The sequence below is a fragment of the Symphalangus syndactylus genome, chromosome 7, assembly GCF_028878055.3.
Source record: "Symphalangus syndactylus isolate Jambi chromosome 7, NHGRI_mSymSyn1-v2.1_pri, whole genome shotgun sequence".
NCBI lineage: Eukaryota > Metazoa > Chordata > Mammalia > Primates > Hylobatidae > Symphalangus > Symphalangus syndactylus.
Window position 1 is genome coordinate 51636721 of NC_072429.2, and position 72089 is coordinate 51708809.

The following is a 72089-nucleotide window of genomic DNA, read 5'->3' on the forward strand; positions in this document are numbered from 1 at the left end:
CGGGAGGGCTTGGCAGTGCCATATCTGCCATGTCCCAGTGGAAAAGTTGATTAACGACAAAGCTCAACTTTATCAGAAAGTATCCAAAGACAGTAACAACTAAACATCTGCATTTTTAGTAATCTGTTATTATGAAATCTGAATCCTTTACAGGAGATATTAAGTTTTACAGAAATGAATTTACTGAGATCAAACTGGAAGAGACTGACGGACAGGAAGACCAAGGACAGCTATATAAACATTTCACCTCCTAATCAAACCAGCTCAGGCCAACTTGACAAGTGAATCAAAAGATAATAATGTTCTATGAGAACACATGTACACAGGGAGGGGAACAACACACATTGGGGCCTGGGGGCAGGGGACAGAAGGGGGCAGGGGGCTTAATACTTAAGTGATGGGTTGATAGGTGCAGCAAGCCACCATAGCACACGTTTACCTATGTAACAAACGTGCACATCCTGCACATCTACTCCGGAACTTAAAAGAAAAAAAAAGATAATAATGTCCTAATTAATTAATGGGTCTGTTTCTTTCTTCCCCAAACAAAACTATACCTGACGTCAAACTTAAAAACTAACACACACACACAGAAACAACTGGGGATATAAACATACAGAAAGATTTAAGTGTTTTCTGGATTAATGAGGATTATTACCATTAGTCAATGAAGCCCAAATTGATCATTTACAGGAAATCCATGTGTTCAGTGTTGAAAGTCATAAAATCTTTTTAAAAAACAGACATCGGTTTTACTACTTCGAATATTATATTTGATACCAAAAGAAGTTTAAAAGTGGTATCACTGAAACCATTATAATTGAACTGCCCTTTTTTTTTTTTTTTTTTTGAGACGGACCCTCCCTCTGTCGCCCAGGCTGGAGTGGAGTGCAGTGGCGTGATCTGGCCTCACTGCAACCTCCGCCTCCAGGTTCAAACGATACTCCTGCCTCAGCCTCCCAAGTAGCTGGGACTACAGGTACCAGCCACCATGTCTGGCTAATTTTTTAATTTTTAGTAGAGATGGGCTTTCACTGTGTTGGCCAGGCCGGTCGCGAACTCCTGACCTCAGGCGATCCGCCCGCCTCGGCCTCCCAAAGTACTGGGACTCTACACGAGTGAGTCACTGCGCACGGCCTGCTTTGTGTTTTTCAGAAAGTAAACGAAAATAATCTGTACCAGGTATCCAAGTAACTGGCTTCAAGTACATTTCTACCCAGTAGTCAGAAAGTTAAAAGTCACACTAGATAAGACATCTTTATTACTTAATCTTTAAAGCAGTCACTTGCCTATCCAATTCTGAAACTGTTTTCTTTTCCTCCCTCCTCCCGCTCCCGCTCTGATACATAAGCTTGTTGTAAAAATAATGCAGAAACATATACGTCAATCTAAGTCTCTGAAATATAGCCAACTCTACCTCACCGTATATCCAACGTTAAAAAGAAAAAAAAAAGGATGTTTAAGAATAGAACTCATTCCCGGGTTTCCACCAAATTATTTCCCTAATTCTTAAATCCTCACATAAATTCTTAATCTCCAAAGTCTCAGTTGTGGGAAAAACATTAATTTGTGCCGTCCAACACTTACATACTCTCTTGAGGGAAGGGCAATCCTGTCCCTTTAAACTCAATGAAGGCAGCGGCCAGGTCCTTCTGAGTCCCCGTACAATTACCTAGAACTTAACATTTAGTATTTATTATAGTCCTTGGTTTACAGACGGGTCCGACCGTTAGAAACTATTACTTCCTCCTCTTTCCTCCTGGACGCTGTCCTCCTTTTCTCTTGCCACCCAAGCCAGGCAGCCCGGAATTCATCCTGCCTCCCAAGCCCCCTTTCCTCTTCCCTCCCTGGCTGGGCGGGCCTCCATTCCTCTTGCCCCCAGGCCCCTGCCGGCCTCCCTTTCTCTTGCCCTTCTGGCTCATTTTCCTCCTCTTGGCGGCCTCCTCCTGGTCCTCCTCCCTCATTTGCTTATTGGTGGCCCTCGTCACATCCAGCTGAGGCTTCTTGCTGTTCATGACACGAAGCAGCTCCAACTGGTTCTTTTTCTCGGCTGCAAAGTCCCCGAAAAGGGGTTGAAACTTCCTTTTCTTGCCGGAGCCTCGCGGCGCCTTCTCCTTGGGGAGGCGCTCTTGAAAGCGCCCCACAGAGGCGGTGGAGACCTTGGCCACCTGCATGGCGCGGCCCAGCTCCTCCTTACTCTGGTGTCCGGTAGGGTGCAAGCCGGCCGCGCTGGGCAGCTGCATCTTGTGCGCGCGGGCCAGGTTACGCAGCCGGTTCAGCTCGTTCTTGGCCACCCGTTCCTTCTTGGCCTGAATCCGCTTGGCGAACTGGTCCTCCAAGGGGTCGGCATTGCCGGGCACCTCAATCAGCCATTCTTTGGTGTCGTCCCGGGCGCGCTGGTAGCCCCAGCGCCGCCGCCACTGGCCACTCACCTCGTCCCACACCAGGTTGGTCTTCTTCTTGGGACGGATGCCCTTGAGGCGCGCGAACTGCTGCCAGCGTGTAAGTGGCCGCGGTCGGGGCAGAGGCTTCTCTCGCGGCAGGCGTGTGGTGGGCTCCGGCAGCCGCGCCACTATCGCCTCTTCCACGCGCTCCGTGGGCAGCTGCCACAGCTGGTTGATGAGCAGTTGCGTGTTGTCCCGCGCCAGGGCCTGCAGCTCGGCCTCCGGCGTGGGTCCGGCGCACCGCAGCCGGGTCGGGGGGTTCCGGTCCGACGCCAGCAGGTTGCCCAGGTCAAACTCCAGCTCCAGCTCCTTGTGCACCGTAATGCGTTGCAACTTCTCTGCCTCGTCTTGCTCTGCCTTTGCGAGCAGCTCCTCCACACTCTGGGCCTCCATGGCTCCGGCTCGGCTCACTCGCTTTGGGGCTGCAGCTGAAGTTACTTTTCCTACAGGGGCTGCCCAAACTCCGGCAACATAACCACGTGCAGATGCCGGGATGCCGAATCCGGAAAAGAAAGGTTCGCTTCCGGAGCGCCCGGAAGCGGCTCACAACCCGGGCGACCAGAGGAAAGGCCGGCAGAGGGCGGTATGGAGAGATGATGGGATTAGAAGCGGGACATTTAGCCTGGCGCCAGATAGAGGCGGAGCTGGCGCGAGCACTCCGCACTACTAGTTCCAGAGCAGGATCGGTACTACGATTCCCAGGATGCAGCGGGGCGGGAGGCGGTTTAGAGGGCGGTCCAGGGACTGCTCGGGGGGCGGCCTAGGGGGCGGTCCAGGGGGCGGTCCGGGGACAGTCTCGCAGGCGGTGTAGAGAGGGCGGTCCTGAGGGGCGATCTAGGGGGCGGTCCGGCGGGGGCAGTTCAGGGAGTGGTCTTAGGATGGTGGTCCGGGGACAGTCTTGGGGCGCAATCCGGAGGGGCGGACCGGAGTGTTTGTCCAGGGGCGCGGTCCGGGACCGGGGCGGGTGCAAATTCCTGGGACTGCCTGTGGTGTGGGGTTCCAATCAAGTGCGTGATACAATTTCAGTGTAAATCCGTTGTGAAGATGTTTAGACAATCACCCTTCTTAGGACCAAATTGTTTCACTGGAGTCATAATCGGCTTTCAGGGTTCCTAGTTGTGGCCCGAGAAAGATAACATCCCAAAGATACGCATAGAGCTAATTGTAGAAGATTCGTTTTGTTTTGGGAGTCAGTGGCTCTGGCAATGAAGCCGCCCCGAGTGGGCGCGGGTGTGCACCGACCCTAGTGAGCTAGCTGACTTGGAGCTCCGGGATTCTGCAGTTACAGAACCTAGTCTAGTTCAATTAATCTAGTACAATGCTGAAACTACTCCACGCTCTGCGGTTACACTGCCTGGGTTCCAATCCTGACTGTGCCACTGTTGGTCCTTCAGCAATTTTACTTGTTGAGGCCATTTTAAGGCCTGTGAGATAATGATAATAATACTTCCTAGGGTGGTAATAAGATAAATGAGTTAGTATCTTCCAAGGGAGGGTTAAACGAGGGCCTGGAGCATATGAGTACTCAGTACAAATTAGCTAAATACTGATTATTATTTCATTTTCGTAGGCTCTGGGAGCTAGGCTGCAGAGGCAGTGCTACGTGGTGTTAAGTATGAGTCAAACGGCCTGCAATCAGGTTATCAGGTCACCATTACTTGGAGAGGATGTTTGACCTAAGCCTTATTTATAAATTGACAAACATAAAACATTAGTTCCTGCTACATGGTAAGAACTCAGTATGTGTTAGCTATTAGTATTAACTATGTTATTAATTATTGTATTAACTATATTTTCACAGATGAAACAAGGAGGACTCAGAGAGGGGAAATGGCTTATCTAAAGTTATGCAGCTAGGAAATATAGGAACAAGAGATATCTTAACTCTGGTTTTAAGTCTGTAGATCTATTCTCTGCAATGTCATCCAAGCTCTTGATACTCATTTAAGTGTGGTCTGCATACCAGCAGCATAATATCCCCTGGGAGCTTGTTGGAAATGCAGAATGTCAGGCCTCACTCTAGATGTAATTTATCAGAACCTTTATTTTAATAAGATCTGTAGGTGACTAGGATGTACATTTGAGTATCAGAGGCACTGTTGATTGCGTGGTTTACAGGGTTTATCTTCCTTTCTCTGGGGGCCAGGTTTATCCTAGAGGGGGTTATGCTGGAGAATTAACCAATGAAATTAACTTAATAGCAATTAGCAAATAGACTCAGTTTAGTTTCAGCATTGTACTAGCCTTTCTCTTATCCAGAAGCATTTTAGAATTTGCTGTTTTTTTTTCCCCCTACTTTAACATTCAGCATTAAGGCTTTAATGTCAGTCATCCCATGTAGCCAAGGCTAGGTCAAAGACCATATTAGCTAACTGCCTTGAGCCTTAAACCTTTGGGATTTGCCATAGGAGAGAGTTGAGTGTATTGATACGACTGCTATGGGTTTGGCTTGGTTTCTCATTCATTCATTCACTTGACAAACATTTAATTGAATGGCTACCATGTGCCAGACACTAGATGCAAAGATAACTGAGGCTTTATGGAACACTGGGGAAGAAAGGTAAAAAGAAATTGACTATATAATGTAACGTCATTGGATCTTTAATAGGAAGTACCAGTTATGTGGGAGTTAGCTCCTCTGTCAATCTTCTGAATTGGGAAAAAAAGAGCAGAGATTGACAAGTGTTAAATGGTATGATCTGGATCATACAGGTCAGCTCTTAATTGAACTCTGTTTTATGTTCAGTGTTTTTTTTTTTAGACGGGGTCTCACTTTGTCACCCAGGCCGGAGTGCAGTGGCATGATCTCGGCTCACTGCAGCCTCAACCTTCTGGGTTCAAGTGGACCTCCTGCCTCAGCCCCTAAGTAGCTGGGACTACAGGCACGTGCCACTACACCTGGCTGTTTGTGTGCATGTGTGTGTGTGTATTTTTTGTAGAGCCGGGTTTTGCCATGTAACCCAGGCTGGTCTCAAACTCCTGAGCTCAAGTGATCCACCTACCTTGGCCTTTCAAAGTGCTAGGATTACAGGCGTGAACGACCGTGCCCAGCCATATTCAGTGGTTTTTTATAGTCTAAATTGATTTTAATTTTCTTGAAGACTAGAGACTGATTTTTACTTCCACATAGTGCTGGGCACATATTAGGCATTCAATAAATGATTGTTTAAAAGCATAAACATTATGGGGTTATCTAATTAAAGGTTATTACTATTGATTGTGTTAGATTCAAGGTGAGCAAAAACAGTAAGATTGGGATTTCGGGCTTAAAAAAAATCTTACTGAGGTAAGTGGGTAAGTTGTGGTCTCCAGGTTGCATTTGTATCATTCTTATTTTAGGCAAGACTATACAGTGTCCAGAAAAAGCAGGCCCTGGCCAGGCGTGGTGGCTCACACCTGTAATCTCAGAACATTGGGAGGCCAAGGCGGGAAGATCCCTTGAGACCAGGAGTTTGAGACCAGCGTGAATAAGATGGTGAGACCCTGTCTCTACAAAAAATAAAAAAAATTAGCTGGCTGTAGTGGCATGCGTTTGTAGTCCCAGCTACTCAGGAGGCTGAGGAAGACTCCCTTGAGTCCAGGAGTTTGAAGTTACACTGAGCTGTGATGGTGCCACTGCACTCCAGCCTGGGCAACAGAGCAAGACCCTGATTCTGAAATAAATAAATAAAAGCCTCCTTCATTAAAAAAAGAAAAAGGAGGCCCACCAGAGATGTATAAATATATATGAATATATATTAATAGTACAGCAAACGGTGGTATATATTGTCTTTTTCCTTTGTTGGTTTCCCTTCCTCCTTATATCCCGTAAATACAGAGAGATCCTAAGATTGGTCATCAGATCCCACTTTTTCTCTCTAATGTGCTCCCTATGACATGTCATCCACTTGCATGGTGCCAGCTACCACTTTTGTGCAGCTGGTTCTTACAGGTACATTTTTCTTTCTTTCTTTTTCAGAGCTCTAGGATTAAATCTTCAACCACCTACTGGGCTTTTCCACCATATTCTAAACTCAATATGGCTAAAATGACATAACACATCATCATCTCCCAGATTTGCTTCTCCTTCATCCATCCATCCATCCATCCATCCATCCATCCATCCATCCATCCATCCCCTCTTTTTCTCCCAGGAAATGTTTATAGAAGGCCTTTGATGCCTGAGGCACTATGCCGGCATTGAGTTGATGTTATCATCATTCTAGTCTAGAGCTTGGGCTTGAAACTATGACATCATCCTTGACTTTTCTCTTCCTATCTCCAAATCCAATCAGTGTAAAAGTCTTGTTTGGCTTATCTCTATGTGTACCTTTTCCATTCCCACTGCCATGACCTTGCCACTATTCTCCTAGATTGGATCTCTTTCATCTGCTTCTCCATATTCTTTCCCCACTCTGTCCCTGGCTTCCAACTGGGTTTGGCCAGCAGGGGCAGTGACAGAAGATCAGAAGGCGTGAAGAGAGTGAAGGCATGTATGCAGATTGCCATCAAAAGTCCATCAAAAGGCCACAGCTCCCATCAGGTAGCCCTGTCCACGCAGCCATCCTCCTCCTGCTCCTCTAGCTGCTCCCTTGGTTGCTGCAGACCTAGGGGTGATTATAGTTCTCTGCTAATGCAGCACTACGGTTATTTGTCAGTTTCCTTAAACTGCCCACATCTCTGCAAGAATTCTTTGTTTATCTTTCTTAAATTACCCAGCTTGACCACTGCCTGTTTGCTGCCCTGACTGATATCCTGGGAACCATCCTAGGAGCATCCCAACATTTCCTACTTCCATACTCTTTTCAGGGCAGTCCTGAAGCTTTACCTTTTGTGCATCTGGCCAAATCACTCTTCTCAAAGACTCTCCTTTCTCCTTAATGAAATAATGCCTATTCTTGGTCTTGGATGTTTATGATCTGGCCCCAAGCAATGATTTTTTAGTCACATGTCATGGTAGTCCTCCTTATGCTTGTTTTCCAAGTATTTCTTTCCCACTCTTATTTTCTATCTTAGCTCTCTCTAGAGCCTTAAGAACATTCCTCAAGAAAGGGAAAAGTGAGGTGAGGTGCAGGGCAGAAAAAGCAGCAATTATTGTAAAGTGAACCTGGATGGGAGAGTTTTTCCCAAAACAGGAATAAGAAGGTTAAAGCCATGAAAGCAATACCTTTCATGTTCCCTCAAAACATAACTACTTTGGTCAGTAAAACATTTTTGCAAGAAATTTCTTTTTCATTCTTTGATGCCACATTAACTTGGATTTACTTTCTAAATGTCTCTTTTTTCAGTTGCCTCTTTTTGGTAGCGGAAATTATTAAGGATGATTCAACCATTCTTTAATCTTGCTGTGAACATAGTTTATAAAAGTATTTTTGTCTAGGAAATTCAATGTGCCAGTAATTTGATAAAATAGGAGAAAAGGGCCCTTGAAATTCTTACATTATTTTCACATGGCTCATTTTTACTGATTTGTAATTTTAATTTGGAAGTACTTAAAGGAAAAACATTTCTTAATCATAGACAAAATTTGTATTTATGTATTTCAGTCTTAGTGAGAAACCTGTACTAAAAGTTTATTATTTTATTTTAAAGAGGAACAAAGAAGATACAGCATTTTGTATAGTTAATGTAGAAGCAGATAGAAAAACGACCAAACATTGTACATTCACCTTAAAGAACTTTGGATTTTAGGATAGTAAAATTGATGGCAGACTTTTGGAACTGATTTAAGTTGTTTTGGTCTCCGTTGCAGGGTGAAAATGCTGTGACACCTTTCCTCAGCCCTCAAAAGGGTCATGGCTGCCAGGAGTGGTGGCTTATACCTATAATCCCAGCACTTTGGGAGGCCGAGGTGGGCAGATCACCTGAGATCAGGAGTTTGAGACCAGCCTGGCTAACATGGCGAAACCCCGACTCTACTAAAAATACAAAAATTAGCCAGTTGTGGTGGCGGGCGCCTGTAATCCCAGCTACTTAGGAAACTGAGGCAGGAGAATCGCTTGAACCTGTGAGGTTGCAGTGAGCCGAGATTGGGCCACTGCACTCCAGCCTGGCCAACGGAGCATTGAAAGAAAGAAAGAAAGGAAGAAAGACAGAGAGAGAGAGAGAGAGACAGAGAGAGAGAAAGAAAGAAAAGAAAGAAAGAAAGGAAGGAAGGAAGGAAGGAAGGAAGGAAGGAAGGAAGGAAGGAAGGGAGAAAAAGGAGGGGGGTTGTCATGGTTGACACTCCTATAATGAAAGACAGGTTAACAGACAAAAGCACGGCAGATTTATTCAGTCAGAATTGTGCGTGACACGGAAGCCTTCACAATGAAGACTCAAAGACCCAAGGGAAAACTCTCCATTTTTATGCTTAGATTCAATGAAGAGTTGATAATCATGTAAAAATGGGATTGGACAAAAAGGAAATAATCTAATGTAATAGATTGAAGGGGAGCAACCCAGCAAGGCCTGTCTATTTGGATTCTTCTTGGCCTCTCTGTGTGGCATTCCTTCCTCCTGGGTGTAGAGCAGGACCCCTTCTGGAATAAGGGTTTTATGATCTACTATCAGACAAGGTAGACTAGAGAATTTCTTTATGGCCAGCTCATATGCAGAAAGGCAATGGAAGTTGAGAGAAATATGTTTAGTTTCTATGACCCACTGTGGGGAAGAGGAATTCTGATTTCTATGGCCTGCCTTAGGGTAGAAGGGGGACCAGGAAACAGGAGGGCAGGAGAAGACCAGAGAGAGACTGTTTCTAGGGTCCTTCCAGTATCCTTCAGCTCAAAGTACTCAGCATACCAAAGCACCTTACTTTGGGGCATTGTTTTTCTGAGCTCCAATGCAGTAAAAGACACAATGGTTTTTATTTTCCAAAAATTGCTAGATGCAGTTTTTTTGCATTTGCCACAATCTTATTACTGCCTATAAGTAAGCACCGCTAGCTGATAGTTTTTATTCATAAAACATCATCATTGTATCCTAAGAGAATGAGATTGGTATTAGTCTTTAGATTTTACTTCTATAAGGAGATCAGTTACATGGATGAAAGATTGATATAAAATGGAAAGCTGAATTTCCAGAATTTTAGGGATATTTGCACTCAAAGAATCTAATAACAGAAAATTTAGATCTGCTTATTAATCTATCATTTTAATTACATTTTAATTTATGAATTTAAAGTTACAATGAGTAAAAAATCCTTTTGGGTTTTTATTAATCAGTAACACCTGAACAGTTTTTGTAAATTGCTTTAGAGTAGATTTACTCCAGACGAGGCAGCTGAGTCTGGAATACCTTTCCCCTAAGGAAAGCAACCTTGTTGCCATGCAGCCTTCAATTTGCCTTTGTAGTCGTAGACCATGTATGAAATATCAATCCTTTCTAAATGAAGTGACTGCCAATCAAATCTTTCTTTTAAACTTCCCACTAGAGCAATATTAAGAATACACAGGGAAGTTATGAAGTTGTGATTATGCCTAACAAACATGAATTCCTGGCCCTTCTTAACCATGAATTATTTCTAAACATTATTAACCCATTATTTTTTAGAACACATCTATGAAAAGTGAAAACAATGGATAGAAAAACCAAAACTCTGACCACATATGTGGTCAGTTCTGTAGCCTACACTTTTCTTTTTTGAAGTGTTTTTATTTGCCAAAGGAAGACAGCAAAGGAAAGAACCTCTTAGTGGCAAGTAGGTGTCACTGTGTACTTGTCAGCCTCTGAGAGTGCACCAGTCTTGTCAGCTCCCTGGGCCGCTTGGGGATGCAGAAGATCCAGTTGCTTGTAGCGTAGGTGCTTTCCCCCAGGCCTAAATAGGACTTATTTAGAATGTATAAATAATGTTCCTGGCATTTCCTAATGTTTGTTTCCCTTGCCTCATTATCCAAAATACTGTGAATTTTTAGCTGAGGAAGCTGATTTCTTATGGTGTATCCTGGATTTTATTCCCTGGAAAGCCTGTGAGTTTCAAAGGAAAACAAAGTTTAGGTCTCAGGCTTCCCCTTATTTATCTTGAAAATGAAGGGTTTTGAAGAGGTGGCCTTTACAATTCATCTCTATGATCCTTTTCTTTTGTTTCAAACCTACATCCTTCAGGTGCACCAATGTTGTTTTCTTATAAAGTGCTTTCTTTCCTAGTTATTGATTAAAGTTTTTTCCAGTATATCTCATTTTACAAACCTCCCCCTCTTTCTGAGTCATTTATCTCATTTCCTAGGCTGATTGTATGATTTCACTTAGTGAAACAGCTTCCTGTGTGCACAAGGAGTCTGTGACTATACAGATGTCAATCAGTTTTTAATTATGTGGAGGCTGATTATTGTGTTTTATAGCTTATTTGTAATTCTTTTCTTTTTTCTTTGCTTGCCTTTAAAGAGAGAATGGGCAGCATATAGTCCATTTTATTGTTTGTTACTTGTTCTGGAAAAATGTCATAGAGAAGAAGATAGAGGAGGTATTTATAAAATATTTATGTTTATAAAGTTGAATCTGAGAATGGAAAGATTGTGGATTGACGATCTCTTTTCTAGCTCAAGATCTAGAACTGATGATGTCCTTTGATTATTACAGTTACAGAAAAGTTTTAAAGACAGCTTCAAAATTACCTTCCCCAAATAATAACATTGGGACAGGTTTGTGCTTCCTAGTTTGATGTTGCTTCAGAGAAAGTTAGTGAGGAAATTTTAATACAAGGAAGTAAAGTAAAAAAAAAATGAAAACAAAAACAAAACATTACTAGTATGTTTAGTAATTATTATTCTGAGTATGAGTCTTGGGATTTTTGACCTGATTACCTGGAGACAAATTCCCTAAGGGATCATCACCCCACCTGAAAAATGGGCTAACATGATTTCTCAGTTTTAGAGTTCTGGGAGTTGGAGATTAGTTCATAAAGCACACTTTTGCAAAGAACTCTGCAGGGGTAGTCAGGAGATAGCCTCCAGCTCCATCTCTGTCACTCCATAGTTGTATATGGCTTTGGCCAGTCACTTTCTCTCTCTGTGAATTTCCTTACTTATGAAGTGAGCTTCACCAGCTTCTCTCTGTGCCTCTTCCAGCTCCCTGTAGCCATCTGTGCTTTTGTTAAGATGGCCTCAGGAGAACAGGGTAGGTGATGGTGAAGCATAGACTTGAAGTCAGATGTTCGTAATTGGGGTTCCATGGGTGAGCTTCAGAGGGACATGAATCCCTTGATGTTTTATGCAAATATGTATATGCGTGTGCATTTTTATGAATAGAAGATTTTTTCCCATCAGATTCTCAAAGGCATCTGTGACTCTCTATCCCTCTTTCACAAGGTTAAGAACTACTGTATTGTAGCAGAGAGAGATAAATGAAAGCTGGAGGGAGTAACTGGTGAAGGCTTTATGAAAGAGGAAGTTCCTGAGTTGGCTTTGGAGCCTGAGTTTTAATAGATAGGAGAAGGAAAAGAGCATTCCAGTAGATGGTAACAATATGAATAAAGGCATGTAGCTAGTTCTTATGGCAAGTATAATATGTCAGGCACTGATTGCCTTTATAAATCCTCACAATAGGCCTAAGAGGTAGATGTTATCAATATCCTCATCTTATAGATGAGAAGACTGAGGGTCATAAAGATTAAGCTACTATGTAGTTAATAGTTTGTAGAATCAGGATTTGAACCTTTGCAGTCCAATCTCAGAGTCCATGCACATAAACACTACATCATAAAGCTTCTTCTTTCTGGTTGACTAGCAATTTGATTTGCCTAGAATAGATGATTTGTACTGGGGACAGGTAAGAAATAGGCTTGGCCAATGGTCAGGATGGGGCCAACTGTGGTGCAACTTTAGGATCAAGAAGAACTTCAATTTGATGCTATAGGCCATAGGGAGTCATGGAAGGTTTTAGACCAGGGAAGACATAACCACAATGGTATTTTCTTAACTTTATTATTTAAATCTTCCATGTTCTTACTAATTTTGTGTTTTCTTGATCTATCAGTTACTGAAAGATGTGTTGAAACTTTCTACTTTGATTATAAATTCCCATTCTATATTTGATGCTCTAATATTAAAAGCATAACATTTTGAATTGCTGAATCTTCCTGGTGATGTTTTCCTTTTATCTTTTTATTGTAACATAGCGACCATCTTTATTCTTGAAAATGCTTTCGATGACACTATAGCTATGTTGTTCTTGGTTAGTGTGTACCTGGTACATCTTTTTTCATTTTTTGTTTCCAACCTCTTTGCATCCTTTTGCTTTAGCTATATGTCTCTTTAAGCAATATATATCTGAATTTTGTTGTTGATTTGTTTTTTTATATGAGATCTGCCAATATTGACTTTTAATTAATACAGTTAGATTATATTTATTGTAATTACTGATGTATTGAATTTATTTCTATCTTATTTTGTGCTATCTGTCTACCTGGACTTTTCTATTTCTATTTTTTCCTCTGCTCCTGCATTTTAATAGCTCGCTTGAGTTTTCTTTTACGTTTTAACCTTAACTTCCTACTGGTTTGGAAATTGAACACTCTATTTCTATCCTTCTGGGGTGATCCTTTAAGTGTTAACAGGATAATTGACTTAAATCTAAAGTTAAACAACTTTACCCTTTTCCTTATCAAATATATGAGTTTTTGAATGCTTTCTGACGACACTCTTTTTCATACACACTACTATTTTCCAGAGTTTTAGTTCTATCTTGTTTTTATGCACTACAGATTAATCATCTTCAAAACACTATTTTATATAGTGAAATTTGGACATATGGTTTTATATTTCTTTGCTTATCACTCCTTACATTTCGGCCCTTCCTTTTTGGTTCATTTTCCTTCTTCCTGAAACACATTTTTTAGTAGTTTTGTTGGTGAGGGTCAGTTAGTAGTAAACACTTGTAGTCTTTGTTCTTGTGGCTTTATTTCACCCTCACTGTTGAATGGTAAGTTGGCTGGATTTGAAATCCAGGCTGCCAGTTTTTGTTTTTTTGTTTTTTTTTTTTTTCAGTTCTTTGAGGATATTATCCCATTATCTTTTGTTTTATTTTGTTTTGTTTTCTTGCTGCTACTAAAAAATCTGTCAGTTGAATTGTCATTCCATGTAGATTACTCCTATGTTAGATGCAGAGATGTGCCTCCCAGATCCCTCTTCCAAGAGGCACTTCCTGTCCAGATGGGGAGGACTGTGACCATCACACAGCCTCTACCTGTCAGCTCTTTTCAGGTCTGTCTCAGCTGCAGAGAGCTGCTTCCCCTGAAATCATGTTCTATGGAATACCTGCCCTCTGCAACTGAGCATGGCAGGGATAGACAGACGTGGCCACCCGTTTCAGCCCAGTGCAGGACACTCTGAAAGGTTACTCTTTCCTCTGAGCTCCCTGCTGGGTTGGCTGAGGCCTTGTCAGGCCACATCACAGTGTGATTTCTTCCGCTGCTCGGTCCTCCTTCCACCCTTTTCCTCTCCTGGGAGCTGATCCCTAATAAACATTTTGCACCCAAAACTCTACCTCATTATCTACTTACTTCTCTTTCCTCGGTGGCTTCATCCAAGGTCTTCGCAGTATCTTCAGGTTCTGTGGTTTCACCAAAATTGTTCTAACTGTGGATTTCTTTGTATTTACTATACTCAGGATTTCTCTTTCCTGAACCAGAGGGTTTATGTCTTTCATTAGCATTATTAGTCTTTCTCATTTTGAGTATTTCCCCTGCCATTTCTTTTTTCTTTTTCGGGAATATAAATAAATACATTAGGCCTTTGTTTTGCTTTGTTTCTGTGTGCTGTCTTCAGGGTACTCCCTCAGGTCGGTTTCCCAGTTCATTAATTTTCCCTTCATATTCATATTAACTGCTTTGTAAACTATCTATTGAGAGCCAGGTGCAGTGGCTCACAGCTGTAATCCCAGTGCTTTGGGAGACTGAGATGGGAGGATAGCTTGAGGCCAGGAGTTTGAGACCAGCCTAGGCAGCATGGTGAAACATCATTTCTTAAAAAAAAAACAAAAACAAAAAAATTAGGTCGGTGCAAAAGTAATTGCAGTTTTAATTTAATTTATAAAAATTAGCCAGGTGTGATGGTATGTGCCTGTAGTCCTAGCTACTCAGGAGGCTGAGGCAGGAGGATTGCTTGAGCCCAGGACTTCAAGTCTGCAGTGAGCTATGATTCTCTAAGTTGGGCGACAGAGTTTGACCCTGCCCCTAAAATAAACAAATACAAAAATAAATAATCAATTGAACTTTTAATGAGCACGCTAGACTTTTGATTTGTAAAAATTCTAATTGTTTTGTTTTCAAGTCTGTTCTTTTCACATAGTATCTTGGGCCTTTTTCATATTTAAAGTTTGTCTTTTAGGTCTTTACTTAGAACATGTATTATGGTCTCCATCTGTTAGCTCTATTATCTAAAGATTCCGAGGGCCTAATACTGCTTCTGTTGTGTATGTTGATTGATTTTCCATGTGTTTGGTAATTTTGAATTATGCACTTGTTTTTGGCAAGGCTTTGTCTGTGGGAATCCTATGTAATCTGGATTGAGGGCATTCCTCTCAGAGAAGTTTTGAATTTGCTTCGTCGTTAGCTGGAAACCTTTTTTAAAAATTAATAACTTGGTTTAGGGGCTCCTAGATCATTTGGGTTATATAAATCTAAACCCCAAACCCGCATAAGAAGGAGCCCATAGCAAAATTGAGTTAAAATATTTTCAAAATTAATTTTTATGGGTTATGTGAGATATTTTGATACAGGCATGCAATGCGTAGTAATCACAACAGGGTAAATGGGGTATCCATCATCTCAAGCACAGGTAAAATATTTTTTTCACACCCGATCCAGGTTATGCCATTCAAGCTTCTTTATTATAATTTCCTTCCATTACTGGTTGGATTTTTAATTTTTTTCGTTTACCCTTTCATCTAGGCCTATTTGGGGATCTTGTTTCTAATTTCCCATCTCATGTGGCCCGAGGTCTTTTCTCATGAGCAGTAAAATCCAAATCCCTAGGTGTTGGAGATCAGTGCCCATCCTTTCCACTCTCCCAGGGCTGCTGTAACATCCTCTCTAGTTTTTAGTTCTTTCTTTGCTTTTGGTCTCTGAAACTATCTTTTCCTTTCATGAAAGCTCAACTATGAATTCAAAATTATGTTTGTCCTATTTCATGCAACATTTTTGACATTTGCCATTGCACTCCAGCCTGGGCAACAGAGCAAGACCCCATCTCTAAAATAATGATAATAATAATAATAATAATTTTTAAAACCCAAACAAAATAAAAAAAAAGAAGAGGAACTTTGAACATGCACACTTAAGAAGGAAGATGATGTGAAGACATGGAGAAGACAAACAACCGTCTATAAGTCAAGGAATGAGGCCTGGAGCAAATCCTTCCTTCATGGTCCTTATAAGGAACAAACCCTGCTGACAGCTTGATTTTGGACTTCTAGACTCTAGAATATGAGAAAGTTCCCTTCCTTCCTTCCTTCCTTCCTTCCTTCCTTCCTTCCTTCCTTCCTTCCTTCCTTCCTTCCTTTTTTTGAGACTGAGTCTTATTCTGTCACCCAGGCTGGAGTGCAATGGTGCAATTTTGGCTCACTGCAAACTTCACCTCCTGAGTTCAAGTGATTCTCCTGCCTCAGCCTCCCGAATAGCTGGAATTATAGGCGCGTGCCACCATGCCCAGCTAATTTTTGTATTTTTAGTAGAGACAGGGTTTCATCATGTTGGTCAGGCTGGCCTCGAACTCCTGACCTCAAGTGATCTGCCCACCTCAGCCTCCTGAAGTGTGGGATTACAGGCGTGAGCCACCACGCCTGGCCTAATTTCTATTGTTTAAGCCACTCAGTTTGTGTTACTTTGTTAGGGCAGCCCTAGCAAACTACTACACTGAACAACATATTTAAATTGTATAGACTTCATTTTTCTCATCTGTAAACTGAAGAAAAATTACAATATGTTCTTCATCCTGTTGTGAGGATTAAATATGATAATGTATGCACCATGTCTGGCACATAGAAAGTATTTGTTACATGTTAGCTTTTATTACTAGTATTGAACTTGGTATTGGATGTGGTTGTTACATCCTTTAAATAGCAAATTGGTTTATCTGCTATTTTACTATTTTGTAGGTGTCTTCAGGGATTCACATTTCCTTCATTTTGAGTTATCAAAATCTCAGCTTAATAGAACTGGAGTTTTAAAATTTATGGTTCAAACTATTCTCTAAAAATATCTCATACGCAAATGATCCCCACCAGATTGTGGTATTCAAAAATAGTCAAAAGACCATTAGCTTAACTCCATGGAAGTCCATATAAAGAAAAATACCAAAAATAGAATGTGAATTATTGTTGAAGTATTTCAGAAGGAACTTAAAAGAGGTAAAGGTGGTTGTAGATGATTTGAATAAAATACATTAGTAAACTACATATCCCATAAAATATACTACATTCTTATGTAGGAAAAATATTAAAACTGCTTAGCCAGATAACCTTTTAAAGATAAAAAGACTTCTCCATTTACTTTGCCCAAAGCTTCCTTTGCAATAGCTGATAATGTCACAGACCTCTTAGTGTGAAGACAGGAAAATAGCAGAAAACCTAGGGGAAGAGTACTTTAGGATAAAGTGTTAAAAGGATCAGTGGGAAGGATTGGCATCTCTAGAAATGGATGCTTTAGGAAAGAATCATATGCACTTTCCCCCAGTTTACTGTAATTGTGCAAGGCATCCTTCATTAGAGAGTGACTTAGACTTTAATCATGAATGTTGAAGGTTGGCCTAGAAGAATCTTTTCTGATAGTGGGATATAATTATGTTTGTAGCAAAACAAGAATGGATTCTAATTCTGAGTCTAATTAATTTGCCAATTCCGGGTATTGTCAGAAAAGTGATGCAAACTGTAAACTTTCTGTTAGGTAATAATGCTAACTTGTTTCCCACACAGCATCATTGAAAAGTCTATCAGTTGGGGTTCTGAGTCATTTATATTGAAGAGCCAGCCTCTTAGTCTGGAGTTTTCCACTCTCCAATTTGAGGAAGAAAGGAGAGTAGAAAGGAGATGTTAATGGGGATGGTACATGTGAAACGTTGGAAGATTTGGAAGCAATCCTAGATTATATTTAAGAAACAATCTAGCTTTTTTCTTTAGAAAGTATTTAACTATACAAGCAATGCATAGAATATGCTTTTGAAAAATTCAGGCAGTACAGAAGCATGGAATTCCTTATCATTTTATCTCTTCTCTTCCTAAGATTTTGACTTCCCCTTCTCAGAGATAAAAATTGTTAACCTTTGATAATTTGCATTCATATATAAGAAAGTGCACACACATATAGTTTAGAAAACATTTATAGGATAATACTTTTTAATTTTTTTCCTGTGATTTGCTTTCCCCCACTGCTTAACAATAAATATTAGTTAGGTTTGGCTAGGTTGTATTACAGTAACAAGTTGATGACAAAAGTTCCAGTGGTTTTAACACAATTAAAATTTATTTCTTATTCATATTTTATGGATTGGTCAGGGGGCATCTCTGCTTCACAGAGTTATTCAGGGTCCTAGGCTTTTTGAGTTTTCACTTTTTAAAAACTGTACCCTCTTTGGTTGCTGTCATAGTAGAGGTACAACTGCAGAGAAGGACATGAGCTTTTTGCTGTTTCGGCCCAGAAATGACACATTACCTTTTTTCTAAGCCTATTGGCCAGAACTAATCATGTGGACTTGCTTAAATGCAAGGGGTGTTAGAAACAGGAGTGAATATAACATTTGGTGAGCATTATGATCTCTGGGAATGTCTGACAGCTATTTCAGTATCAGTATGTTTAAATCTACTAAATTTTAAAATAACTGCATTGCATTCCATAATGTGAATGCATTGTAATTTAGTTAACTATCTCCATTGATGGACATTAGAATCATTCTCAGTCTTACACTGTTGCAATGAACGTATTTGCGTATACTGTATATCTTCATACATCTTTGGGATAGATATCTGAGTAATAGAATAGTGGGATCAAAGGGTACTCCATATTTAGTTTTGATGAACACCTCAAAATTATTATCCAAAAGGACCCTATCATGCAATACCACCTTACTCCTGCAAGAATGGACATAATCAAGAAATAAAAAAAAATAGATGTCAGTGTGGATGTGGTGAAAAGGGAACACTTATACACTGTTGGCGGAAATGTAAACTAATGCAATCACTATGGAAAACAGTGTGGAGATTCCTAAAGAATTAAAAGTGGGTCTATCATTTGATCCAGCAATCCCACTCCTGAGTATCTACCCAGAGGAAGAGAAGTCATACGAAAAAGATGCTTGCATATGCATGTTTATTGCAGCACAGTTCGCAATTGCAAAAATATGGAACCAGCTCAAATGCCATCAATCAACAAGTAGATAAAGAAAATGCAGTATATATATGCCATGGAATACTACTCAGCCATAAAAGTGAACAAAATAATGGCATTTGCAGCAACCTGGATGGCATTGGAGACCATTATTCTAAGTGAAGTAACTTAGAATAAACATTGTATGTTCTCACTCATAAGTGGGAACTAAGCTATGAGGATGCAAAGGCATAAGAATGATACAATGCACTTTGGGGACTTGGGGGAAAGAGTGGGAGGGGGGTGAGGGATAAAAGATTACACATTGGGTACAGGGTACACTGCTCGGGTGATGGGTGCAGCAAAATCACAGAAATAACCACTAAAGGACTTATTCATGAAGCCAAACACCACCTGTTCCCCCCACACCTATTGAAATAAAAAATAAAATACAATGAAATAAAAAATAAAAAGAAAAAAACAAGAAAACCCCAAAAGGACTGTATCAATTTACACTCTTGCCAAGTTCAGATAGTATCAATGTTTTAAATTTTTTGCCTGTGCTGTGGATTAAAAAGTGGCATCTTGGCTAGGCAGCATGGCTCATGTCTGTAATCTTGGCACTTTGTGAGGCCAAGGGAGGAGGATTGCTTGGGCCCAGGAGTCGGAGACCAGCCTGGGCAACATAGGGAGACCCTGTCTATAAAAAATTTTTAAAAAATTAACTGGACATGGTGGCACATGCCTGTGGTCTCAGCTACTTGGGAGGCTGAGGTGGGAGGATCACCTTAGCCCAGGAGGTTGAGGCTGCAGTGAGCCATGATTGTGCCATTGTACTCCAGACTGGGCAACAGAAAGAGACCCTGTGTCAAAAAAAAAAAATCTCATTTGTTTTTCATTGCATTTTTCTGATTACTGGTGAAATTAACTTCTCGTGATATATTTATTTTCCATAGTTCTGTATCCTTTGACTATTTTTCATTTTCCTCCTCTTTTCCTGTTAGTTTATAGGAGCTCTATAGTACACACACACACACACACACACACGCACACACACATGGATTTCCAGTTTGTGGATTACTTTTCAACTTTATAGTAATCTTTTATGGACAGCAGTTCTTAATTATAATATAGTCTGGCTGGGCATGGTGGCTCATACCTGTAATCCCAGCACTTTGGGAGGCCAAGGTGGGTGTATCATTTGAGGTCAGGAGTTCGAGACCAGCCTGGCCAACATGGTGAAACCCTGTCTCTACTAAAAATACAAAAAGTAGCCAGGCGTGGTGCACACGCCTGTAATCCCAGTTACTTGGGAGGCTGAAGCAGGAGAATCGCTTGAACCCGGGAGGTGGAGGTTGCAGTGAATTGAGATCATGCCATTGCACTCCAGCCTGGGGACAGAGCAAGACTCTGTCTTAAAAAAAAAATTATAGTCACATTTGTGTAAAGTAACTTTTTATTGGTGATTTCTCTGTCTTATACAATAAATATTCTCTACTCCGAGATCATATTATCCTTTTTTCTTAGAAAATGTCTTAAGCTTTATCTTTTACACATAAATATATCTCGAATTGATTTTTGTATTTGGTGTAAAATAGGGATCCAATTTTTATATTTCCTTATACACAGTCATTGCAGTATTATTTATTTAAAAGTCCATTCTTTCCTCCAATAACTTGCAATGCCATCTCTGTCATATATCATTTTAACATATACAAAGTTCTGTTTCTTAGTTTTCTATGTGGTTTCATTATTTTCTCTATTTCTGCATCAATGCCAATACTGTCTTAGTTAATATAACTTCCTAATAAGTCTTGCTATCCAGTAGGGAAAATGCTGTTTCATTCTTCTTATTAGAAATACCTTATCTGTTAGACTTTTGTTCTTTGATACACATTTTAGAGTTGGTTTAAGCTCCTGAAAAAGCACTGTTGAGATTTTTATTGGGATATCTGCATCAGTTTGGGGAGAAGTTATGACACCTCAACATTATTGAATCTTTCTATATATTAACATGACATATTTCTCCATTTATTTAGGCTTTCTTTAATGTCTCAATAATTCTCCATAAAGATATTGCATGGCTTTTCTCAGATTTGCTTCTAGGCACCCTAGATATTTGTTTCTATTATAAATGATATCTTTTAATAGGCTATGTTTTTAACTGTTAATGGTGTAAAAAAGTACAATTGGTTTTGAATAATGATTGTGAATATTGATTTTATATTCATCTACCTTGCTAAACTCTCTTATGAAGTCTAATAATTTATTTGTATGTATTTGGTACAAAAATAATATCATTTGCCAATAATGCTATTTTTGGTTTTTCGTTTCCAAACCTTATACCTTTTAATTTTCTTATCTTACCACAGTTGTTAGAACCAACAGTGTAAAGTTCAATGGATGGGTAATGGTAGGTGTCCTTGTCTTATTTCTGATTTTCAGAGGAATCCTTAAAAAGGAATCCTTCTTTAATGTTTCACCGTGGAGAATGATGTTTACTATAGATTTGTAGTAGATGCCCTGTATAGGGTGAGGAAATTCTACTCAACTCCTAGTTTGCAGAGATTTTTTATAATAAATAAGTGTTGAATACTATCAAAACTTTTCTGTATAAATGAAAATTACCATATGGGTTTCTCTCTTAATCTGTTAATGCAGTAAATTATGTTTATACATTTCATAAATTTTGCATCCTGGGATAAACCCAGCTTAATCGCATTGTATTATCTTTTAAAAATGCTGCTTGATTTGGTTTGCTAACATTTGGTTTGCATCTTTGCATCTATGTTCATGGGTAAGGTAGACCTGTAATTTTTTCTTTTTGTATTATCCTTGTCTACATTGGATATAAGTGTTATAGTAACTGCATTGGATATGTGGGGGAGTATTCCTCTTTTTTCTGAAAGAGGTGAAATTTGTGTCACGTTGGAACATCTGGTTACTTGAAAGTTTGATAGAATTCACATATAAAATCTGGGCTTGGTATTTACTGTGAATAGATTTTAATGTTCTGATGCTATTTTTTTTTTTTTTTTTTTATTATACTTCAGGGTTTTAGGGTACATGTGCACAATGTGCAGGTTTGTTACATATGTATCCATGTGCCATGTTGATTTCCTGCACCCATTAATTCGTCATTTAGCATTAGGTGTATCTCCTAATGCTGTCCCTCCCCCCTCCCCACACCCCACAACAGTCCCCGGAGCGTGATGTTCCCCTTCCTGTGTCCATGAGTTCTCATTGTTCAATTCCCACCTATGAGTGAGAACATGCGGTGTTTGGTTTTTTGTCCTTGCGATAGTTTACTGAGAATGATGTTTTCCAGTTTCATCCATGTCCCTACAAAGGACACGAACTCATCATTTTTTATGGCTGCATAGTATTCCATGGTGTATATGTGCCACATTTTCTTAATCCAGTCTATCGTTGTTGGACATTTGGGTTGGTTCCAAGTCTTTGCTATTGTGAATAGTGCCGCAATAAACATACGTGTGCATGTGTCTTTATAGCAGCATGATTTATAGTCCTTTGGGTATATACCCAGTAATGGGATGGCTGGGTCAAATGGTATTTCTAGTTCGAGATCCCTGAGGAATCGCCACACTGACTTCCACAATGGTTGAACTAGTTTACAGTCCCACCAACAGTGTAAAAGTGTTCCTATTTCTCCACATCCTCTCCAGCACCTGTTGTTTCCTGATTTTTTAATGATGGCCATTCTAACTGGTGTGAGATGGTATCTCACTGTGGTTTTGATTTGCATTTCTCTGATGGCCAGTGATGAGGAGCATTTCTTCATGTGTTTTTTGGCTGCATAAATGTCTTCTTTTGAGAAGTGTCTGTTCATGTCCTCTGCCCAATTTTTGATGGGGTTGTTTGTTTTTTTCTTGTAAATTTGTTTGAGTTCAATGTAGATTCTGGATATTAGCCCTTTGTCAGATGAGTAGGTTGCAAAAATTTTCTCCCATTGTGTAGGTTGCCTGTTCACTCTGATGATAGTTTCTTTTGCTGTGCAGAAGCTCTTTAGTTTAATGAGATCCCATTTGTTGATTTTGGCTTTTGTTGCCATTGCTTTTGGTGTTTTAGACATGAAGTCCTTGCCCACGCCTATGTCCTGAATGGTATTGCCTAGGTTTTCTTGTAGGATTTTAATGGTTTTAGGTCTAACATATAAGTCTTTAATCCATCTTGAATTAATTTTTGTATAAGGTGTAAGGAAGGGATCCAGTTGCAGCTTTCTACATATGGCTAGCCAGTTTTCCCAGCACCATTTATTAAATAGGGAATCCTTTCCCCATTTCTTGTTTTTGTCAGGTTTGTCAAAGATCAGATAGTTGTAGCTATGCGGCATCATTTCTGAGGGCTCTGTTCTGTTCCATTGATCTATGTCTCTGTTGTGGTACCAGTACCATGCTGTTTTGGTTACTGTAGCCTTGTAGTATAAAGTCAGGTAGCGTGATGCCTCCAGCTTTGTTCTTTTGGCTTAGGATTGACTTGGCGATGCGGGCTCTTTTTTGGTTCCATATGAACTTTAAAGTAGTTTTTTCCAATTCTGTGAAGAAAGTCATTGGTAGCTTGATGGGGATGGCATTGAATCTATAAATTACCTTGGGCAGTATGGCCATTTTCACGATATTGATTCTTCCAACCCATGAGCATGGAATGTTCTTCCATTTGTTTGTATCCTCTTTTATTTCATTGAGCAGTGGTTTGTAGTTCTCCTTGAAGAGGTCCTTCACATCCCTGGTAAGTTGGATTCCAAGATGAAGTCATTTGACTTCTTTTCAAAACAACTTAGGTAAGATATATTTTTCTAGGAATTTTTGTATTTCTTTTTCTTCTTCTTTTTTTTTTTTTTCTGTGACAGAGTCTCACTCTGTCGCCCAGGCTGGAGTAGAGTGGTGTGATCTTGGCTCACTGCAACCTCCACCTCCTGGGTTCAACGCCATTCTCCTGCCTTAGCCTCCCGAGTAGCTGGGACTACAGGCGCCTGCCACTACGTCCTGCTAATTTTTTTTTGTATTTTTAGTAGAGACGGGGTTTCACCATGTTAGCCAGGATGGTCTCGATCTCCTGACCTCGTGATCCGCCTGCCTCAGCCTCCCAAAGTGCTGGGATTACAGGCGTGAGCCACCGCGCCCGGCAATTTCTTCTAACTTTTCAAATTAGTTGGCGTAAAAGCTTTATAATAGTCTCTTTTAAAAAAAACTTCTCTTTACCTGTAGTTATAGCCACCATTTCATTCCTCATATCATTTTGCCATTTGTGTTTTCTTCTTGATCAATCTTACCAGAGGGTTTTCTGCCTTATTAGTTGCAAAAAAACACTTTTCGGCATAATTGATACTCTCCATTATATCTTTCTTTTCTATCTTATTTATGCTCTTTTATTAATCTTCTCTCAACTTAGATGTTTTGGTTATTCTTTGTTTTAAACTTCTACGTTTGACTTCACTAATTTTCAGACTTTTTTTTTTTAAATATGTAAGGATTTAAGGCTATACCTTCCTTTCCAGTACTACTTTCACCACTTCCTACATATCTTGATTTGTGGTACTCAGTTCTCTGTATATTCCTGGAATATATTTTTTCTATTTATTTATTTAGAGACAGAGTCTTGCTCTGTCACTCAGGCTGGAGTGCAGTGGCACAATCATAGCTCACTGCAGCCTTGATTTCTCAGGCTCAAATGATCCTCCCACCTCAGCCTCCCGAGTAGCTGGGATAGGTGTGCGTCACCACACTCAACTAATTTTTTGTTTTTGTTTCACGTGGAGTTGGGGTCTCACTTTGTTGCCTAGGCTGGTCTTGAACTCCTGGGCTCAAGTGATCCTCCTGCTTTGGTCTCTCAAAGTGCTGGGATTACAGGCCTGAGCCACTGCACCTGGCCTATTTTTTCTTTTTGAATTTAACTTCTCTGTCTTTATATTTTAGGTATGTTTCTTTTAAGTAGCATGTAGCTGGATTTTTAAAAATTCACCTGACAGTCTCTATCTTTTAAGCAGAAAGTTTAACCCCTTAATAGTCATTGGAATTTAGGATATATTTGAATTTGAAATTAATGCTTTTTATTTGTCCTGCTTGTCTCCTTTATCTCTTTATTTATTTTGAATGATAGTTAATTTGTGTTTATTCTCCCATTTATTTCTCTCTAATTGTTTAGAAGTTAGACACTGTTTTTATTTTCTTTTTAAAGTTTTCTGGATTTTTTTTTTTTTTTTCCCTGAGACAGAGTCTTACTCTGTCACCCAGGCTGGAGTGCAGTGGCGCGATCTCAGCTCACTGCAACCTCTGTCTTCCAGGTTCAAGCAATTCTCCTGCCTCAGCCTCCTGAGTACCCGGGATTACAGGCATGCACCATGGTGCCAAGCTAATTTTTTTATTTTTAGTGGAGAGAGGGTTTCACCATGTTGGCCAGGCTGGTCTCGAACTCCTCCTGACCTCAGGTGATCCGCCCACCTTGGCCTCCCAAAGTGCTGGGATTACAGGTGTGAGACATCGTGCCCGGCCTGGATTGTTTCCATTTATATTTAACTTAATGAAGTTTAAGGTTAGTCAATATCCTAACACTGCCTACTGAATATTGGAAGATACTGAACTTTGATTATCCTCTTTCAAATTATTTACTTTTGTTGACCAGTATTTTAGTTTTATCTTTTTTCCTCCAAATTAGACATCATTATTATTATAGATAATATGTTTCAATTTACCAGTTTGTTTAGATATTTACCAATATCTTTGCTGGTTTTTTCCTTCTTGTCTTTTAAAAATTCTTTTGCTCAGAAGCTACATGAATAAAAAAAAATTATTTTGGGTTTGTTTTCTTTCTTTCTGAAGTACATTCTTATAAAATTCCTTCGTTAAGTTCTGCTGATGGCAAACTCTTGCAGTTTTTGTTTATCTGAAGATCTCTTTAGTTTACTCCAGGTGAAGAAAGATAGTTTAGTTGAAATTGCAAGTCTAGACTGACAGTTCTCTTCTCTCAGCACTTTGAAGAGTGTTCTGCCCTATATTTTTGTTTCTATTTCTGCTCTTGAGAAGTGTGCTGTTTTTCTTACATTACATAAATATAATATCACTATGCATTTAGGTATAACTACATATTTTACTAGACTCATTGATCTCTATTGTTTCTGTATACTTGATCTTCTTTTACAATGAATTTATAAGCATTCATAATCCAGCCCAAACCTACATTTCTGAAGCTGGAAAGGGGCCACCCTTTTTAGCTTTTCCTCCATACACAGAGTGTTTCATAAGTTCTGAATTATTCTTCTGTTCCCTGAATATATATTTTCTCATTTTCAGATTTTAAAAATTTTTTTAGTTTTATCTTTTTTCTCCAAATTAGACATCATTATTATTACAGATAATATGTTTCAATTTATCAGTTTGTTTAGATATTTACCAATATCTAAATCAGTTTTTTACATATTTGCCAGTATCTAAAAAAAAGGAAATCATTAGTAAAAAGATACATAGAAGACAGTTTCAAGAAGCCTAAGAATGAGAGCATTACAAATGTGGACCCAGATGATGTCACCCCATAGTCTGTCTCCCAACTACATTTTTTTAAACAAATAAGGAAACTGAGTCTTGTTTAGGATCACAGAGGTAGTTTTAGTTAAAATTAGAGTATGGTGGAATACAAATCTTGACAGGAAGAAGTAAGACTGGGAGAATCGTGTTGACAGGGAAGTCTCGTCAGTGAGATACAGGAATAGAGGCAGGTACTTAAGGAGAATTGTTCATTCATTCACTCATACATTCATTCATCAGATTTGTGAGTCTGAACTTTGTAAGATCAATTGGGAGGTAATAGAATAGAAATGAATGAGGGATATTTTAATCAGAGAGTATCTTCATCAAATATCAGAAATATGAACATGTATACTGTGTTTGAAAAACAGAATAATTCAGAGCTGTTAGGTCATTTGGAGGGATAGCTGGAAATGAGGTTATGATTAAGTGGGGCCAGATTGTGAAGGGGTTTGCATGTGATGCTTTGCTCTGTATTTATTCAGCTGACAAATACTGAGGGCCTACTGTGTACCAACAAGCCATGCCAGGCGCTGGGGATATAGGATTGAGAAAGGCAGCATTCTTGCTCTCCAGGAGCAGCAGGTACTAAGGAATTCATAGAATGCAGTAAGTAAGCCTGTAGGTGGATGGACATTTCACCAAACTGGCAGTCCAGAGGAAGGAGCCTGGAAGCAGGAGTCCAGAGAGGAGCCGGCTGCCTTAGTGCAAGGAAGGAATGATGTGAGCCTGGACTATAGGAGAAGGATGTTAGTTGGCAGAGAAGATGTAACCGAGAGACATGCGTGGGCCAGGGAGGAGGTCGAGGAGGCTGGACCTAGAGAGGGAGGTCAGCCAGCAGCCTCTAGCTGCATCCATCTTACTCTGGCCTAAAGATGGTGGTGGTGATGCTGTGGCTCAGCTCTTGTTTCTGCTTCTTCTGAGTTCTTGGAAAGACAGAGAGTCTAACTGCCCATCTTGCTCCCCATGGCTTGAAGCATCACGTTGGTATTTCTAGTAAACATGGGCTGTGCCTGGAGGCTGTTGTCTCATGCTTGGCCAGGTTAGAGTTCATCCAAATTGACTTATTGGAAATGCTCCTGTATGGGAATTAAATTATTTTCTAAATTTTTATTAAAGTGGCTAGAGATCCCTTTGAGGCAATTCTGTGAATTATCTTTAGGAGCTACAGGCATTAAAGAGCTGATAGAATGCAGTAAGTAAGCCTGTAGATGGATGGACATTTCACCGAAGTGGCAGTCAAGGGAAGGAGCCTGGAGGCAGAAGTCCAGAGAGGAGCCAGCTGCCTTAGTGCAAAGGCACTGTTGTAAAAAGAATTGCTAAATAAGGCAATAGTGCACCCTTGAATTAAATATATATTTAATATATCTGTACACAATAGTTTGAAATATTTAAAGACTATTACTTTTTGTTTTCTTCATTGTCTTTTTTTGAAATGGAGTCTCACTCACTCTGTTGCCCAGGCTGGAGTGCAATGGTGCGATCTCGGCTCACTGCAGCCTCCGCCTTTCAGGTTCAAGTGATTCTCCTGCCTCAGTCTCCTGGGTAGCTGGGATTACAGGCGCGCACCACCATGCCCGACTAATTTTGTATTTTCAGTAGAGATGGGCTTTCACCATGTTGGCAGGCTGGTCTCGAACTCCTGACTTCAAGTGATCCGCCTGCCTCCGCCTCCCAAAGTGCTGGGATTACAGGCAGGAGCCACCGCGCCCGGCTGTCCTCATTGTCCTTTAACAGCTATAATAATAAACGGGAAATGCCAACTTCCATTTTAACAAAGAGTATTTTGCCAAATATCCATTCTCCTCTCTTTCCCTCCTCTTGGTATCTTGTTTAAAGCTGTTTTCTTACAATATGCATCAAAAGGGTTTATTCCCTTGACAATATATTTAATAATAGACAATTTAGCAGACACTATCAATACCTTCTGAATCTCAATTTCTCAGTTTCTTCTAAGAAAATAAATGTTAAGAACATTTTGTTACATTATATTTTTCTCCCTGTTTACAGCTCCCAGGTTAGCTACAGATGTAAACTGCACACTGCAGTTTTTCTGCTAAGCTTCCATGACAGCATCTCATGCTATTTGCAGCCTTGAAAATGGATATATGATGGGATATCTTAATTTTTTCCCTTTTTGTGCTTGTATCAGTCATGAGCCAACAAATACTTGGTAAGTGCCTAATGGAATAGAGCACAGGTGCCATAGGGAGAAAACAAGATGACTGCATTGCAGGGACTGTTAATCTAACTAGAAAGACAAAATGCTACCTTGGGAAGGCATCGATTATAAGAAGTGTGGCAGAACTTTCCAGATGTTGTAATATACATTGACATATGTATTTAATCCTTTCCTGTCATACTCCCATATTGGTCCCAATGTTCTTCTTTGGCCACATATGGCCTACTTATCACGTGTAGAAAAAGAAGAGCAACCATCTGCCTCAATATTTTTGGGAATAAGACTCAGTGCCTCCCAGGAGGAAACAAGATCTGATGAAGTATCATCGAAATAAAGTGGAAGGCAGAAATTGCAAAGGATACCTCAATCCTTATGCAGTCCTTTCTGATATACTTAGTAGTAATCAGTGGGAAATAAAAAGTGATATAATTTGCAAGCTGCTGCCTGCCAAGAAAGAGTTGTAAGCTCAGGAGTTTAATTAGTAAATGCCAGTGTTTCCTTACTTGGCAATGCTGCTGTCTTCTGGTTTGCAGGCAGAGGAGAGGATGGGCCCCTTGGAAACCTGCTCCTCTGACTACAGTATTTGGTCAGCCTCAGCAGTGCTCTTTGTCCACCAGTACCAGAAGCAAGGCCAAAGCCTGGGCCTAGAAAGTTCTCAGGAAGTCATCAGAGCCTGCATTTTTTGACTGCACCATTTGCCCTCTCCCCTCCTGGCTCCTGTCTTCTTTGGGTTACAAAAGTCGGATCGGAGCCCGTTTTAGAGATGCTCGGGGCCAGCGACCTCAGGCTCAGGCTCTCTCAAAACCTGATGGTGCCTTATGATCTCAATTGCTGCTCTGGATTCTCAGTCCCTGTGCTCTTTTGTGAAATTTTGTTGCAGCCCATGTATCAAATTGATTAATGTTTTCTACGATTAAGTTATAAAAGTATAATGTGGTATCATTTTAAAATTTGAGACACATGACAAATTACTACTATAATTTAAAATGTAAATCTTTTGTTCAGTAGAGCTAAAGTCAAAAATAATTAAAATTTTGGGGAAAAAAGCCCTAGAGATACCACAGTTTGGGCTTTATGATTTAAAAAATAGAGTAAATGCTTTCTAAAGATTCTCTCTTACCAGAGTCTCCATGGCGTGGCATGCTGAGTCAAGTGGCTTTTCTTTTCTTTCTTTCTTTTTTTGTGATATAGGAGATTGGAAATGTAGTTCCAGGGTCTAAACCTATAAGAACAACGAATCTAGGTAGGAATGGTTAAGTCCAATACCAAAAGGGCCAGGCAAGAAACGTACCTGAACAAAGCCAGATGAGGCACAGCTAACACGAGCATGGGGGAGGCCCCACCATGACTACCCCACGCTGACGTGACTGGTAACTGCTATGCAGGAGCACTAGCCACAACGCCCACACCTTCTGAGTATTTGCAGAGATCTTTGGGTTTATGGCTTCTCTGAAATTTTGAAAATATTATTTAGTAACTATAGGCTAATCTGAGCCTAAAAATAATTACCTAAGGAACCCGTTAAGTGTGTTTGTGCAATCTTCTGGAATTAGCATCTTCTCGAAAGGGAACCTGTGTAATCCTTTCAAGTGTCTGGTGTGTTTCTCTGAGTAACCAGTTATACTTTGTGAGGACTTTCCAATTCATCAGACTATAGTATAGTTTCACGTGCTCTTAAACATCATCAGCAAGCAAAAAATAGTAAAAGAAAAAAAATCAAGATTAGAAGGAACTGGAAAACTCTCATGGGAATGCAGGTTTCTAAATGTTAAGACCAGAGAATTACATATGGTTGAGAAACAGCAGCATCTTTTCTGAAACATAATGCTCATCCAAACCAAAGTTATTATAGCTCAGAGCAAGAGAAATACAACTTAAAGGTGAATGATCAGAGTTGCTATGGAGATGATGCAGGAAATGATTCAGAACGTTGCTTGGAAAAATATTTCTTTGAATATTGATAAATCTTATTAACGTGTTAGTCTATGGCTATTATAAAATGAATTGAATATCAGGGATTCCTAGTGACTCTGCCCTTAGGCTGTGCCCATCATTTGTGACCTACAGTTAGTGGCCACAATAGGTATGAAAATGGGAACTGCCAAATGACACTATATGCCACAGAGTTACACATGCAGAGTGGGTGGTTTTCAGATTTGAGCATGCATGAGAATCATAATGGTACTTATTACAAAAGTTGATCTTATTCCGATTCGGGGGTCTTCAGACATGTTTTGTGAAACATTACTTTAAAATGAAAGAATGGGAAGCATCATAGGGTGAGGTTTTGACTGGTTTCTTTTATAAATGGTCTTATTCATACTCTTCAGAAGCCATTCCTTCAGCTACAAAATGTTAAGCTTCCTTGAAGAAGGAAATTTGGTAAATAATTTTTCAGGTGATGATAAAAAGAATCCTTTATTCATCTGCTCATGATGACTCCAAAGTTTATACTCTTAGCCCAGAACTTTTGTTTGAGCTCTAGGTGTATATATCCAACTGCTTACTGGATATCTCTGCTGGAACGTCTGATAGAAGTCTCCCCCTTCACTCAGCCATACCATAATCCTTCCTCCGAGTCCGCTCCATCTGTGGTTTTCCCTGTTTCGTCAATGGCAACATCATTTTTCCAGGAAGCCAAGCCAAAAAACTTGGAGTCATCCTTGATTCTTTCTTTTTTCATTCCCCATATCTAATTGGCCAGCAAATTCCTTTGCTTCTATATTCAAATATATCTAGAATCTGAACATTTCCCCCACCTTTTGCGATATCCTGGTCCATGCTTTTAGCTGTCTTTCACCCGGGTTATTGCAGTTTTCCTAATTTTGTGCTTCCATTTTTGTTCCTTTATAGTGTGTTCCCAACACAGCAGCTAGAGTATCTTGCTAAAGTTAAAGTCACATCCTATCTCTCTTCTCTTCTGCCCTAAGCCCTGCCATGGCTCCTCATGTCACTCAGAGTGACAGCCAAAGAACAGAGATTGACCTACAAGGTTCAAGATCTCTGACTTTTCCAGGTGTGGTGGTGGGCGTCTGTAGTCCCAGCTACTTGGAAGGCTGAGGCAGGAGAATGGCGTGAACCCGGGAGGTGGAGCTTGCAGTGAGCTGAGATTGTGCCACTGCACTCCAGCCTGGGCAACAGAGTGACTCCGTTCAAAAAAAAAAAAAAAACTGACTTTTTTTTTTCTTTTCAGAAACAGGGTTTCATTCTGTTGCCCAGGCTAGCCTCAGCCTCGTGAGTAGCTAGGACTACAGGTACACACCACCACAAAACACCTGGATTTTTTTTTTTTAATTTTCTTAGAGACAGGTTCTCATTCTGTGGCCCAGGTTGGGCTCAAACTCCTGGCCTCAAGCGATCCTCCCGCCTCAGCCTCCCAAAGTGCTGGGATTATAGGCATGAGCCACCATGCCTGGCCACTCTCTGACCTTTTCTTACACCTCCCTCCCACCTACTCACTCTCCTCTAGGCTCAATATCCTCCTCACTATACCTGACGCCACAGGCCCTTTGCACGGGCTGTTCCCTCATGGTCCTAGCTGCCAGGAGTGCTTGTTCCTGGGCTATCGGAATGGCTCCCTTTCCCACCACCTTCAAGTTCTGGCTTAAACCCTGCCTTCTCTAAGGGCCAACTCTTACTCCTTTAATTAAAATTTGACCCCCTCCCTACTTGCCCCTCTTCTGCACTGTGAGACTGCCAATCCCCTCTGCCCTGTTTGATTTTCTATAGCACCTCTCCCTGCTAACATGCTGGATTATTAATTTAATTTTTCACTGATGGATTGGTTTAATGTTATTTATTTTTATTTCCCCCACAGTAGAATATAAGTGCCACAGGAAAGCAGTTTTTATCTATTTTGTTCATTGATGTGTCCTTAGTGCTTAGAAAGGTACTTGGCACATACTAGGTGCTCAACAAACATTTGCTGAGTAAATGGGATGAAATATTTATGAAGTGGTTACTAAAAGTCAAGCACTGTTCAAAGTTCTAGGAATATAGCCATGGACTAGACTGTCCCTTCCTTCTAGGAGCTGACATTCCTAGTGGGAACTGATTGCAAATGACAGAACTGCAGAGTGGATAGTACTTTGTGTTGAGAATGCGGCATGATGGAGCTGGTAAAGCAGCCACAGCAGCCAGGGATACAGGAGAGCACTTAGTAGCGGCCCTAAGCAAGAGACAGAGTGGATTGCAGAGGGTAGGGTGTGCAGGAAAGCTAAAGCTTCCAGAAAACAGCACTTCACAGTGTTCAAAAGTACAGGAATTACAGAAAAGAAAAGTGAGCATGAGGAATAAAGAATGTGCAGGAGAAAGAGAAAGAAAACTTACACAAATAGCATATAATAAAAGAAATCCATAGGAAGGAGCCAAGTCTTGGATGGAAGCTTCATGATTCTGTCCCATCATCCTCAGCGCATACCTTCTATCCTCAAAATCACTTCCCAGGAGACAAAGGAAAGGCAAAAGATGCTCATCGCCTCACTGAGGCGTCTTCCAGAACGTGACACAACAGTTCTTACTGAGTAGAGCTCAGTCACATGGCCACATCGGGCTGCAAAGGAATATAAGAAAAGTAGTCTTTTCATCTGAGGCATTGCCACTACAAATATCTCTGCCTTAGGAATGTATGAATAAATTACAATTCATTTAGAAGAGGACCCAAGATTAAAACACAGTGTAAAAGAGCGGGACCAAGACCCTGAATTAATCATACCAGGGAGGAAGGATTGATGGTTAAAATTTTACTATCTGCATAATTTATCATTAGCTCTTTCTATAAAAATAAATTTTATTGTGTATATTTTAGATATATGTATACAAATGTGTACACATATGTACATATATACACATATATATGGTAGAATAAATTAACATATTCATTATCTGATATACCCACGCATTTTTCCCCCTGCGGCAAGAGCAGCTATCATCTCCTGATTTAGCAAAACTCCTGAATACAATACACTACTATTAACTACAGTCCTCATCTTGTACACTGGATCTTTTGGCTTGTTCATCTTACTTGCTACTTTGTATCCTTTGACCTACATCTCCCCATTTCCTCCCTTATTAGTTCTTTATATTTAACCGACTGTTTAATATGTATATTTATAATTTCATCCCTAGTATGGCTGTTTTTCAGTATCTTTTTTGTTTCAAGCCTCAGTATAAGAACATCAATCATGTATTATCTAAAATAGAAATACCCAAATCTGCTCTTCTGACTGATGGGAAACAGGTATATGGGTGTTGAGTGGTGATTAGCAGGGAGGGAGATTTCATAGTTACAAAATTGATGACTCCCAGAAGGGACAGTTAGAGTTAAAAATGAAAGAATGCTTTGGTAGTTATCTGATGAAAGCTTCTGATATGGAACATTGGCTTTATGAAACTAAGACAATTTTTTTTTTTTTTTTTTTTTGAGGCGGAGTCTTGCTCTGTCGCCCAGGCTGGAGTGCAGTGGCGCAATCTCGGCTCACTGCAAGCTCCGCCTCCCGGGTTCACGCCATTCTCCTGCCTCAGCCTCTCCGAGTAGCTGGGACTACAGGCGCCCGCCACCACGCCCGGCTAATTTTTTGTATTTTTTTAGTGGAGACGGGGTTTCACTGTGGTCTCGATCTCCTGACCTCGTGATCCGCCCGCCTCGGCCTCCCAAAGTGCTGGGATTACAAGCGTGAGCCACCGCGCCCGGCCGAAACTAAGACAATTTTATTGTATCTTTCAGACCAAATTTTGAGAATCTTTTTTTTTTTTTTTTTTTTTTTTTTTTTTTTTTTTTGTGAGACAGAGTTTCATTCTCATCACCCTGGCTGGAGAGCAATGGCACGATCTTGGCTCACTGCAACCTCTGCCTCCGGAGTTCAAGCGATTCTCCTGTCTCAGCCTCCCAAGTAGCTGGGATAACAGTCTCCCACCATCATGCCCAGCTAATTTTCGTATTTTTAGTAGAGACGAGATTTCACCATGCTGGCCAGGCTGGTCTTGAATTCCTGACCTCAGGTGATCCGCCCACCTTGGCCTCCCAAAGTGCTGGGATTATAGGCATGAGCCACAGCGCCCAGCTGAGAATCTTTTAAAAGAGGATCAGGAGTCATTTAAGTTTTTAAAAAAATTTGTATTTAAAAAAATTTTTTTATTAATTTTTTTTTATTTCCATAGGTTACTGGGGAACAGATAGTGTTTGGTTACACGAGTAAGTTCTTCGGTGGTGATTTGTGAGATTTTGATGCACCCATCACCCAAGCAGTATGCACTGCACCCAATTTGTGGTCTTTTATCCCTCACCCCCTGAGTCCCCGAAATCCACATGTTTTTCTTATGCCTTTGCATCCTCATAGCTTAGCTCCCACATGTGAGTGAGAACATATGGTGTTTGGTTTTCCATTCCTAAGTTATTTCACTTAAAATAATAGTCTCTAATCTCATCCAGGTCACTGTGAATGCCATTAATTCATTCTTTTTTATGACTGAGTAGTATTCCATTTGAGTGGTATTCCACAGTTACTACTGAGTAGTATTCCACAGTTTATCTACTCATTGATTGATGGGTATTTGGGTTAGTTCCACGTTTTTGCAATTGCAAATTGTGCTGCTATAAACATGTGTGTGCAAGTATCTTTTTCATATAATGACTTCATTTCCTCTGGGTAGATACCCAGTAGTGGGACTGCTGGATCAAATGGTAGTTTTACTTTTAGTTCTTTAAGGAATCTCCGCACTGTTTTCCATAATGGTTGTACTAGTTTACATTCCAGCAGCAGTGTAAAAGTGTTCCCTGTTCACCACATCCATACCAACATCTATTTTTTTTTTTATTTTGGCCATTCTTACAGCCAGCTGATCTTCAACAAAGCAAACAAAAACATAAAATGGGGAAAGGACACCCTATTCAACAAATGATGCTGGGATAATTGACAAGCCACATGTAGGAGAATGAAACTGGATCCTTATCTCTCATCTAATATAAAAATCAACTCAAGATGGATCGAGGACTTAAATCTAAGACCTGAAACTATAAAAATTCTAGAAGACAACATTGGAAAAGCCCTTCTAGACATTGGCTTAGGCAAGGATTTCATGACCAAGAACACCAAAGCAAATTTCATAAAAACAAAAATAAATAGGACAATTAAACTAAAGAGCTTTTGCACTGCAAAAGGAACAGTCTGCAGAGTAGACAGACAACCCACAGAGTGGGAGAAAGTCTTCACAATCTGTATGTCTGACAAAGGACTAATATCCAGAAACTACAACAAACTCAAACAAATTAGCAAGAAAAACAAACAATCCCATCAAAAAGTGGGCTTAAGGACATGAATAGACAATTCTCAAAAGAGGGCATACAAATGGCCAACAAACATATGAAAAAATGCTCAACATCACTAATGATCAGGGAAATGCAAATATTTGTATTTTAAACAAAAAGAAATAAATGCACAGTGAAAAGTAAGTCTTTTTCTACCCCAGGCCATCAAATCCCTAAACCTCTAGACTTCTAGTGCTTCTTCCCAGAGCAACGTGTCTTACTGGTTTCTTGTATAAGGAATCATATAAAGCTGGTGAACCACATGAAAATGAATGCTTGCTTCTTATTGTCCACAGTATGAACTTTGATTTGCAGGCATTAACAGGAAGAGCAAGTGCAAATGGGATCATCTCTAGAAAAGCCCTCCTTGGTTATCCCAGGCAGATGTTCTCAGTGCCTCCCAAGCTCCTTCATGGCTTAAAAAAATTGTACTGAAATCCATAACATAAAATTTACTATTTTAATTGTTTTTAAAATGTACAGTTTAGTGGCATTACGTATGTTCACATTGCATAGCCACCACCACCATCCATTTCCAGAACGTTTTCATCATCTGAAACAGAAATCCTTTACTCGTGAAACAATAACTCCATATTCCCCTCCCTCAAAGCCCCTGCTAATGATTCTTCTACTTTATGTCTCTATAAATGTGACTGTTCTAGGGATCTCATGTAAGTGGAATAATACAATATTTGTCCTTTTGGGCCTAGCTTAATTAACTTGGCATAACGTCCACAAGGTTCATCTATGTTGTAACATGTGTCAGAATTTCCTTCTGGCTGAATAAAATTTATTGTTATGTATACACCACATTTTGTTGATCCATTCATCTATCAATGGACATTTGAATTATTTCCACCTTTTGGCTATTGTGAATAAAGCTGCTATAAACATTGGTGTACAAGTATCTGTTAGAGTTTCTGCTTTAAATTCTTTTGTTTCCTTTGTGTCTTTTTATAACATACTATTATTTATTGTAGGCGATGAGTGGATGCGCACATGCTTTAAATTCCCTATTAAATCTAACCCCTTGAGAGCAGGGCCCTTGATTGTTTTTTTCACTCCCGCAGTCATACATTTGTCCATTCAACAATTCTTTATTGAGCATTGCTGAGTATGAGGCACTATGCTAGACTTTGGGGATACAGGGTGTAATGATTAACGTGACCTGTATCCTCTAGCAGCATAGGTCTAGTGAGGTACATTTTTATTTATCATTGTATCTGGTACAATGTTTTGTACATTGTAAATATTCAACAAATGTTTGTTGAATTGTTGGTTGACTTATTGACTTCATGTATCTTCAGTGGTTCCTGAAAGTGTCATATCAATTATTGGATAGCAGTACACATTTTTTGAACAAATGTAACAAATGTTAGAGTATGACTTTCTTGTTCCTTACTTTATTTATAGCAGATAGGATAGTGTCTATCATACAGTATGGGCTCAATAATTTAAACAGTTATAAAATGAAAGATGATGACATAATTTGCCATAGAGAATTCTGACAAGGGCCAGACATTAATGCTCATATATTATAAATGGAAAAACTGAGGCATTTAAGAAAATCCAGAAAAGTAGTGACCAAGTCAGGAATAAACCTGGGTTTATTGGTCTGCAACCTAATGCCTTGTGCCTCCATCACACCAGTGCATAAAATTAGAACTGATATCTCACCTTTCTGCGAAAGATGTGAACTTTAATTAGGTGTAATCACGCACAGTATGGAGAAGGTTTAAGGCCTTTAAATTTCCTAAAAATGAAAATGAATCAGATTCTAAAATAAGCTTGTCAAATGCTATTCTTAAATAAAAAAGATAGTAGCATATGATGGTGAATTGCTTTTTCTGCCGTGAGAGGTGAAGTGTTGCTGTGCCACCTGCTTGGGAAGACCAAGCTGTGTCTAACTTTATACATCATTTCTCTGCTCATTCAGCTCAACCTCATTCCTGATTGTCCATGAATTATTGAGGCTTTTTGTATCTTTTTGAGCAATCTGATTTAGAAATATTTAATCCTATGTTATATGAGCTAGAGTTTAAATCACTTTATTTCATTAAGAATTCTGACTAAATTTTTCATAAAGGAGAATGTTGAGGTTTTAATTATTTATAAGTTTTTGGATTATTTGTGAATCTGAAGGCCAAGTTTTTCTTATAAATTTAAGATATTGCAGTTTCAAAAACTATCCTGTATTTGAAATACGTAAACTCATTTAATAAACCTAAGTACATTGGGAAAGTGAGACAGTGGGGAAAAAAAGAAAAAAGGAAAAAGAAAAAAGAAAACCTAAGTACAGCACAGATTGGAAACCCCAGGAGAGCATAGACTGAATTCACACTCAAGCTTAGCTGCTCAAATCCTGAAACTGTCATTGGTCCACTGAGGGTACAGGAGTCAAAGGACCTTAATTCATAAGGCAAAGAATTGTGTATATAGATATAAGGAGTTTGACATTTTAAGAAGAGTAAATTGAGCAGAAATTCTCCAGAAGAACTTAAAGAGAACAGAGTGGACTCCTCCCCATTCTACCAGTTCTGGCCCCAAAGTTATAAAGGGCTTGGATACAAAGGTCAGACTTGTTATCTTGTTGATGCTCAGATTTTCGAAATAATGAAATATGTTTTTGCCTTTATGACAACAGGAAATGCTCAGAAGCCTTCAGACTTGGCATAATTTGTCATAAGAATGTAGCTATTCCATTGATTTTGTTGTTGTCAAATTTGTGCATTCTCCATTGTACCTTTTTCTAGAGTCAGGAGGAGGAAGATAACCTGGCCAAGTGGTGGCCCATGGTGTTACTTCTTTGTTACCAGCCTTACGTGATTTGGGTGAAATATGTGTAAGTGTGCATTGTGGTGGGAAGGGTCAGAGCAATCAGCAGGGGTCATATGGTGAAATCAAAGACAGGAAAATGGGTTTTGGCCAAAAGTTGTACTGGTGACTGACTCAGAATGTGTTGACTCCCCCTCTGTGTTCTGGAGAATTACTGGAGCTGTCCCTCCAGTGGGCCATACTTTCTCGCTATCCAACTGTATGTAATGACAAAAAAACCCTCCCTCTTAATAAGCTCCCCCTTGATTCTGCCAGGCAACTGTCAGTGCCTGTGAGAGTAAAGATCAGCAATTCTTACTGTTTTGGTCACTTACACGTGTTCTTTGGCAGAGAGTTTGGTGTTTTGCAATACAGATGGAGAGAGTCAGTCAGAGGAGGAACTGAGGTTGGAGTCATGAGAAAGATGCAGGCGGGCAAATCTAGGGTCAAATATTCTCTCCCGCATCTAAGACAGGGAACAAAAAGCAGACACCTTTGGTAGTTCTGGCCTCTAATGACATAAACAACTTATCTACCAGGTACTATGCCAAATGCTTTATAAGTAGCACTTATAAGGTCCACTGTGATAGGCCCTGGTTCAGCAGGCTCCATACTGCCCTCAGGAGCAGCACTGAATAAATCGCTCCCTTTTTCAAATACATGAAGCCAGCCATCACATCAGATGATGCCCTGCCTGAAGGCTCCCCCTGGCCTAACTCCTATTAGTAATACCCGTCTTAAATACTCCTCTTTTCCAGTAATGGTACCTTCTCTCACAATGAGCTTCAGTATTCATCAGAATGCTGCTTCCATCCTCCTCTACAATCTTCCGGTTAACAATGCTAGCCTAGACTATCCTTCTAGGAGAAGGGAGGGGAAGGAGGCAGGCGGAGGCTGTGGAGTCCCACGAAAGCTCCTGGAACACATGTGCCACACGAGGAAGATGCTGCCATCTGGACAACCTCATTAGCTTTCCAGCTGCCTCTGTGTGTATCTTTCTATGGACAGCAACTATGCAAATGTGATCTTTGTTTTAATGAGTGCACCAGGTGTATTTTGCTGCAACGTTATGTATGATTCACTGTGGTATTAAAGTAATAACTTGGGCCAGACAGCTCATGCCTGTAATCCCAGCACTTTGGAAGGGAGAGACTGGTGGATCACTTGAGGTCAGGAGTTTGAGACCAGCCTGGCCAACATGGTGAAACCCCGTCTCTACTAAAAACACAAAAATTAGCCAGACGTGGTAGTGCACACCTGTAATCCCAGGACCAAGCAGAGGGGTGGGATTGGGACCATTATAACACCACTGTTCAGCAACGAAGCTGCTGCCTTGTAAAACAGGCTGAATGAATGCAGGGGCTGCAGTAGAGGGGAGCTGTGTGTTGAGGAGGTAGGAGGAGATTAGATGGCACCAGAGGTCCCTTCCAAATTGCGGCATGCATCATTCTAAAAATGAAGTGCTGCTGGTATGATCTCCCTTCTTTATCAGTGGGTTGATACACTTCAACACTCAACCCCACCCCAACCTCTCCTTGGCTCCTCAGAGGCTCCCTCACTTCTCCAAACAGTTTGCACAGTGGCCACAGATGGACCCTGATGCATGACACAGACGTCTCCAAAAGGCTGATAGCCCTACTCCATCAATCATGGCTACTGATCTCTTAGCTCTGTGTGGGCCAATACATCCTGAACGGGGATATCTTCTATCTGGTAAGCTCCACAAGAGTTAAGACCATGCCCATCTTGCTTACCACTGAATTTCCAGCACCTGTCCCAGAGCCTGATATGTAGTCGAATGACTAGAAAGTGATGAATTAATGAATGAATGAGTAATAAGCACAGTTGCCAAAAAAGACTTGGGAGAGGAAGGTGGCATTATCACCAGGATCATTTTATCCTATTCAAGGAGCTGTTTGAACCAAGATCTAATACTTTCAAAAACCGTAGTCATCTCCCATTTGGCCTAGGTTGTGAACTGGGAGAGCGTAAGCATGCTGTCATACCCAGGAAGGGCTCCGGTGAGTCCCTCCTTAGGTTCAAACAGATCTGCAGACCTTTTCTTTGAGCTGTGGCACCAAGCATAGTCTCTTGGACAAAGAGTGTGCTCTACAAATGTCTGTAATGGTGACTAAGTACCCCAGGTCCTTGCAGGAAGGCAGTGTCCTGAATTCTGTGGTTTCCTAGCACAGAATCTAAGAACATAGTATAATAAAGCTCTAAGATTTGTTGGGCTTGTGAATCATGAAGGCTTGTCCTATACTCAACTGAAGTCTCCACCCAGGGGTGCTGCCCCTGAGATCCTGAGGTGTAGAAATGCCCTGGAACTTTTTCTTTTTTCTTTTTTTTCTAAATTGAATTAGTTTGGGTCTTTATCAGAACCCTGCTGAGAATGCAATCTTTCTTTTTGAGACGTGATTTATTCAAATGTTATTTCTGTGACTCCCCTTTATCTGAGATTCTTTTAGGGTAAAATGCTATATGCAAATTTGGGTTAATTTTAAAAACTTTAAAAACTTCATTCTAATCTTGCTTTTGACTTCATTATCCACTGAAAAAGTTAAGATCATCAGTGACCTCCAGTCACTTAATTCATTGTTGAACTCTCTGTCCAAAAAAAAAACTTTTCCCCTTAGCTTCTGTAACACTACATTTTGGTTTTCCTCTCACTTATGTGGCCTTTCCCTTCTCAGTTCTCTTTAAAGCTCATGCTTCTATACTCAGTGGTTAATTGATGATGCTCCTGAGAACTTGGCTCCAGGGCCTCTTCTTTCCTAACTCCATACTTGCTCCATACCAGTGGACTCAGTTTTCTTCCATATGCTGATGACTGTTAAATTAACTCCAGCTCAGATTCCTTCTCTAAACTCCAGGCCCATTTATTGCCTTGACATGACCATTTGAACATTTTAGAAGCACCTCTAGCTCAATTTGTTTAAAATTGAACCTGCAGTCTTTCTCCTAAACCTCTCCTAAACTGGTTCTTTCCCAGTGTTTTCTATTCCAGCCCGTGGCATGAGCAACCTGCCAGTTACTTGGGCCATCAACTTTGGAGGCATTCTTTTTCTTTTTTTTTTGAGATGGTGTCTTGCTGTCACCCAGGCTGGATGGAGTGCAGTGGCATGATCTTGGCTCACTGCAAACTCTGCCTCCTGGGTTCATGCCATTCTCCTTCCTCAGCCTCCCGAGTAGCTGGGACTACAGGCGCCCGCCACCATACCTGGCTAATTTTTTGTATGTTTAGTAGAGATGGGGTTTCACCGTGTTAGCCAGGATGGTCTCAATCTCCTGACCTCATGATCTGCCCGCCTCCAACTGAGGTTGGAGTCAGGAGAAAGATGCAGGCAGGCAAATCTAGGGTCAAGTATTCTCTCCCACATTTAAGACATTTAAGGCCCGATATTCTCATCCCAGCCTCCCAAAGTGCTGAGATTACAGACGTGAGCCACCGCGCCCTGCCTGGAGGCATTCTTGACAAATCCCTCTCCTTACCCTCCATTGCTAAGTCCTGCTGATGTTACCACCTGCTATGGTTTGAATGATGGTTGGTTGTCCCCACCCCAAATTCATGTGGAAACTTAATTCCCAATGGAAGACTGTTAAGAGGTGTGGCTTTAAGGAGATGATTGAATCATGAGGGCTCTGCCCACATGAATAGAATTAGATGCCCTTATGAAAGGACTTGACAGAGGGAGTTTGCCTCTCTCTTGCCCTTCCATCCCTTCCACCCTGTGAGGACACAACATTCCTCCCCTATGGAGGATATAGCAACAAGGCACCAACTTGGAAGTAGAGACCAGGCCATTGCCATACACTGAATCTGCTGGCGCCTAGATCTTGGACTCTCAGCTTCCAGAACTTTGAGAAATTTCTGTTTTTTATGAACCACCCAGACTCAGGTATTTTATTATCACAGGACAAATGGACTAAGATGCCACCTAAATAAAATCCACCCTCTTATTTCCATCTTCATTGCCATCACCCTAGCCTAAGCACTTACCATTCGTTACCTGGGCTACTGAAGTAGTGTACTGACTGGTCTCCATGTCTCTGCTCTGGTCTTCAATCCAAAGTATTGGAGATCATAGCATATTACTCCCTTGCTTAAGTCATTCAGTGGGTTAAATCCTACTTCTCTTAGGGCAAATATCAGAATCTTTGACGAGATCTGCAGGGCATGGTCTGGCCCCTGCCTACTTGTCCAAAACTCATCTTGCTCATATTTCATTTCTTCCTCTGCTCCAGCTACACTGACCGGAGCCACATGCCCTCCTTTTTAGTTCAATCCTCACATATTACAGATGAAGCAATAGACAAAGGGATATGAAATGGTCTGCTGAAGGTCAAAGCAGACTCTTGTCTTCCAGATCAGGGCTTTTTCTCTCATGCAGCCTGTGCTGCTTTAGTTTGTGTTATCGTATTTTGATGTGGCCAAGAGAGCCTCTACAAAAAGAAGGAAACAAATACGCGTGACTGCTTATTCAACTCTAATGAAATCATTAATTTTACTTAATTGAGACCTTTTAAGAAATCCAGGATATAGTCAGAATCTGGTGAAGCTAATAATAATAGTGTATTTCTTTGGATGAAAAGTCTTTAGAAAATCTTCAGTCCATGAAATCATATTTGAAAAATGCTCATATATTATCCTTGGCTAATGATAGGATGATAATGTGAAATAAAGATTAAAGGTCAGTTGTCAAATGTAGCTGTTAGCCAAAAAGTCTTCCCGACAGTGTTTCCTGAAACCTTTTGAGCCCTGACATGGTTGATGAACAGAGTGAGTGACAGCTGTGAATCATCAGGGCCTCTCAGCCAACAATGGCTTTCTTGGGTAGCAGCCTGAATGTGTTCAATCCCGAGTTGTCTGCTGTTCCTTTGTTAAACTGCTTCAGAGTGTGCTTTGTCACTCTATTATTGGTGGTAGGCCCAAATGACAGTGTTCAATTGTGAAAAGCTTTGGGGGCTATTATGGGAAAGTGCTTATTTCATAAATTAATTCCCTTCACTGACACGGAGTCCTAAGTTAGTGCTTTCACTGAATCGGGAAGATAGGGCTAATGTATAAGCCTATCTTGAGGTGGGAAGTGATGGAGTGATCATTGTCAGGAGCGTAATGGCTGTCATATTGTGAAGAGCTGTGCTACATTTGCTGAGTCCACAGTTAGGCATTAAAGAGAAAAGCCTTTTCAGTCTCTTTATCCTCCAGGACTTTAAAAAGTTCTAGAGTTTTAGAAACAAGCATTAGAAATGGCCCATCCAAAGTATTTTTCAAGTTTACCCAAGATTACCTTGGCAACTAAATTACTGCATGACAACAGGAAGTGCATTTAATGACATTTTTTCAGCTTATGAACAAATTGCTCTTATTAAAGAGGAAATGCTAGGGGCTGAGACCATCGTGCTTTTTGTAAAGGAAGAGAATGAACCTTCTCTGGAGGTGGTATATGCTCTTAACAATATGAAGGAAGTGTGTTAAGAGCCTCTCCATGCATCTCATGTAAGTGCCTGGTGACACTGCAAGATTAAGATTGTTCCATGGGACACGATTGCTCTCTGCACAAGGAAGTCAGAAAGGCAGAGTTTTACTACAGGTCCAGTTTTGGGATGATCTGGTGATAGCTTCCTTTTTACATACGTTTTTGTGTCCACCTACATTGTGTGCATTAAATGTCATGTCCTACTGGGTGATTCTTTTCGTGATTTGAGAATGAAAGCAGGAATCACAGTCAAGCCTTATTACACATTTTTGGAGGATGATATTGATCCTCCAGGATTTCACATGAAGTTTTATAAAAGAAGCTTTTTCTTTGTCATTTATGTATGTATTACTTAATTTAATTTTATTATTTTTAAGACAGGATCTCACTCTATCACCCAGGCTGGAGTGCAGTGGTGTTATCTTGGTTCACTGCAACCTCTGCCTCTAGGGCTCAGGCCATACTCCCACCTCAGCCCCCTGAGTAGCTGGGACTTTAGGCACATGCCATGTGTGCCACAATGCTCAGCTGATCGATCTCTTTTGTATTTTCTCATAAAGATGGAGTTTCACCATGTTGCCCAGGTTGGTCTTGAATTACTGGGCTCAGGTGACCCACTGGCCTTGGCCTCCCAAAGTGTTGAGATTACAGGGATGAGCCACTGCACCCAGCCCGTGTGTGTGTTCTTAGAAAACGGCTGTTTCCTTATGATGTACAGATAACGTTTATTATTATAACACACTAATCCTTGGTGAAGAAAATAGGAACAGCACTATTTGAAATTAAGGTTTTGCTTGAGGCCAAGAGTTTGAGACCAGCCTGGGCAACATAGCTACAAGAAAATAGAAAAAAATTTGCTGGGCATTGTGGTGCACACCCGTAGTCCTAGCTACTTGGGAGGCTGAGGCGGGAGGATCACTTGAACCTAGGAGTTCAAGGCTGCAGTGAGCTATGATTATGCCACTGCACTCCAGCCTGGGCAACAGAGTGAGAACCTGTCTCAAAAAAAAAAAATCGAGGTTTTGTTTTAGTTTCTAAATTAAAGTGTTTATAGCAGGTGCAGGTATGTATCATTTCAACCTAGATCACCGTCTCTACTAAAAATACAAAAACTAGCGGGGCATGGTGCCACATGCCTGTAATCCCAGCTACTCAGGAGGCTGAGGCAGGAAAATCACTTGAACCTGGGAGGCAGAGGTTACAGTGAGCTGAGATCGCACCATTGCACTCCAGCCTGGGAGACATAGCGAGAGAGCTCCCCCCGACCCCGACCAAAAAAAAGTTATTTCTTTTATTAAATGAAAAGCTGCTACCATAAAACTTTTACCCATAGATCCTGGCTTCACTCTGTGGATCAATGAGAGTACGATATGCCAACAATGGCAAAAATAATAGTCTTCCAATTGACAATGTAAGTGCCACTGGGTTAGAAGTGAAAGACTTGCACAGAATGGGGTCAGATTAATCCAGAAGGGATTTGGGCTTTGTTTGGGCTATATGCTGAAGGAGCTGAGGACCTTGCTATGGGCTCATGACATCCTCTCAATTTTTCCTCAAATGAGACCCATCTTTGGCTCATTTAGTTTGTAAGAGAAAAGAGCATTTTGCCTAGGGAACATTGGACAGGGTTTGGGACTGGGAGATACAGATTTTGGTTTTCAGATTTTCCAACCTTGAAGTGAACGTTAAATTGATGGACACATCCTCAGAGAGACTTCACGGGGTGGAGGGGCATTGCAGGATCTCAGGGTAGTTATGGAAGTCCCCACTACTATGAAACTCACCACTTCCTGTGGCAGCAACTTAGATTTTGAGCTCCTCATTGAACAATTCTTCCTACAGCGAGTTTAAAAAAAAAAAAAACTGTCTCTCTGGTAGTAGTTCTTTCATCTGCGTAACAACCTTCAAATATTTGAGCATAGCAACCCCATGTGATTTTTAAGATGACTCTTCTCACCACTAATTCTTCTGAGTTCTATTACTTTTTATATGAAATCAAAGAAAATTCATTGTTCTTTGTACTTAAAGATATCCACTGTACTTAAAAATGCTTAGACTATTAATTTTTTGAAAACTTTACTACCTTTGCTAGATATTGTGTTTAGCACTCTACCTTTAGAGTACAGTAAATATCACTAGGAATTTCTTATTTAATTCTCACAACAATAGCAGGAGATATGCATTATTAATATCTCTACTTGGCAGACATGAAAGCTGAGGCTCGGAGTGGTGAACCAACATGCTGAGTTGATGGAGCTGATATTCCAATTTCCATCTTTCAAACTCTGAATTCCATGGTTTTAATCACCATAATACATTTGTTCTAAATTGTCTATGAGCTTATTAAAGGGCCTTATCTGGAGCCAAATACATGACTCTAAGTATGATTCCATCTGCATGGAGCAGAGTAGAACTCCCTTTGTTTTGGAGACTGTGTTTCTGTCAGTGTATCCAAGATCTCATTAGTTTTTTGGCAAGTACATCACACTATTGACAATCAAACAGCCCCTGGGTTCTTAAAATATGTGCTCTTATCAGGATATGTCTTCCCAACTGTACTTGTATGGTTTGTTTTTAGGACATAAGGGTAGGAGTTTGCAGTTATATTTATGAATTTTTATCTTACTATAGTTGGCATGTAATTTAGGATCTCAATTCTGGCACCCAGCCCAATTAGTTTTCTTCTGGGCTTCCTATCATAGGTCAGTGATCCTTAGAAGTTTTGGTGGTAAATTTTTGACTGTGTTTTCATTTTAATGACAATCGAAGAAATATGATATAAACATTTATAATTTTGACTAATTTGTATGGCTATTTTATTACCAAATACAGATGCACAATTTCAGAGCCTCCCTTTGTGCTAATACTTTGTTATAACCTGATTAGGGTAGAATAGATGAAAACAATGCACCAGTGACGAATTTCACTCCAGGAAAAGGTCATATGCAATCATGGTGTACTGAGCAAATGCAGTTTTCCCAGTAGTAAGAATACAGCGTGTAAACTGAATCATCATACAGATGGTAGTACAGGTTGAGCATCCCACATTTGAAAGTCTAAAATCTGAAATGCTCCAAAATCGGAAACGTTCAGAACACTGGCATAATGCTCAAGGATAATGGTCACTGGAGCTTTTAGATTTTGAATTTTTGGATTTGGGATGCTCAACTCGTATAATGCAAATATCCCCAAATCCAGAAAACTCTGAAATCCAGAACAGTTCTGGTCCCAAGCATTTTGGATAAGGGATACACAACCTGTATAAATATAGACCTTGTGCCATAGCTCAGTACCATATTCATATTAGCTATTTGGTTTCAGCAAAATGTCATGTATTACATTACACTAATTCAATTTGCATTTTATTGGGTTTGGTAATAATAAAAGTAACAAACTCTGTGGCTTACATTAACTGAGTATTCAATACTTTACGTGTATTATTTAATCCCGAAGCAATCTGTGTAATAGGAATTATTATAATTTCTGTTTCACAGATGACGAAACCAAGGCCTGGGAGTTTCAGTAACATTCAAAAAGACACAATTAATAAATGATGCCAGAGTTTGAACTCGGACATTCTGATTTTAGTGCCCAATTTCTTACCTATGGTGTTTTATTTATTTTGTAAATTTATTTTGTTTTTATACTTTTACAATAGCTAGAAACATAAGTTACATAAAGCTAGTTTTGTATTTGTGTATATTGAATTAATGTATGATAAAAACTATTTTAGTTTTGGCATTAATTTTTTTCAAAAGAAGTCATTACATATATTTGATAAACTCTGTCAAGGACAAATTTAATCAAAATCCCTCTGTGAAAAGCAGAGCTCAATGCATGAGACTTGGGTGGGGTTGGGAATTGGGGTCATGTGCTGGGGAGAAGGGGCACTGGCTGTGGCTGCAGGCTATGTTTATTAACTGAGCTATGAGCTGCTTAAGGCCAGAACTGTGACCCAGAATATATATGTCATAATCCATATGATAAATGCCTGGCAATAATCTTTTCCAAAAATCTTCAACATATCAGACAATATGTTAGTTCCATTCTCCTCCCTTGCCTCCCCAAGACCTGTCTCCCATGTCCTGTGTCCTCCTGCTATATAGTAGAGAATGGATGCTGAAAATCAGCCAGTCCGTCCAGGGTTTAAAGATATCTGCCTGTTTTCAGCCTCATTCCTGATTCTTGCTTTAAAGTGCTGTGTTTCTCAGGGACTGTGCAACGCACAAAGTTCTTTTCTGGGCTGAATTCCCTTTCTACAGGCATGAAGGCTTGAACACTGTCCACTCACTTAAGACAGTTATCTTCTACCTGATTTCCATATTTCCAAAATATGTGGAAATCTCTCATCTGCTATTGTCTTCTCTCCCATTCTCTTTCCGTCTGGTTGGATACCATTTTAATTCTTCTAAAAAATTTATGTCATCCACGTTTTGTATTTTGGTGCATTATCTCTAGTGTTAATATTTGATTCTTGACCCTCAAGGTCAAGACATGAAGCATTACCCTGTTTCTCATCAAAGAATCTCTGTGGGTGTGAACTCCTGATGGCGAACAGAGCCAGCTGTGGGCTCCTTGACAGAGAGGAGACAGAAATAAGAAGTGACTGGTGGAAATATTCCAGGTGAGCCATCAAGAATAGATACCAGCACTTTCAGCAGTTATTTCCCTATTTGCATTATTAGTATAAATATTAGAAATGTGGAATCCAAAAGATGCATGTGTATGAAAGGATACAAATTTTTGAGGTTTCGTTAATGTACATAGATCAATGCCCACGTATCAGATTGATTAGAATTTGGAAGGCCCTATTGGTGCTTACCTAGGAGCTTATGATATTAGGGAAACTCTCTGGGAACTTCTGGGGCTCCCCTCCTCTTTATAGCTTTCGTTTGTGAGGTGTTTATATTGCAAGAAAGAAGAGTGAGATAAATTCACTGTTGTTTCCTCTGTGTACTAGCATTTTTCCACAGAAAAGTTAAAAGTTTCAAGTTACTTGAGTAAAGACAGTCAGTGTGCAATCAGCCATTTAGAGTGAGCAGAAACATTATAACTTGTCAGCCGGCCTACATTTAGTCCACACTTTAAGCGGTGGGTAGCATAAGATGAACAGAAGAAGAGAAAAGCAAATGGATTGGTGTGTCATTTATGGGTTTAAAAATAATGGGTAGGTATATTTCAGGATATTCAAAATGCAGAAAGCTATATTTTTGGGGTTGATATTGGTGTAGAGATTAGCCAAGATTTCAGGTATTTTTTCCTCCTTCCAGAATTTGGCCAAATCATGCCACAAGTTGCTTATGCTAACGGTTCTAACACATGCCTGGTATAAGCAGAGGCAGAAAATTATTGGCTAAGATGAAGCTTTAGAGCAGAGGTTTCCAGTCTTTTGGCCTCCCTTGGCCACATCGGAAGAATTGTCTTGGGCCACACATCATATACACTAACATTAACGATAGCTGATGAGCTAAAAAAAAAATAGCAAAAAAAAACTCATAATGTTTTAAGAAAGTTTATGAATTTGTTTTGGGGTGCATTCAAAGCCGTCCTGGGCCACATTCAAAGCTGTCCTGGGCCGCTTGTGGCGCAGGCTGTGGAATGGACAAGCTTGCTTTAGAATGATTTGTGGATTTCTTTCTGTCTGTTCTATCTGGGAAGACATTAGAGAGCTCAGAGGGAGGGCTGTGGAGTCAGATGACTGGTTCCAATTCTGATGTTGTGCGCTGGGGTCTCTGGATGGAGTTCATTCTGCAGGGTATTATAAGGATCAACCTTTGTGGATAGGAGAGGAAAGAAGCAGATTTGGACAGAGAGAGGAACAGAAGATTCAGCAAAGCTTCAGGTCACTCTGTGGGGAGACCGGGATTGTGTAAAACCCATTTTAACTGTTCTCCAGAGAGCCCCAAAGGTCAGACCTTTATATCTCTGCTGTAATCAGCCATCTGTTTGGGCTGCCCTGGGAATGCTGTGCTCTTGGGCAAGTCTCTCTGCATCTGAGGGAGACCCTGAATGAGCTGACAGCTGGAGGCTGTTGCTGTCACACTCTCCAAAGATGGCACAAGTCCTTCCTCCAAGTGGGGGCTGGGTGGTACATTTCCATGTCTACCACATCTGGGTCCCTTTTTAGAGGCTATGTAACCTTGGGCACGGTGGGGTCTCAGTGTCCTCATCTACAAAATGGGAATAATAAGCCTATCTCATAAGGTTTTGTCAGGATTTTGTGAATTATTATAAAGCTCTTAGAACTATGCCAGGCACATAGTAAGCATATAGTAAATGTTAGCTATTATTCTATTTAGGTAATTTCCCCTTCAGCCCACAGTAGCCAGGCTAATGGAGAAAGTTTGTAGCATTGTCAAACTTTGCAAGATACAGTTCACACTCTGAGGAGAAGGTCATGACAGCCCTTTTTAAAAGAAATAATAATTAGGATACTTCACATTCTCCCCTTGTCACTTTCTATTCTGTGATCTATACCGCCAGCAGAATGTGCTCATGACCTCTGAGCAATAGAATACTAACAACCTCTAATATGCTGAAATCATAGAGAACTATTTAGAAGTGATTTGTAAATTACACGATTCTGTTCTTAATGCTTATGCATTCCCCTCATAAAATCATATTTAACAATGGATAATTAAGGGACATTGGTCTTTAACTCTCAGATAAGTCATAAATGCACACTTCTACCATTCTGTAAGAGTCTCAATGAAAGTTTAGGGCCTATTGGAGTTTTTCAGTTTCTATGGCTTTGAATTTTTCAAGTTTTCTTTGAAAACCACTGAATATATCAAAATTAAGCCCTCCAAACTCCATTCATGGCTGAATTTGAAAGGATTATGCTCTCATCTGAGAAGTGGCAAATTACCAACGCTGCTGCTGCTATTGAATAATCAACTAGGCAGGAATGTTGCAGAAAATGGGTGGGGGATGAGGAGATGAGAAGAGGAGAACCTATTAGAAATAAAGATCGGTTACTCCTTTCCACCCATTTGTTCACTGAAAAGATATTAATGTAGCACCCACTGTGCCCTAGTCAGGATGCTGGGTGCTGACATGAATAGAACATGAACCCTTCGTTGGAGGAGCTTATGGTCTATCGGGGTCATGGCAGTGGAGGAGTAGAGGTGGGGTGTAGTGGGGAGTGCACCCAAGTACACTATTGTAGACACTGTAATAAAGGCCTGCATTCAGAAGCTGGCCTTGAAAATGGCAAAGAAGGAAGTCATGTAAGATACTGTGAATGAAGAACAAGAAGTACTTCACCACCAGTTTACTGAGGCAGCAAGATGCAGGATGACTCAACAAGAATGAGAGTTTCACTCAAAACAGAAAATCAAATTCTGCACATTCTCACTTGTAAGGGAGCTAAACACGGGTACACATGGACGTAAAGGTGGAAATAATAGACACTGGAGACTCCAAAAGTGGGAAGGGTGGAAGGGGAGTGAAGGTTGAAAAATTACCTATTGGGTACAGTGTTCACTATTTTGGTGATGGGTTCGCCAGAAGCCCAGACCTCACCATTATATAATATATCCATGTAGCAAACCTGCATATATATCCCCTGAACCTAAAATAACAAATAAAAATGAAATTACAAAAAAAAAAAAAAAGAATGAGAGTTTGAAGCTCAGCCGGTGGGTAGAATGGGAATGTCCTTAGAAGGCACAGGGGGAGACATGGTAGTTTTGAGTCCACGGGAACATCCAGGTGGAAATGCCTATCAGGCAGGTATGCAGGCTTGTGAGGGGATTTGTAGATCAGAAAGTAAAATAAAACTAAGTTTGCCTTAATAAAGTTGAAAACCAAGTATATATTAAGTTAAACAGTTTGAGATCAAATGGGGACTGAAAATCCCAAAGTAAAATCTTCATAATTCTATTATTTATGACACTAAATTTTATTCAGTTGAAAGGGCTGAAATGAAACACATAAGCTTAAAGCTTCATTTGCTAATGTGTCTGTGTCTGATTTTCTTAATTTTTCTCTAAGAATAGCTGATCTCAAAAGTATGAGGCCTACTAGTCCTTTAAAAATTTTACAATATCACCTGCTTGTCCAAATTCAACTTATGGAGAGCTGCATAAAGTGAAGAGAGAAAGGCAGTTCTTCCCCAGCCCCAGCCCCATTCCACTCTTCAGAATTAATAACTGCAGGCAGTCTAGTGGATATCTTTCTGGTCTTTGGAATGCAAATATTAATATGCAGCTGTATATTTTGCATAAATGGGATTGTATCATATATACAGCGTTGCACCCAACTTTTTTGCATAGAATAATATTTGCAGCCCTTATTCCTTGTTGAAACACGTGTATCTTATCCCTTTTACTCACTAAACAATATATACCATTGTATAATATACATAATTCATTTAAACATGCTTGTATTGATGCACGTTTACTTTGCAGTTTTTCAGGTTACAAATGTCAAAGTATGTCTGCCGTCTCCTTGCATATGCATACATACACATGTTCCAGTAATTGTCCTAGAAGTGGAATCACGGGGTCAGAGGGAATCCATATTTAAATTTTGGTGCATTTCACAAATTTCATCCAAAGAGGTTTTACCTATTTATACTCCTTTACAAGCTTCTTTTAAATCAGATTGTCATTTCTTTGTGTCTGTTATCTTCCAGTGCATCTTGTCTTGTGGCTGTTTGAGAGAAGCCTTGTCAAAGACCCTTTATGGAATCACTTCCCTAAAGAAACAAGTTCCTGCGGGGGCAGGAGCTCAGGCCATTGTTGGCAGTGCTCCTGCCACAGCGACATCTGCTACGGGCACAGCTTGTGTTCATTATACTGATGTGACAGGTTATCTGGGCTGGGGGAGCAGAGCAGAGGAACAGGGCAGAGACCCGATGGCTCGCCTTGTGAATATTTAAAAGCCATTTAAATAGATTTCTTTTTATCCCCTAATTTCCTATTGATGACAGCCCTGAAACTACTTATCTCATTTTTCAAATCAAAGCTTCCTAAAGCAAAATGGCTTGGAGACTGAACAGCTCTTGAAGCTCTGTTAATGACGGGATGAGGGTGAGAAGACCAGTAAACTGTTTAGAGAGTGGAAAAGTACTTCAGACTTCAAACCCCCTCTCCCTTCAGCCAACCTCTTCCCAGGCTGTGGCTCTGAGAGGGTGTCCTGGCACAGTCTGCTGCCTTGGTGCGTGTCATCTCCCTCAGCTTTAGGAACCAGAGAGATGTGGGCTGGAATCTGGCCTCGGCTGTTGTTACCTGTATGACCTTGGGCAAGCAGCTTCACTTCTCTCTGTTTGCTGTCTGTAAAGCCTTTGGTGTCCCCTTTGGGTTAGTCATACATGTCTGCCAGGGTCGTCTTTGGGATGAGTGATAATTCTTTGTTTGTCACTGGCAAATCATGTACCAGTTTTATTCTTCATCTATTGTGGTAGCTGCTGAGTTTCCACAGGGTGGCATCGGGGCGCTCACTTCCACAGAGCAGTGTCTGGGTGCTCACTTTCACAGAGCGGTGTCTGGGCGCTCACTTCCACAGAGCGGTGTCTGGGCGATCACTTCCACAGAGCGGTGTCTGGGCGATCACTTCCACAGAGCGGTGTCTGGGCGATCACTTCCACAGAGCGGTGTCTGGGCGATCACTTCCACAGAGCGGTGTCTGGGCGATCACTTCCACAGAGCGGTGTCTGGGAGATCACTTCCACAGAGCGGTGTCTGGGAGATCACTTCCACAGAGCGGTGTCTGGGGCACTCATTTCCACAGAGCGGTGTCTGGGCGATCACTTCCACAGAGCGGAGTCTGCGTGATCACTTCCACAGAGCGGAGTCTGTGTGATCACTTCCACAGAGCGATCTGGGCGATCACTTCCACAGAGCAGAGTCTGGGTGCTCACTTCCACAGAGCGGTTTCTGGGGTGCTCATTTCCACAGAGCAGTGGCTGGAATGATTGTATGGTCATGTTGTGTTGGCATGGTAGGTGTTGGAGCTTTGAGGCTGTGCCCCAGGGCTGTTTACACAAGACTGAAAAAATATCAATTACTCATTTCCAAGTCTGGGGGTGAGGTGGTGATGGACATTGAATGGGATGGACATTGAATGCGGGCTCTAAAGCCTCCAGAGTTCCCCTTGGTGCATCCATTACTCATCTACTTTAGTTCCATAAAACTTGGACAAGTTACTTAATCTCTCTTTCCTTCAATTTTTTTTTTTTTTAAATTTCTGAAATGAAGGTAATAGTAGTCTCTACTGCATACAGTCCCTATAAGGGTTCATGAGAGTGTCATGTCCCCCTTGCCTGATCTATTTTTCCTTTTGGTGCCTTTCAGAATCTTGCTCATTTTACAGTTTCCTTGTTTCTCTTTGTAATTGATTCCCCTTCTCTGATGGAATTTTGTTTGTTTTTCTCACCGCTCTTTATCACCTAGCACCATGCCTGGCACATAGCAGGTTCTAAATATTTGTTGAATGAATGAATATGGGATGCATAGAACAGTGCCTGAAACATAGTAAGCACTCCATAAATGTCAGCTACCTTTTAAAAAATTATTAACTGCTATCTATAAATCGGGGATAATAAAATATCCCTCATAGAATAGGAGATCATATAAATAGCATAGCTGGCATAGTACACAGAAGGCTCTCAGTAAATGGTAAGTGAAGTATGTATAAGTGTCACTCACTTTTAGCTGAAGTATTTTGTGAAAAAAGCACTTGTAGTAGTTATGTTCTCTCCAATTCTGTGTTTGAGCTCATGGCTTCAAAAAAATTTGGCTTCCTCCTTGGGTGGGAATTGAGGAAGGTGGGGTACTGGGAGAGGTTTGAACAGGGAGTGAGTGGTAGGAAATTTTAGCTATTTTAAAGTGAATTTGGCTAATGCGTCTACAAAGTATTTTGTCAATTCTTAATTATGTTATTAACACTGTGCTGGGCATGGAGGTAATGACAAAGAAGGAGGAAAACGGTTTCTTCTCACAGCCAGTCAGGAGTCAGTAGCTTTTCAAAACTAAAGAGCCAGTTCTCATGAAAGCTTGAAAAGACCTAGCAATTCTCATCTAGGAATTTATGCTCTAGATATCATCAGTGATAAATACGAATAAAAACACACAGATATTCATCACAGCATTAAAAAATTTTACACCAATCTAAATGCCCTGCAAAAATGAATTGTTTAATGTTGTGTTCAAACAATGGAATACTATTGTACCAGTAAAAGGTAATACGTAGAAACTTTGTTGTATGGAGAGATATTCACGACATATTTGTTTAAAAAAGGTTATAGATCTAAATTTGAGAGAGCATATTGATAAATGATTGATAAACGTAGGTGTTAATTTAAGCATATAGAAATTTGGAATGACATACATCCAAACATGAACAGCAGGAGAGAGATGACTGTATTGTCTTCTTAGTGGTTATTTGCATTTTCTAATATTTCTAAAGTAAACACTGATTCATATGTAATAAAATTAAAAAATTCTTTCTTTTACAATTTGTGTCTAGAAGATTACACAAGAAACTGGTAACATCTGTTTTCTAGAGCAGGGGAGCTGGGTGCTTAGGAAACAAGGATGGTGTGAGAAAAAGTTTTCACTATCTACCTGCTGTACTTTTGAATTTTAAAATACGTGTATATAATACATATTAAGACATATAAAATAAAAAATTATAAATGGTGATCTGAGAAATGGCAGTGGGCACCCTGACTGGACTCTCACAGGTAGGGGACAGAGGCTGGGACTGCAGCAGCTGACTTGGGGAGGACATGCATACTCCTTGTAGGGAGGGGAGACCAGCAAAGTGGACAGAGCCGATGCCTTGAGTCAGACCACACAGCTGCCTGTGTCAGTCTCTTCCTTCTTGAAGAATCACACAGAACGTGGGTGTGGCTGAGAGCTGAGATAGTTATCCAAGAAGTTTATTTATTAAATTTACTAATAAATACTAACAAAAAATTTATTAGTTTTTTTCTTAATACAAAAATGGCACATTAATTGTAGAAAATTTATAAAGTGCATACAAGGAAAAAATTAATTATAATCCAATTATCAAGATACTGACATTTACATTTTAATAGCAGTCCTCAATTATTTACAAATATGTATAAAGTGTGTGTGTGTGCATGTGCGCACACATACATGAGAGTGTGTATGTTTGCAGGTTACTCAATGCATACTGCTTTGCAATCTACCTTTTTCCAGGGAAGATTTCTTTTTTGAGAGGGCTGGATAGAGAACAGTGACAAAAAATGTTCTAAGATTTCTTCCTTTAGTGTTGCTTTTGAAAGATGTCAAGATTAGGATTGAGAATTGTGGTCATTGAACAGACTCATCCTCTCTTTCATGCATGTATAACCCAGTGTTCCCTCCATCCTGACTGGCCAAAGTCTATGGTCTAAGGTTCCATGAACTTAGTGACACTTAGCCCCCAAGTGCCCAGGTTGGCAGGTAGCCCAGACTTTGCAACTCTGAGGCCCACTAAAGATTGATTCCTTCTTTACCCTATATCTTCGCTCGCCTTCTCTCTAATGGCTGATTTCCATCAGCATTCAAACATGCTCAAGCCTCTCTATTCATCACTCATCACTTTGGTTCTTTCTTCAACATATTCTATTCAGTAAATGGCATCCATGGAGTTTCTCAGGTCAAAAAGCTAGGACTCAATCTTAATTCCTGTTTTCCTTTCTCCTACATTCAATCCATGAACAAATTCTGCTGGCTTTATCTCTAGAGAGTACCTCTGATTCCTCTACTTTTCTGCATCTTCACTGTTACCACTCTAGAGAAAGCCACCATTGATATTTGCCTAGATATGGGAATAGTCTGCTTAACTAGTTTCTCTACAGCCTTTTCTCCATATAGCAGCCAGTGAAGCCTCTGACAAACCCAAGCCCAATATGTCTTTCCTCTGCAGAAAGCCCATCAACGGCTTCCCTCACATTGAGAAGAATACTACATTCTTTATCATGACCTACAAGGCCCCCTCATAGGCAGGTTCTGTCCACATCTCTGAATTTGCCTCATTTACTTTCTCCTTCATTTGTTCTGGCTTTTTTACAGTTTTTTGAAAATTCCCATTTCTTTTGCTGCAAAGGAAGCTTCATCAGGGAAGAGACTGTGACTGTCTTCTTCATTGCTAAAGCATCACTGTCTATCCCAGTTCCTTGAGCATAACAAGTATTCTATGCGTGTTTTTTAACAAGTAGATGAATTTATGACCTAGTGAGGATGATCAAAATAAGTGCATAATCTTTAAAAATGCAAAGGCAAATGTGGTAAGTTTCTTAAGAGAGACTTGACTTAAGTAGTCTGGGAATTTATGGAGGGGTGCTGTGGTTTGAATTTTTTGTCTCTTCAAAATTCATGTTGAAACCATATCCCCGATTTGGTGACATTAAGAGGTGGGCCTTTAGGAAGTGATTAGGTCATAAGGGTTCCACACTCATGAATGGGATTAGTGCATTTATAAAAGAGGCTTGGGCCAGGCATGGTGGCTCATGCCTGTAATCCCAGCACTTTGGGAGGCCGAGGTGGGCGGATCACTTGAGGCCAGGAGTTTGAGACCAGCCTGGCCAAAGTGGTGAAATTCCATCTTTACTAAAAATACAAAAATTAGCGGACATGTTGGTGCACACCTATAGTCCCAGCTACTCGGGAGGCTGAGGCACGAGAATCTCTTGAATCTGGGAGGTGGAGGTTGCAGTGAGCTGAGATCACGCCACTGCATCCAGCAGCTTGGGCAACAGTGAGACTCCGTCTCAAAACAAAAAAAAAAAAGAAGCTTGAAAGAGCCTGTTTCCCCTTCTGCTATATGAGGACACATCTATGAGGAACAGGCCTTCACCAGACACTGAATCTGCTGGCAACTTGATCTTGGACTTCCAGTCTCCAGAACTGTGGACAATAAATTTCTGTTGTTTATAAATTACCCAGTTTAAGGCATTTTGTTATAGCAGCTTGAGCAGATTAAGACAAGGAGGTGCTTACTCTGGATGGCAGTCACTGAGGACTTATGGATGAGGAAATATTTGAGCTGGATGTCAAGGGTACATAAGACTCTCCAGGCTCGAGTAAAGCAGCAGAGTCTGGAGAGGGTGACAACTAATCCAGATGAATCAGGAAATAAAGTATATGTAACATACCTGTACAGGTTAGGGCTGGAAAAGTAATTCTGGATCTGATCGTGTGGTGTCTGTTCTGGTCATACTGAACATGCCAGGCTAAAATGTTTAGACAGTTCATCTCATGAAGGAAGCACCTCCCTATGCCCCAGGGAGCAAAATGATCACAGACATAGGGAGAAACATTGCTTCATGTTCTTAGATGGTCAACAGTGGAATGAATGAAAAAAGAAGGAACAGATGAGAGGATTACCCTTTAAAAACCATCAGTAGGAATTGGTAACTGATAGAAAGTGACTAAGTATGAGATGAAAAACCAAATGCAGACTTGAGCTTGGGTGACTCAGAAAATTGATAGAAATAGAAAATCATGAAAAAAGGATTTGTGTGTGTGTGTGTGTGTGTGTGTGTGTGTGTGTGTGTGATGGAGTCTCACTCTGTCACCCAGGCTGGAGTGCAGTGGTGCAATCTTGGCTCACTGCAACCTCCACTTCTCTAGGTTCAAGTAATTCTCCTGCCTCAGCCTCCTGAGTAGCTGGGATTACAGGCATGAACCACCATGCCTGGCTAGTTTCTGTATTTTTAGTAGAGACGGAGTTTTGTCATGTTGGCCAGGCTGGTCTCAAACTCCTGATCTCAGGTGATCCACACGCCTTGGCCTCCCAAAGTGTTAGGATTACAGCTGTGAGCCACCGTGCCTGGCCTGGGTTGAATCTTGTTGGGTTTAAGGTAGCAGTGAACCATCCAGCTTGTGACGGAATTTGGGAGTAGAGGAAAGAGAGATATAATTTTCACTAATTAATTCATTTGTCCAGTGATTATTTCTTGAGCATCTGGCATATGCCAGGTATGGTATCAGGCATTGGGAATATAAAGATGAAAAGCATAAATCCTGTCCCTAGGAGTTCCCTTTTTCTATGTCTAGCTTTTTGACCCGGGAAGACATGCCTCTGTTGATACAGAATTTCAAATGATCAAGATCAACAATGTAATTATTTGAATGTGCATGGATGTTTATATTTCTCAGTTCTGCTATGATTATAGGCTTGTATTCATAGTTTCATTATGCATATATAATTGCTCATGATTTATAACTTAAAGTTAACAGAAATCCTAATTTGATGATTAGAAGAAACAATTTGAGGATCTACACGTGTCCTTCACTTTTTTTTTTTTTTTTTTTTTGAGACAGAGTCTCGCTCTGTCACCCAGTCTGGAGTGCAGTGGCACGATCTCGGTTCACTGCAAGCTCCCCTTCTGGGTTCAAGCGATTTTCCTGCCCAAGCCTTCTGAGTAGCTGCGACTACAGGTGTGCTCCACTAGGTCCGGCTAGTTTTTGTATTTGTTTTCTTTTTTGGTAGAGATGGCGTTTCACCATGTTGGCCAGGCTGATCTCAAACTCTTGACCTCAGCTGATCTGCCTGCCTCGGCCTCCCAAAGTGCTGGGATTACAGGTGTGATGTCTATGATTTTTAACCCATAATTAGGCCATCTCATTTACATATCTAATACAGTGAAATGGCACTGAAAGAAAAGCCCAAAATACCAATTCCATTGTCCTGGAATTTGGAAGGCTTTTGTTTCTCACTGGAGCTTATCAAATGGCGTAAGTTCTGTGGATAGTTTTAGTTAGGGTGTCAATCTGGAGACATCTTCAAAAGGGAAACAATACCTCCTGCACTCAGCCTCAGAAGATGCAGGGATGGCTATTTAATGTTATTTAATATAATTATTTTTCATTGGCGGAGGATGGGATATTGAAAACAAGGTGAGGAAAATTGTGGGAACAAATTGGGAGGCAGAAACACAGGGTAACTGGGGAAAATGGTCTTGAGAAAAGGGAACATGAGTTTAATTGTAATCATGAACTTCAACTTCTTTGTTATCCTATTTTATTTGCACAACTACATGCAGATTTGAGCAGTAATTATCTTTCCCAATCTACAGAAGGAAACTGAAGCTCAGAAGAGCTAAGTGATGAAGGTTACAGGTCTAAAAGCTAGCAAAGCTGGGGCTTGACCCAAAGCTTTGATTCTAAGCCTGGGACTCTTGGAGCCTACTGAACTGTCGGGGGATGCTGTCTGCTCCAGGGCCCTGCCCCACAGCTGTGCCTTTACTCAGGCCTGCAGCTCAGCTTAAACGCCCTTCTCTCCCTCTCCAATGTTCACACCCTGTTTGTTCTCAAGCACCTCCTTCTCTATGAAATGTCTCAGATCCCACCGGCTGGCATGCAGCAGCTGTCTTTATCTCTCTAGGGAGGCTCTCTGTTTTTTTTTTTTGAGACAGAGTCTCATTCCATCGCCCAGGCTGGAGTGCAGTTGGCATGATCTCGGCTCACTGTAACCACTGCCTCCTGGGTTCAAGCGATTCTCCTGCCTCAGCCTCCTGAGTAGCTGGGATTACAGGCACATGCCACCACGCCTGGCTAATTTTTGTGTTTTTAGTAGAGACATGTTGCCCAGGCTGGTCTTGAACTCCTAGCCTTAAGTGACCCACTCACCTTGACCTCCCAAAGTGCTGGGATTACAGGCATGAGCCACCTTGCCCAGCCAAGGCTCTCTTTCTCTATGGATTGTGTCACCCTCTTTCCTGGCATTATGGTAGCTATGTATACATGTTTAATATCTACTGGTAGACAATAAACCTCTTTAGGATAAACCCTTGTTCTGAATCATCTTTATTTCCTCACAGTACTTAGCATAATGCCTTGTAGGTATTTAATAAATGAAGATTGAATGAGTCAGTGAATGAATGAGTCTTCAGGTTCCCTGATCTGAACCAGCTAAAAAGCTGCCAGGAGCCACCTTGCCTCTCCAATTCAGGGTAGGACTGATGTTGCCTGGGTGATATGGAGGGGGATAGTCAGATTAAAAACAAGAGAACAAGGTTTGCTTTACTTTAGGTAGAAAAAGATAGGAAGATGTAGCATAGTGAATGGATAGGCTTAGAGCTGACATGCAATGTGTGTGATTGTCCAAAGGTCTTAGGGAAAAAGCTCCAGTCCCTTAGCTCATGTAAATTGGAATAATTAGCACTCCAGGCTGTGTAGTAGTGTTATTTGGCACAAAGAGAACAAAAATGTATTGAGTCAAGTGTTATAGAGAGGTCACAAAAGGCCAAGGATAAATTGAGACTGTGGCCTTTTCCAGTCATTTTCCCTTTGGGCACACACCATAATGGGCTGATGTCCTGAATTAGCCATTTTGTGGTCACGTGATTTTGTCTGCTGCCAGACTACCAGGCGTGCTGGGAGCAATGGCAATTAATTCAGTGGCTCCATGGCTCACTTCCCACAGTCTGTGCTGAAGAAGTTCAGCATAGCAGTGCAAGAGAATTGAAGATTAAGGATGAGGAAGCAAGGGGGACTGTTGCCAGGTCCCTGGATGAAGTGGTATTAATCACTCTCAACCATCAGGGGAGCAACTAACTCTACAGAGAGTTACCCTCTATAACTGCCTCCAAGAGGAATTAAAAATGGCTCAACTTTAAAGTTTGAAACTAAGTAATATGGGTTTAAAGTATGAGAACATGGGACCCATGCTTCTGAGGAATCTGTATGTGTGCTGTGCAATAGCTGTTTTGGCATTCCTTCACTGACAGTATCCCAAAGAACTAATAATTAGTTCCCTTATTGCAATGAATGCAAACAGTGGAAATCAGGAAATTCAGATTAAAGTGCGTTAACACTATTTTGAGCCAAGCAAAAGAAAATCCATAGGGGTTTAGTATTTAAAAAGCTGGCCATTTGAAGGCAGTTGTTATTTTTTTGTAGCAAAGCATTCTTGAAAACGGCATTGTAAACAGGTTTTGGTCAATCAGAGGATATTTTCCATTAGGAAAATGTTGTACTTGGGGTTTTTATGACAGTATCATAGAAGCAAAGGTAATACTAAATTTAATTCCTCTATAATAACTAAATATAGAAAAATTGTGGTTTATGCTAGAGTGATCTAGCATAATAGCATAAATAGTGGTTTATGCTAGTGTGGTTTATCACCTAATCAAGTGGAGTTATATATTTGAAAATATTTTATAAAATATTACATTAAAGCTAGCTATTCTTCTTAAAAATGGAAATAGGAGTGTATTAGTTTATATTCAAGAGGATTACTTCAAACTGTCCATAAAGCTTATGCAAAATAGAGCTTTATTATCTCGAACATTTGACCTACAGTTAATATGTTACTTACAAGAAATAATCATTAAATAACTAATTAGGGACTTTTTTTTGGCTTCCTAGAAATTCTAAGCTTCTTTTTCTTTTCTTTTTTTAAAGGGGTGATAATTTGAATGATTCACGTCACTTCCAAAATTTAGAATTGCTGTTTTCTTTCTTAACATATTTCTGATGAGAAATTTAATAACTTTAATTCTAGCAGGGCTATAATTCAAGTAATGTATGCTCAATTTATATGGCTTCTTCTAATGATGGTTCCCTCCACTTTAATAAAAAAACGGCTGAGTAACCTTCTACGACCTACCGTTTATTCAAATTTATAGATATTATCTAGGCTAGTGTGTTAGGAGGGCATTCATTTATTAAACAAGTATTTTACTGAACATCTACTATATGCCAAGCACTGTTACAGGTAATGGGAATACAAAAGTGAACAGGATGGACAAGGTGCCTGTCTTAATAGAGCTTATGTGTCAAAAAGGAAAAAAACAAGGAAATGAGATAGTGGCTGGGTCAGGGGGATGTGTGTGTTGGGAGCCATATAGATTGGGTGAGTAGAGAATGCTCTTCTGAGGAGGTGATATTTGCTCTGTGATTTGGATGACGAAGAAAATCAGTCAAATGACAATGATCTTGGAGCAGAGAGCCCCGGAAAAAGGGATAGCAGCAAGTGCAAAGGGATAAGGCAGGGATGAGACTTGCCTGGTAAAATACAGGATGCCCAGTTAAATGTGGATTTCGTATTAACAACGAGTACTCCTTTTTTAGTATAAGCATGTCCCAAATATTTTATAGGTTATACTTACACTAAAAAAGTATTCCTTTTAATCTGAAATTCAGATTTAACTCATCATCCTGTATTTTTATTTGCCAAATCTGACAACTCTACCCTGAGGTGTTGAAGCAATAGGAAGGAAGCCAGTTTTGCTGGAAACTGTAAGGAAGGGGAGGGTGGCAGGGGATGTGCTTAGAGATATTGGTAGGGACTGGATTGTTTAGAGCCTTATGAGCCAAAGTGAAAAGTTTGGGTTTATCCTAAATGCAACAAGAAGCCACTGGAGGAGATTTTTAATTAATTAATTTTTTTTTTAGAGATGGGGTCTCATTCTATCGCCTAGGCTGAAGTGCAATGGTGAGGTCATGGCTCACTGGAGCCTGAACTCCTGGGCTCAAGCAATCCTCCTGCCTCAGCCTCTTGAGTAGGGACTACAGATGCATACCACCACACAAAGCTAATTTTTAAATGTTTTGGTAGAGACAGGAGTCTCACTGTGTTTCCCAGGCTGGCCTCAAACTTCAGGGCTCAAGCTACCCTCTCACCTTGGCCTCCCAAAACACTGGGATTATAGGTGTGAACCACTGCACCTGGCCAACTGGAGAATTTTAAGCAGAGGAGTAACATGGTCTGATCCCCATTTTAACAGCATCACTTTTGCTCCTGCATGAAGAGTGAATCACAGAGAGTTAGAGTAGAAGCAGTTAGACAGGTAGGCGGTTCTCACAGGATTCTGGTGAAGGAATGATGGTTCCTTGAACTGAGATGGTAGTTATGGAGACAGAGATAGTACATGGACTTGGGAGAGAAGTAAACCTGTCAGGATTTGCTGTTGGAATGAATATGAAAGGTGAGGGGAAGAGAAGAATTGAGAATGATTCACTGTTTTGGTTTAAGCAACCAGGTGGAAAGGATTGACATTTAAAGATTTGGGGAAGACTAGGAGAAAAGAGGTTTGTGGAAAGGAAAAAAAATCAAAATTCTGTTTTGAACCTGTTAAGATTGAGACGCTTATTACACATTTAAGTAATATATCAAAAGGCAATTGCATAAGTGTGCCTGCTCTTCAGGGCATTTTTAGAACTCAAGATATAAATTTTGGAGTTTTCCCATATGTATGGTATAAGATGGTTGATTCTTGCTCTCTGTGGTACTTATATTCTATAAAGCTGCTGCAAACACTGAATTAGGAAATACTGAACTATTGCTCTTACAGGAAATACTGAGTTAGGTTCCTGTGAGCCACTGTTCACAATTTTCATTAAGCAATCTATACAAAACCTTGTTTTATGTGTGTTTCTGTTTAAAGACATCTTTTGTAATGTATAGTGTTGACTCATTAATATTGCCCTCATGGCAACAGTACTATATCTGATGCATGAACAAAGCTTCTTTGACACATGTATTTTCCCCATAGGGTGCATCACAACCTCCTTGCACTTAGGAACACTACACAGCACTTCTGCAGTTTTCTTGGAGGCCATTTTAAATGGTTAAATCAATAAAAAAAGCCTAACAATTAAAAAATATGGCACTAAATAGAGCACTAAAAGGACACTTGTTTGTAGTATGACAGTTGAAACAAGAAGGCAGAGATTGCTTTGTTTGCCTCAATTGGGAACATATATGTTAGGGGACTCAAAGTTTTGCTGCTCTGCACATGTTCATGAATGACCATGAAAGTGCTTGGAATATTTATTTCGGAGTTACCAGTAATTTTAGTGGGTAGGCGAATTTGCAAATATGGAATCTGTGAATAGTGAGGATTGCCTGAATACAGAGAGGAACAAAGGGCTTAGGCTTCCCTTTGTTGGATGTACACCAAACAAAACTGATCCACCTGTTGACCCACTCATCTCCCACTACCTGCAATGTTTGCTCTTCTATAATATACTCTTCTAGATAAGCAGGACAGCTGTAGTACATAAAACAATATCGTTCGATGTCTCAGTGAAATTCATTCCTTCAATGAATATTTACTGAGTACCTCTTCTATATCAGATGTAGGGTATATACATTTTAGACATAGTTCCTGCCCTCAAAGGGCACCCACTGTAGTGAGAGAAACAGACACATAACAAATGATGGGAGGAGTCCCAGTTAAAGATGGTGGAATTGAGTAATGTTTACTCCCCTCGTCTTCTTGAAGTAATCTATCATAAAGAATAGAAAACATTATGAAAATATCATCTATAATGAAACTAGGAAAGAATGCCAAACAGGTTATGAAGTATTTCTGTTAAACAGAGTAAAACCTCTAACCAACGGAGGAAGATTCTGGAAAGTGAATACATTGCTCTTTATGTTTCCTAACCTGGGGAAACTACGTGGAGAGAGGCAGGGGGAGCAGCAGTCAGCTTCATGGCTTTGGCCATAGTCCACCGAGTAGCCCAGTCACGGATCGTTGGGCGGATGAGCAGCTAGGCTTCATCAACTTTGCTCCAGAGCAGGGTGTCCGCACTGAAGGAACAAGCCTCAAACTTGAAAGGATCTCTCTTCCCAGGATAACTGATTGGAAAGTGTTAAGACAAAATGCATGAAAATTCAATTTGCCAACTGCCCAAGATCACTCATTCATATACTATTTTATTAAAGATCATTGCTGATGAAAATTATACTGATTCAATATTGAATAATAATCAGAAAGGATTCAGCGTAATATCTATTCACAGCCACCGTAAAAGAGAAGAAAGTAATAAAACACAGAAAAGGTCAATACAGATTATACTTCAGCTAAATTATCCCAGTAAAGAGAAGATTTCAGGCAAACACTTTCTCCATGCTTTCAGAGAAATTAATGGGAAAATGGACTGTTAAAAAAAAAGGAGCTCAAGGAAATGATAATTACTCAAACACATAACAAATGAGCTGACAGAACTCTGCAAAGAATTTTTTTAAAGAATCCACTGCAAAAATTAAAACTACCTTGGAAGCAGCAAGAAATAGGATACTGATGGAAAAAAAAATTGTCAAGGATTTACGGAACAGTCCTAAGAAAATCTAACAAAACAAAATAAAACAAAAACCTCCAAAGAAATATCATTAATTAGACAGATGATGATAGCTATGGAAGACAGAAAAATGATTCAATAGAAGCATAGCATAATTTATTTCAGTAAATAAATAAAACAAGTAAAGAAAGAAAAATATTAAAATATACAGTAGAAGAAACATTTCTTGAAACTTAGAAAGCATCTGATCGACATAAAAAGGAATATGTAATGATTAAGACAGCATATCTTGATGAAGTTGTTAAATTTCAAGATCAAGAAAAGTCTCCAATAGCCAGTGGAAGTAAGAAAGAACTACAATGGAGAAAATGTCAATCTGGCCTCAGATTTTTTCACAGCAACATTAAATGCCAGAAAAGAATGAAATTATTTTTATAAAGAATTCAAAGGTAAGAATTTTATACCCAGTCAAGTTATCCTCCCAAATAAGTATAACAGAAAGACATTTCTAATATGTATAATCTCAATATATTAATGAGCCCTGCTTGGAAAAATACATTTGATGATGAGATATAGACGATTAAATAATACATTGCACTTAAAAAGTTAGGAATGGAAAAGTTGTGATATGAACTGACTAGTGGTGAGCATTGAGTACATTTACATAATGTAATAAGGTTTTAAAGGTAACCCTTTAAATGAGGGTAGCAATTGTAATTTGACTTCTTTCAAAAGAGAATTAAGTAGTGCCTATAATTATTTAAACAAGGAATAGATGAGATCACCCAGTGAGTTAACATAATATGAGGTTCCTAACACTGCTAATAGTGTTGGGTTTAAAAAAAAATTAAAGGCTGGGCATCATGGCTCATGCCTGTAATCCCAGCACTTTGGGAGGCCGAGGTGGGCAGGTCACAGGGTCAAGAGATCGAGACCATCCTGGCCAACATGGTGACCCTGTCTTTACTGAAAATACAAAAATTAGCTGGGCGTGGTGGCACGCACCTGTAGTCCCAGCTACTCGGGAGGCTGAGGCTGGAGAATCGCTTGAACTCTGGAGGTGGAGGTTGCAGTGAGCCAAGATTGTGCCACTGTACTCCAGCCTGGCAGCAGAGAAAGACTCCATCTCAAAAAAAAAAAAAAAATTAAAAAAGATAGTATGAAGGACTTCATTTAACTTATGATAACAGATTCACAAGAATTTTTAAATACATAGAATTGAAAAAAATGGTCACATATTACATCTTGTGTCTTTAATTACCTAGCATAATTCTAGTTCTATTCTGAGCTTTATATACTAATTTTTGAAAATTTGGAAAAATATTTTGAAAGAAAATATAACAAAAAGAAAGAGAAGCAGAGGATAATGAAAGTACCTGCTTGCCAAAAATTCCAGAAAGAATTATTTTGAATGTATCTTTATGAAGCCATCCCTTAGAAGTTCACCCTGGAAGCATGTATGTTTTCATATAGCTACTTTTCTCAATCTTTCCCTCCCCTGATATAGTGACACAAGCCCCAGTCAAGTTTGTATCCAGGACAAAGACCAATGTGCATATCCAGGGTTGTGTACAATTCATGACTAAGGGCTGTAAATCTGTCCCTTTCTCCACTTCTCAAGAAAGGCTCTCACAATGGAGTGAGTGCATCAGTTAGGGAGCTTTCAGCTACAAGCCACACTCAAAATCAGTCAAATAATAAGTGACTTGGTTATGTCACAAAATGAAATCAAGATTTAGAGTGATTCAGAGTTGGTTAATTTAGCAAATCCACAGCGTCAAGACTGGGTTCTTTGCGTCATTCAACTCTGCCATCTTTGGCAGTGTGTTTGCTTTTATTTTCAGATTTATTCCCTCATGGCCTCAAGGTGGCTGCAGCAGTGCCAGACTAAATCCTCACTTACTAAGCATAAAGCTTAGAAGACAGAACATCCCTTTCTTGTGACTCTTTTTGAAAGTGAAGAAGAATCTGTTAGAACCTCCTGAAAAGACTTACTCTCATGTCTCATTAGTCTGAATTCTGTCACAGGATAAGTCCTAAACCAAACATTGCAAAGGAAATGGCAGAGGGGATTAGCTCTTCTGAAGCTAAAGATCTGTTTGCAGTCAGAAAACAGGTAGGCAACCGACACTGTTTGTTGGAGTGAAAGTGACATTGTAGGAGTAACTTTCAATTGCTATACCATTTATATAAAATAAATAAATGAAAAGGTGTTCTTGGTAACACCATATTTACTATGGGCAAAATCCATTGATGAATACTACTCTTAGTAGTTGAGACTTTAAGGAGAAGCAGGGTATTTGCATAGCTGGAAAGGAATTTCCCAAAGACATTTATTAATTACTATTAATGGTGGGTTTTGACATATACTCCCAAATTCTTCTACCAGGAGGTGAAGTTTAATTTCTGTCTCCTTTATTATGAGTTTGACTTAGAAACTTGCTTCTAAGGACTAGAGTATGGAAAGGAAAAAATACCTTTACAGCACAGAAACTGGCAGATACTACCTTAACTGAACAATCAATGTTAACATCACCAGTAATAAGTCGTATTGACATGATGTATCCCTTATATGATGTGATGAGAAGGGCACCTCATCTCTGTGGTATATGGTATTATTCCTCCAAATCTATAAGCTCAGTCTAATAATGAGAAGGCACTGGACAAATTCAAATGGAGCCAATATCATGAAAAGCAAATGAGGAAAGGCTGGCAAATTGTCAGAGTTGAGTTTATAAGGAGACAGGATGACTTAAAGCAACATGGTATCCTGAATCGAATCCTGTAACAGGAAAAGGACATCAGTGGAAAAACCAGTAAAATCTGAATAATTATATAGTTTATAGTATTGCTAATGTTAATTTCTTAGTTTTATAAATGCACCATGATTATGTAGCATGTTAGCATTAGGGGAAATGGGATGAAGGGTACATAGGAACTGTCTGTGTTATCTTTGCAACTCTTCCATTAATCTAAAAATATGTCAAGATTAAAAGTTTTAAAACAATTCAGTTATTAGGGCAAAAAGGTTTCTTTATCATTAGGTCTAATTACTTTCAACATATCTCTCAATAGATCATGACACTGCAGTGTCTCATGGCATCGCCTTTGGTTGAGAATGGCTGCTACTTTGTTCATTTATTACGTATTAACAGACACCTACTATGTGCCAGGCATGATGCTACCAATGATGAACTGAGAAGATACTGCCCTGGCCCTCCTGCAACTCACATTCAATTGACCTAAACTGGGAAGCAAAGGTTTTTCCTATTCAATACAATAGTGATTTGCAGAGAATCCTCAACTTTGAGGGTTTTGAAATGTGTTACAGATTTTTGGTTTTTAAAATTTGACACAAATTGTATTGAATATGGAAAATTGATGCTACTCATTTTTGAATACCAGCAAGTGAAATTAGTCCTTTCAGTTTTTTTTTTTTTTTTTTTACAAAAGGAGATATGAGTTAAGGGTTTTACTTATGCTGGAACATAATGTTTTACTCCTTTTGTCCAAGAATAAACATGGACCATTTCAGCTAAAGTAAGGAATTTGTTCAGTTACTATCAGTTCAGGAAAACAACAAACAAACAAACAAACAAACAAACAAACAAATAGAATGTATTAGATTTACCAATGACTGCAGACAGGATTGGGAGACTTTGATGACAAACCTTGTACTGTTTGACTTAGCATATTGGCAAATCTGATTGTAATATATGTCAGATGAGTTCTAAAAAGGTGAATACAGAATTTAATAAAGAGGGAATAGAAAAAGACAAGGTATTAGAATGTAAAATAGAAACAACACTTAGGCTTAGAGACCAAGGAATTCACAGCTTTTTAATAGTGCTTTGCTTCATGCTTGCTGAATCTTTCCTATAATTACCTGAATGAAAATGGTCTTAAAATAAATGAACAGAACATTGTACCTTTCCCAAGACAATGATGCAGCTATGTCGGATACCTGTAGGAGGTTGTAATAAGGCTGCTGGGTGAATTTTAATTCAAAATTTATTTAAAACAATCATGTTAATTATTCATAAACAACAACCAGAGTAACATAAAGTTATTTTCAGGTTTATTTTTGATTATTTAGAGATGATTATTATATTCATTTTGGTTATTTAACCATCATATACATACACAAAAAAGAAAATAAAATCACTAAAGACCAGTTTGTTTCAAAAAATCAATTTTGGTCAAGATTCATCCTATAGGATTCAGAAAATATTTTCTGCAGCTAAATAAAATGGAAAAGCCTCATTTAAGTCAAGCTCGATGAACATTGTTTTCATCAGTGAGATGTGTAATTTTTGTACCTACTTTGATTCTCTTGATCACTGCGTTTTTTTTCCCCATAGTGAACTTTTACAGCTTTTACTCGACAATTATCTCTTCTTCCTCTTAATGATATCACCCCAATATTTTTTATTGAGGTGATTTTACAAGCATTGATATGTACAGATCTTAAGTGCACAATTAAATGAGTTTAGACAAATGCATATACTCATGTAATACCATCTCAATTAAGATACAGAACACTGGGCTGGGCACAGTGGCTCATGCCTGCAATCCCAGCACTTTGGGGAGGCCAAAGCAGGAGGATCGCTTGAGCTCAGGAGTTTGAGACCAGTCTGAATAACAAGGAGAAACCATGTCTCCAAAAAAGAAAAGAAAAGAAAAGAAAGAAAAAAGATACAGAACATTTCCATCACCCCAGAAAGTTCCTTCATGCACCAGGCAGTCAACTCTTAACCCCCATACACAAAAATGTTATAATTCCATCACCGTAGATTAATTGCCCGTCTTTGAACTTCACATACATGGAATTGTTCAGTATGTATTTCAGTGTGTCTGGCTTTTTTTGCTCAACATATTTTTGAGATTCACTCCATTGCTGTGTGCATCAATAGTTTATTCCTTTTCACTGCTGAGTAATATTCTATTATGTGACTAAACTACGACTTGCTTATGAACTCTTCTGTTGATGGGCATAACATTGCAATAAATATTCTTGTGGTAGTTTTTTGGTAGACATATGCTTTAATTGTCTTGGGTAAAACCTAAGAATGAAATTGCTGAGTCATAGGGTAGGTGTATATTTAACTTTATAAGAAACTGACAGTTTTGCAAAATGCATCATTTTACAATTCTACTAGCAATATATGATACTTCAATTGTTCTGTGTCTGTCAACATTTGCTGTTGTCATTTAATTTTAGCCATCCTAGTGCACGAAATGGTAACTCATTGTGGTTTTAATTTATATTGTTATAATGATTAAAGAGATTGAGAACATTTCCATGTCTTATTGGCCATTTGTATATATAGCTCCATGAAGTGTCAATTCAAATCTTTTGCTGTTATGTAGTTTTTGGTTGTTTTGTTATTAATTCTTTAGATATTCTGGACATTAGTCCTTTGTTGGATATATGTGTTATAAACGTTTCCTTTTTTTTTTTTTTTTTTGAGACAGAGTCTCACCCAAGCTGGAGTGCAGTGGTGGGATCTTGGCTCACTGCAACCTCCGCCTTCTGGGTTCAAGCAATTCTCCTCCCTCAGCCTCCCAGGTAGCTGGGATTACAGGTGCCCACCACCAAGCCCAGCTAATTTTTGTATTTTTAGTAGAGATGGGGTTTCACCATGTTGGCCAGGCTGGTCTTGAACTCCTGACCTCAGGTGATCCATCCACCTCGGCCTTTCAAAGTGCTGGGATTACAGATGTCAACCACTGTGCCTGGCCACATTTTCATTTTTTATTTCTTTTAATGAGAGAATTTCTAAATTTTTATGAAACACAACTTTTCTCTTTCTTTCTTTCTTTCTTTCTTTCTTTCTTTCTTTCTTTCTTTCTTTCTTTCTTTCTCTTTCCTTTCTTTCGAGACAGAGTCTTGCTCTGTTGCTCAGGCTGGAGTGCAATGGTGCAATCTCAGCTCACTGCAACCTTCACCTCCCGGGTTCAAGCAATTCTCCTGCCTCAGCCTCTTGAGTAGCTGGGATTACAGGTGGGTGCTACCACGCCTGGCTAATTTTTGTATTTTTAGTAGACATGGGGTTTCACCATGTTAGGCAGGCT

General features: G+C 39.9%; 1 protein-coding gene and 1 long non-coding RNA gene across 2 annotated transcripts; one reads left to right on the forward strand and one right to left on the reverse strand.

The window, feature by feature from the left end:
- Positions 1-1244: 1244 nt before the first annotated feature.
- Positions 1245-3010, reverse strand: RRS1 (ribosome biogenesis regulator 1 homolog). Its single transcript, XM_055286199.2, has one exon. It carries the CDS (start codon positions 2835-2837, stop codon positions 1740-1742), a length of 1098 nt encoding a protein of 365 aa, XP_055142174.1. The 5' UTR covers positions 2838-3010; the 3' UTR covers positions 1245-1739.
- Positions 3011-3261: 251 nt separating this feature from the next.
- Positions 3262-36635, forward strand: LOC129486380 (uncharacterized). The gene is made up of 3 exons (XR_010121872.1): positions 3262-3374; positions 4015-4172; positions 35256-36635. It is a non-coding gene; the product is annotated as an uncharacterized lncRNA (long non-coding RNA).
- The last annotated feature ends 35454 nt before the right edge of the window (positions 36636-72089 follow it).

Coding starts and splice junctions, on each gene's coding strand:
- RRS1 (XM_055286199.2), bottom strand. CDS start 2,837: ATGGAGGCCCAGAGTGTGGAGGAGCTGCTCGCAAAGGCAGAGCAAGAC.